Consider the following 72,089-nt stretch of genomic DNA (forward strand, 5'->3'; position numbering starts at 1 on the left):
AGACAGAGACAGAGCATGAACAGGGGAGGGTCAGAGAGAGGGAGACACAGAATCTGAAACAGGCTTCAGGCTCTGAGCTGTCAGCACAGAGCCCGACATGGGGCTTGAACTCACAGACCGCGAGATCATGACATGAGCCGAAGTCAGCCGCTTAACCGACTGAGCCACCCAGGCGCCCCCATAAGAGACTCTTAAAAACTGAGAACAAACTGAGGGCTGATGAGGGGTGGGAGGGAGGGGAGGATGGGTGATGGGTATTGAAGAGGGCATCTTTTGGGATGAGCACTGGGTGTTGTATGGAAACCAATTTGACAATAAATTTCATATATTTAAAAAAAAAAGTGGTTTCTTGAAGATCCCTTGAAATGGGATCTACTCCTGGTGAAGATGGTGTAAATATTGTTGAAACAAATACGAAGAATTTAAAATATTACATAAACTGGACACAGCAGCAGAGGGTTGAATAGATTGACTCTAATTTTGAAAAAAAAAAAAAATTCTACCGTGGGTAAAAGCCTGTCAAAAAGCATCACATACTGCAGAGAAATTCTGCCTTCATGAAAGGAAGAGTCACTTGATGAAGCAAACTTTATTTTTGCCTTATTTTAGAAATTGTCACAGCCAGCCATCCCAACCTTCAGCAAGCACCACCCTGATTAGTCAGCAGCCATTAATATTGAAACAAGACCCTCCACCAGCAAAAAGATCAGGACTCACTAGAAAGCTCAGATAACTAGCATTTTTTAGCAATGAAGTATTTTTATTTTATCCATATCCTCTCTAGCATTTGTTATCTTTTATCTGTTAATAGCTATTCTAACAGGTGTGAGGTGGTATCTCATTTTGGTTTTGATTTGCATTTCCCTGTTGATGAGTAATGTTGAGCAGCTTTATGTGTACCTTTTGATCATTTGTATTTCTTCTTTGGAAAAAAATTCCCCTGCTCTTTTTTTAATGAGATTTTTTTCCCTGCTGTTGAGTTGTATGAATTTGTTATATACTTTGTTTGTTAACCTTTATCAGATGTGTGATTTTTAAATATTTTCTATTTTCTACCGTTGGATAGATTGCCTTTCCATTTTGTTGGTTGCCTGTGCTGAACAGGAGCTTTTTAGTTTCATGTACTCCCACTTGTTGATTTTTCCTTTGCTTTTGGTGTCAAATCCAAAAAATCATTTCTAATACCAGTGTCAAGAATCTTAACCCCTTGCTTTCTTTTAGGATTTTATGGTTTCAGGCTTTACTTTCAAGTCTTTCATTCGTTTTGAGTTGATTTTGTGTATGGTGTAAGACAATGATCCAATCTCATTCCTTTGCATGTGGCTACCAGGTTTTCCAAGCACCATTTATTGAAGAAACTATCATTTTCCACTGTATATTATTGAAAAATTAACTGACCAAATGCTCATATGGGTTTATTTCTGGGCTCTCTGTTTTCTTTCATCTATGTGTCTGTTTTTATGCTATTACCATACTGTTTTGATTAGCATTGTGTTGTATACAGTTTGAAATCAGGATGCTTCCATTTTTTTGTTCTTCTCTCTTAGCATTGCTTTGGCTATTGAGGGTCTTTTGGGGTTAAGTTTGAATTTTAGAATTTTGAAAATTTTGTGAAAAATTGTTTTTGAATTTTGATAGATGACTTTGGGTATTATGGGCATTTAACAATATTAGTTCATCTGATCCAAGAATATTTCCATTTATTCGTCTCCTTCAATGTTTTCATTGATGTTTAATAGTTTTCAGTATAAAGGTTTTTCACCTCCTCAGTTAAATTTATCCCCAAGTATTTTATCGTTCTTGATGCCATTGTAAATGAGATTGCTTTCTTAATTTCTTTTTCAGATAGCTCTTTGTTAGTATATAGAAACAGAACTGATTTCTGGGGTACCTGGGTGGCTCAGTCAGTTGAACGTCTGACTCTTGGTTTTGGCTCAGGTCATGATCTTGTGGTTCATGAGTTCTAGCCCCACATAGGGGTCTTCACTGACAGTGTGGAGTCTGCTTGGGATTCTCTGTCTCCTTCTTTCTCTGCCCCTACCCCGCTCATGTGCGCACGCTCTCTCTCGCTCTCTCAAAATAAACAAATAATAAAAAAAAAAGAACTGATTTCTGTATGTTGATTTTATGTCCTGCAACTGTACTGAATTTGTTGATTAGTTCTAACAGTTTTTTTATAGAAATCTGTAAAGTTTTCTGTATATAAGATTATGTCATCTACAGAGAAAGTTTTACTTGTTTCTTTCCAACATAAATGCCTTTTATTTTTTTCTTGCCTAACTGCTGTAGTTATTATTTCAAGTACTATGTTGAATGGTACTGGTGAAACTGGGCTCTATTGTCTTATTCCTTCCTGATCTTAGAGGAAAACCTTTCAACTGGTCACTGTTGAGTCTGATATTAGCTGTGGGCTTGTCATATATGGTTTTTAAGATGTTGAGATAAATTCCATCCATACCCATAGTTGAGAGTTTTTATCACAAAAGTATGTCAGGTTTTGTCAAATGCTTTTTCTGTATCTGTTGAAATGATCATATGATGTTTCTTTTTTATTTTTACTAAGGTGGTATATCACATTTATTGATTTGCACATGTTGGAACAGCCTTTCATCTCTGGGATGAATTCCATTTGATCATAGGATGATTATTTTAATATGTTGTTTAATTTGGTTTGCTAATATTTTGTTGAGGATTTTTGTACCTATATTCAGCAGGGATATTGACTTCTAATTTTCTTTGTCTGTAGTGTCCCTGGTCTGGTTTTGGTATCAGCATAATGCTGGCCTTATGAGTTTGGGAGTGTTCCTTGCTCTTCAATTTTTTGGAAGTTTGAGAAGAATTGTCACTAGCTTTTTAAATGTTTGGCAGAATTTACCAATGAAACCATCTGACTCTGAGCTTTTCATTGTTGGAATGTGTTTGATTATTGATTCAGTCTCCTTTCTAGAAATTGGCTAATTCAAAGTTTCTATTTCTTTATGACTCAGTCTTGGTAGGTTGCATGTTTCTAGGAATTTATCCATTTTAGGTTATCTAACTGATGGCATATCATTGTTCATGGTACTCTCTTATGATTCTCTGTATTTTTGTGGTATCAGTTGCAATGTCTCCTTCATTTCTGATCTATTTGTTTTCACTTTTTTTTTCCTTAAAAGTTTGTCAATTTTGCTTATCTTTTCAAAACCCCAGTTCAATTTTGCTGATATTTTCTATTGGTTTTCTGGCCTCTATTTCACTTATTTCTCTCTGATCTTTGTTATTTTTTTTCCTTCTAACTTTAGGCTTAGTTTGTTCTTTTTTTTTTTTTTTTTTTTTTTTAGTTCCTTTATGTGTATAGTGGGGATGTTTATTTGAGATTTTTCTTTTTTTCTCATGTAGCTGTTTCTTGCTATAAACTTCTTCTTAGAACTGCTTTTGCAGTTTACAATTTCATTTGTTTTAAGATATCATTTGAACCCTCTTGATTTTTTTGACCCTTTGGTTAAATAATAGTATTTTGCTTAATATTCACATATTTGTAAAATTTCTAGGTTTTCTCCTATTATTGATTTCTATTTTCATACTATTGTCATTAGAAAAGATATTTGGTATAGTTTCAATCTTCCTAAATTTGCCAAGAATTGTTTGTGGCCTGACATAGGATCCATCCTGGAGAATGTTCCCTGTATACTTGCAAAGAACATGTATTCTACTGCTGTTGGATGGAATGTTCTGTATATTTTTTAGATCCATTTGATTATAGTTCAAGTTCAGTGTTTCTTTTTTGATTTTATAACCGGATGACCTAGCCAATGGTGAAAATGGAGTAGTGACGTCTCCTATTATTATTGCATATATTCCTTCTGATTTGTTTGATTTGTTTGATATATTTAGCTGTTCTGATGTTGGGTTCATATATAATTGTTTTATCCTCTTCATGAATTGAACTCTTTATCATTCATTATATAATTACCACCTGTCTCTTGTTATGGGATAAGTCTATTTTGTCTGATATAAATATTGCTATCTCTGTTCTCTTGGTTTCCATTTGCATAGAATATCTTTTACCATCCCTTCACTCTGAGTCTCAGCGTGTCTTTAAAGTGAGTCTTGGGGTACCTGGGTGCCTCAGTTGGTTGAGTGACAACTTCAGTTCAGGTCATGATCTCACGGTTTGTGAGTTAGAGCCCCATGTCCGGCTTTGTGCTGACAGCTCAGAACCTGGAGACTGCTGTGGATTCTGTGTCTCCCTCTGTTTCTGCCCCTCCCCCACTCCTGCTCTGTCTCTCTCTGTCTCAGAAATAAATAAACATTAAAAAAAATTTTTTTAAGTGAGTCTCTTATTGGCAGCATATAGCTGAGTTTTGTTTTTGTCCTTTCAGCCACTTGATGCTTTTTGATTGGTCACTTTAAACGTTTACATTTATGCTATTGATGGATAAGGAATTTCTAATACCATCTTATTGTTTTTTGGCTATTTTATACTTCTCCTCTTGCTGTCATCCTTTGTGAATTGATGATGTTCCATAGTGCTTTGCTTTGATTCCCTTTTCTTTATCGTTTGTGTATGTTGTGTAGGTGTTTGCTTTGTTGTTACCATGAGGCTTACATAAAACATCTTATAGCTATACCAGTCCATTTAAAATTGATAACAACTTGGGGCGCCTGGGTGGCGCCGTCGGTTAAGCGTCCGACTTCAGCCAGGTCACGATCTCGCGGTCCGGGAGTTCGAGCCCCGCATCGGGCTCTGGGCGGATGGCTCAGAGCCTGGAGCCTGTTTCCGATTCTGTGTCTCCCTCTCTCTCTGCCCCTCCCCCGTTCATGCTCCGTCTCTCTCTGTCCCAAAAATAAATAAAAACGTTGAAAAAAAAATTAAAAAATAAATAAATAAATAAATAAAATTGATAACAACTTAACTTCAGTTGCATACAAAAATTCTACCCTTTTATTCCTCTCCCTCACATTTTATGTTTTTGACATCATAATATACCTCTTTTTATATTGTGTATTCATTAACAAATTAGTTATTTTTAATCCTCTTGTCTTAACTTTTATACTGGAGTTAAGTGATTAACACACTATCATATTATAGTATTAGAGTATTGTGAATTTGATTATATACTTACCTTTACCAGTATGTTTTATATTTTCATAATTTTTCATGTTGCTAGTGTTCTTTCATTTTGGTTGGAAGAACTCCTTTCAGTTATTTCCCCTTCATTTCTGAAGGACACCTTTTTCAAGTAAAGTATTCCTGCTTGGCAATATTTTTCTTTCTGCATTTTGAATATAGCATCACACTCTATCCTGGGTTGCAAAGTTTCTGCTGAAAAGCTGTTGATAGACTTATGGTGGGGGTGGGGGATTCCCTTATGTATGAGATTTTTTTCTCTTGCTATTTTTATAATTATCTTTCAAAAAATAGACAGCTTTTATGGTAGTGTGTCTTGGAGAAAATATTTGGAATTGGAATTTGGGGGGAACCTATGAGCTTTATGAACCTGGATGTCCAAAGCTGTCCTCAGATTTGAGAAGTTCTTGGCCATTATTACTTTAAATAAGGAGTATGTCCTCTTCTTCCTTTCTTATATTTCTGGGACTCCAGCAATATTTGGATTGCACCTTTTAATGGTTTCATATAGTTCACATAATCTTTTTTCATTCTTTTTTCTTTGTTCCCTTCTGACTGGATCATTTCAAATGACTTGTTTGCCACCACAGATTCTTTCTTCTGCTTGATCAAGTTCTCTATTGATGCCTTGTATTGCATCTTTCATTCCATTCACTGGAATGGATTCTTCAGCCCCTCGTTTCTGTTTGGGTCTTTTGTATGTTTCTATCTTTCTGTGAAACTTCTCATTTGTTCATGAATTGTTTTGCTAATTTCATTGAATCATCTTTGTGTGTTTTCTTGTGGTTCACTGAGCTTCCTTAAAACAACTCTGTTGAATCTTCATTAGGCAAAAAACAGATCTCCGTTTTTGAGCGTTTGGTTATTGGAAAATTATTGTGTTCCTTTGGTGCTCTCATGTTTTCTTGATTTTTATGTTTCATGAAGTTTTGCACTGCTGTCTTTACATTGAAGAAACAATCAACTCTGTAGTCTTTATTGCCTGGCTTTTGGAAGAAATACATTCTGTCAGCCCAACTAGGGCAAAGCCAGGCCAGGTGCTGAGAGCCTCCTGTTTGCTTTCCCTAGGACAGAGCTGAATGCTCAAGTCTGTGCAATTTTTTTCCCGTTCTGCATAGTTGGGCCTGCAGAACCAGCCATCTGTTGGGCATATGAACAGAGAGATGGCCATGGGGAGGGAATATGTATTTGTGAGGCACACGGAGTGTTACTGGTGCCTGTAAGCCAGATCTGCAGGGGAGGCATCCCCAGCGGCTTATGGATGGTCTACAGATGGAGTCTGTGACAGAGCTGGTAGGATCCATGTCCTTTGATGCCCTCCCAGAGCCCTAGATGCATTCTCTGAGCTGCGTCCTCATCATTCCATTCAGTATTCAGGGTAGAGTGAGAAAGAAGTGGGTCTCTTCTTCACATCTGGGGAAACTGGGTACTCGCCCACATATTCAACTTCCCTCCATGCAGAGATCATGAACCAAAAAGGTCTCTTGGCAATGAGCTCTGCTGCCTTGGGGGAAGGGGAAGGGTGATGTGGATAAAGTGAAGCTATTGTTCTTACCCTCTCCAGTGTGTTTAATCTCTGATATTTTTTTTCTCCAGAGGTATGCTGGAATATCTCTGCTGGACCCCTGGACTTCACAAAGGTACTCTCATATATAGGGGACTGTCAAAACCAGTCTTCTTTGGGGAATGTGGTAGAAAACTCTGGTTTTGTCACTGAATAATATTATTCTCCCTCATCACAGTTTTACAGACAAAATATATGAACCTTAAAAAGTTTTGTTGTCATTAAGATTTATAAATAGAGGAGCTAGAAAGAGAACCCAGGTATCCAGAAGACAAATAGCAGGAGTGATTGAGATGGATCAAGGAATGGAGTGGGTAGTATGGATGGAGAGAATGCATCAGGGCAGAAAAGAGCTGACTCATGGAGAATCAGTTATATTTTATATATGTGGCTAATTGGAAGTCAGAAATAAAAGATTTGTTACTCAGGAGCTATGATGTTTATTTTCCTGTTCTCTAGATAGAAATATAAATGTCTGCTTCCTTCTTTGGATACTGAGCACCTCAGTGGGATCTCAGAGATTTGTCCTAAGCCCAGGAACCCAGGCATCCTCTCCAAAAAGGCAGCCATATTTTCCCTTATATCAGAATAGCAGCAGTAAAGCCTCCGCAAATTTATAGATCCCTTTTCCTAAAGACTACAGTTTCCTAATATGTTATAACATCTCTATTAGGCCACAAAAAGGACCATAGACATAAAAAGAGGGCAGAAGTCATTTATGGTGACTGAGAACTGGAAACTCCATGTGAAATTGCTACCTGGGAGGTGAATTAGAAGAGGCTTGATCCTCTGTGTGGCCCCCACATCCACAGTCTCTCAAAATTGTTGTGAGGAAGAGATAGGATGCCCGAGCAGTCACAACAAATAAACCTTCCATTCAGAACTTTGAAGCTAATTAGTTCTATGAATGCTTAGATGTGTACCAGGATATAAAGCTGATGGTTCTCCCACACTGCTGGTCCCCACAGTCCCAATATTGGTTTATTTTTTGCACCTTGTGCAAGGGGATGCTGTTGAGAAGTCCCCCTTAATAAGCCTCCATCCTGATTAACACACTGAAAATCTCTCCATTTTCTGGGTCAGGAAGGTGCCAACGAATATCCCAGAACTATACCCTGTTGGCCCTAGTAACCTGAGTCACAGGTTGCAAAAAACTGAAACAAATAAATGATTAAAACAAATATAGAGACATTATGTCTGGCTTAAATTCTAGTATATCCAGTTTTGAAAGAGACATGTTACCTCTTCACAAACCCCTTTATCCAGAGTTGCCCTCTTAATTTCCTTCTTTTTCGGTCATTGAAAACAATAAGCCATGTTTCCTACTTATATAAAATTATCATGTATATAGAAACCTCGAAAACCAAACTTGCTAAAGGGCTATCTTCATACCATGGGCTGTATCTTAACCATCTTAAAAACATTAGAATCTCAGTTTTCTTACCTATAAAATATACTTTCGGGTTTCATCTAGTTATACAATTCTACAGGTGTGCATATACTCTGAAATACTGCTTTTTGAACACTAAAGGAAATTCAGTTATTCCTGTGTTGGTATGTAGAAATCAACCTGAATTAAAAATATGAGTTCACGGGTGCCTAGGTGGCTCAGTCACTTAAGCCTCTGACTTCGCTCAGGTGATGATCTCACAGTTTGTGAGTTCGAGCCCTGCGTCGGGCTCTGTGCTGACAGCTCAGAGCCTGGAGCCTGCTTCGGATTCTGTGTCTCCCTCTCTTTGTTCCTCTCCTGCTCACTCTCTGCCTCTCTCTCTCTCTCTCTCTCTCTCTCTCTCAAAATTAAAAACTAAAAAAAAAACAAAAAACAAAAAAACTTTTAATAAAATTATGAGTTCACAATTTTAGATAAAACTTTAAGGCAAGTAAAATTGAGAAAACAAAAATATGAAAATGAAACTATGGCATGTGTAAGTTGTTCAGTAAGTATACACATATATATAATTATCATTTGAATCAAATATCAAAACCTAAACTTATGTCACAAATATACATTGTAGTATAGGAGAGCACTTATTTCCTCAATGTGGGAAACACTAGTATATCCAATACCAAGACTGAGTAACATTACTTTTTTTAATTGTCTCAGAGCATTTTCTGCATCATCTGAAATTCACAAGAAATGCTTACAGTGTAACATCATTCTGAGTTGAGAATCAATGGTGCATTAACAATAAACAGTAGTAATAGTAAAACATGCTTATTTAATCCTGACAAAACCTTAAAAAGAAGTAATTATTAGCCTAATTATAGAAATCAAGAAGTCAGAATTTAGAGAGGTTTCATTAAGGTTTTTTCCAAAATCACACAGCTAGAAAATTCAGAAGCTGAAGTCAAATCCTGATCGTATTTTGATTTGATAAGCAAACTGCTATAGTTTTACCTATGTCTTACATCTCCTCATATGACTGAATTTAATTATCTACCAGTAACGCTGAATTACATACGGCTACATGTGTTGCAGCAAATACTCGGCGCCCAGAAGATACAAATGACAAGCACTTGGGGAATCTGAAAAGACTTTATTTTGCACCGGTGCCGGCCCAGCGGAGTGACCTCCAAAGGCTGAGCATCTGGCTCGGGTTTTACTGATCTTTTATAATATGTGCTTCCGGGTTGGGCAGACTAGTATCGTGGAGCTTCTGGTTCCTGGCTGCTGGCTGATGCAAGAGGCAAGCAAGATTGCAGAACCCAAAAGCATGCAAGGGGAGTAGCCGGCCTCGGATGTCTGGCTGCCCCTTTTTATTTGCGTTTACCAGCTTTCCTCCTCACAGAAGTCAATTATTCAGGAGACTTCTGTTAATAGATTGGTTTGATGAATTCTCTAAATATCAACTCCCATAAAACTGAAGAGGCATGGAGGTAAATCTGGCATGATTTAACTGAAAATTAGATCAGTTCCACCCTTCACAGATAGAGATTTGTGACCTATACAATAAAACAGAAGAGTGCCAAAAATCAAGTATGAAAAAAAAAAAATAGGCCACTTATTAAATTACCTTTCATGGACCTTTGTTACTTTAAGCCGGAATCTTGACCTGAGGGGTATCACCTGGGAACACTGTCTGATCTTTTGGCAAAATTCCAGAAGACTTTGTTCCATAACTTGACCACAAGAGAAGACCTACTTCATTTTATGTCTTTGGACATTATAGAATTAACAAAGCGTGATAAGAGTCAACTCTTTCTCTTAAGGGTATGGTTGCTTTAATTATATGCATCAACCTTTTCAGCAGGATAAGAAAATGTAATAAAATCAGCTATCAGTTTAAATCTGTTTCTATTGCTGGGAACATCCAGTTTTCTTACTTCAGATCCCATTTCTTGCCTACAGTCATAAAAAAAAAACCCCATGATAAATACTGTTCACAAATATGCTAGGTATGGCAAAACTAGAGAGTCAATACCCTGCATATGAATACGTATTGCTACTTTTACAACAGCTGGCAGAGCAATTTTTTCCATGTGATCCTGTTAATGTGAAACAAATTTAAATGAACAAGCTCACTTATAAAATACAGGCTCATTATTGTTTCAGTTGACCTTCTTCTTCCTTAAGTTATTGTCTACTCTGCAACTAACATTTATTAAAATTTCAACATCAGATAGCTTAAAAAACTTCATAATTACACTTTCTCAAAAAGAATGCCACTTAAAATTTATTTTTAATGTATATTCATTTTTGAGAGAGAGACTGAGACAGAGCACAAGCAGGGGAGGGAGAGAGGGGAACACAGAATCGGAGGCAGGCTCCAGGCTCCAAGCTGTCAGCACAGAGCCACACGTGGGGTTCAAACTCACTGGGGAACTGCCAGATCATAACTTGAGCTGAAGTCGGACACTTAACTGACACCCCATCTAGTAAAAATAATGTTTTAAGAAATTACGAAAAGAAGAATACAAATAAAATTTTCTCTTTCTGTATCCAAGAAAAAGAAAAGGAGAAAAAGAGAAAGAAGAAGAAACAACGAAAAACAAAACAAAACAATTTAAACAAAAGCAAAAAAGCAAAAAACCCCTAAACCCAAGGAGATGAACCACCAAACACAATAATGAAACCCAAATGAAGTTACATCCAGTTTCCGCTGGCATTCAAACTATAAAGCACTCTGTATTCCATACACTAAGCAGGTGAAGAGATTTGCGGTGGTCTTCTAGGGTGCTTGGAGGGCCCAGTTGGGCGGGGTGTGGTGTAAGGGCTCCATTCTCCACTAGGTGGCACTGCTGAGCTTACCAGGTGGTTAGATGTGTCGCACACACGCATCTGTACGCATGTGCAGGAGAGGTGAAAATGGTGTCACCCAGCTTCCTGGTTTCTGACGCAGGAACTCTGAGCTCTCATTGACCCGCAATCAAGCACCCATCATTTGCCTCGGGCTTCTGTCCACTCTCCTCTTCTCCACTGTCCAGTCCAAGGCGTCAGCCTGCCAGGTAGCACTCCCTCCTGAACTTTATCTCAGATGGAGCTATGTTTCCAAACCCCTTGCTTCTGAGAGTCCTGCGGCTCCAACCCTCTGGGGAAGGGTCTCACTGAGCAATGGCTGGGTGCTGACCAGCCCCAGAAAACTTCCTGCGATTGCACGGAGGCAAATTTTAGAGATTACGGTGAATCATAACACAGAGCAAGCGCCAGGTTTCACTGCATTCTGGCATCTTTGCTCCAATACCAGCAAACGTGGCTGTGGCCCCCCCCCCCCCCCCCCCCCGGGTCTGCCCTGACCTTTGCCTATGGGGAGGCCATACGGCCTCTACCAGGTGCCCTCCAAGCAGGGGAACCGCTTCTCCCCATGTGGCCCCCCCAGACCCCTGGGACCTCACTGCCTGCCCTTGGGGATTTGCCCTTCCTCCCCACCAGAGCACCGCCAGGTATTGAGCCCCATAATTTCTGACTCTGCGGTCCCCTGTTTATAGAGTCCTAATGGTATTGAAACCCTGTCCTTTCTTCCTGTCAGTGGTTTTGGAGAACACATTTCTTCTTCAGTCCCTTGTGTGTGTTTCCATTCTTTTTCTTTCTCTCTAGCTACTTTCCAGGGGAGTGCTTTTCCTGTATTCTCCCAACGTGCTGTACTCTACCCCCAACACCTTTCTCTGTCCTCTCTCTACAAAAACAGCTCCCTACCCTCCACAGCTTCTTTCTCCCCCAGTTCACCTCTCTGCGCCGCATACCTACCACATCCTGTGGCTCAAGTAATGCAGATTGTTGTATTAATACTCAAATCCCTAGGTGTGCAACACTTTTTGCTGATGATCCAGCTATATTTCAGGGATGAGAGAAAGATGAGAACTTCCATGCTGCTCTGCCATATTGGCCCCTCCCCCCCAAATTTGACAAACTTCTAAAGTTTTATTTTGACATCCATGTTTCTTGTTACCGTGATTTAAATTGCTTGCTTCCAAAACAAAACAAATAAAAAAAAATCTAAAATAGATAATAGATACCTGGTAATACTAGAGACTAGTTCATTTTTTTTTTAATTTTTTTTTCAATGTTTATTTATTTTTTGGGGACAGAGAGAGACAGAGCATGAACGGGGGAGGGGCAGAGAGAGAGGGAGACACAGAATCGGAAACAGGCTCCAGCCATCAGCCCAGAGCCCGACGCGGGGCTCGAACTCACGGAGCGCGAGATCGTGACCTGGCTGAAGTCGGATGCTTAACCGACTGCGCCACCCAGGCGCCCCGAGACTAGTTCATTTTAACAAGACATTGAATGTCCTGCTGTGGCATGCTCTTCCCCATTGCCTGCTGTATGGTCCATGGTTAAAAGGCAGATATTAAAAGGCAGGGACCAAATAAAAATAATATTTAAGAGAAAATACACTGTCAAGCAAATTTGAAAGTAATTTTTGATATGAAAAAATTGAGCAATTTTTCACCCATATATGGGTTAGTAGAATAGGAGAAGCCAATAAACAGATAAAAAATATCCATGCAAATGATTCTGGTAAAGGTAAGCATTACCAGCCAGGAAAAAGATAACAATATATTTTATTTTTAATTTTTTTAATTATTATTTACTTTTTGAGAGAGAGAGAGAGAGCAGGGGAGGGGTAGAGAGAGAGGAAGACACAGAACCCAAAGCAGGCTCCAGGCTCCCAGCTGTCAGCCCAGAGCCCAATGCAGAGCTGGAACCTATCAACCATGAGGTCATGACCTAAGCCAAAGTCAGTTGCTCAACTGACTGAGCTACCCGGGTGCCCCAAAAGTTAACAATTTATTGCTATTAGAGTGCTTATTTATGTAAAATATAATTAGACATCTCTCACTCTATACTTAAAAAAAATCAGTTCCAAGTGGATTAATGACCTATGAAAAACAAACCTGCAAAACAAAAGCAAACACCTCAAAAATGCAGACCATGAAAAAGAATTGATAAATATGGCTATTCAAATTTCTGCACACACACAAAAAGACATCATAAATAACCTTAAATAAAAGCCCCAATCTGGGAGAAGATATTTGCAATGCATATAGCTTATAATAGATTGGTAACTGAAGGGGTCCCTGGATGGCTCAGTTAAACTTCTGACTTCAGCTCAGGTCATGATCTCATGGTTCCTGAGTTTGAGCCGGTGTCGGGCTCTGTGCTGACAGTTCAGAGCCTGGAGCCTGCTTCACATTCTGTGTCTCCCTCTCTCTCTCTCTCTGCCCCTCCCCTGCTCACACTCTCTCTCTCTCTCTCTCTCAAAAATAAACATTAAAAAAAAAGTAGATTGTTAACTGAAAAATAACTCCAAATCAATAAGAAAAAAGATAAGCAAACCAACAGAAACAAAAGGCTCAAGTATGTAAAAAGATAATATTACAGAAAATATGAACATTCAACAAACAAATGAAAATCTGTTTGGGGCGCCTGGGTGGCTCAGTGGGTTAAACGTCCGACTTCAGCTCAGGTCATGAACTCACGGTTTGTGAGTTCGAGCACTGCGTTGGGCTCTGTGCAAACAGCTTGGAGCGTGGAGCCTGCTTCGGAATCTGTGTCTCCTTCTCTCTCTGCCCCTCTCCCACTTGTGCTCTGTCTCTCAAAAATAAATAAATATTAAAAAAAATTTTTTAAAGTATGTTCAACCTCACTAGAAATCTCTTAAATGCAAATTAAAACGATGAGATTCCTTATTAAAAAGATCAGTTGAGGGGGGCGCCTGGGTGGCTCAGTCGGTTAAGCGGCCAACTTCGGCTCAGGTCATGATCTCACGGTCTGTGAGTTCGAGTCCCGCGTCGGGCTCTGTCTCCCTCTCTCTCTGCCCCTTCCCTGCTCTTGCTGTGTCTCTCTCTGTCTCAAAAATAAATAAAGATTTAAAAAAAAAAATCAGTTGAGGAAAACCAACAATATCAAGATGTGGTGGGTATGTAATGAAATAGCACTGCTCATCCAATACTGATAAAACAGTAAGTTGGTATGACTGACTGGAGAGCAATGTTACAATATCTCATGATAATGAAAACGCTCATACTTTTAATGTTTATGTATTTTTGAGACAGAGACAGGATGTGAGTGGGTTAGGGGCAGAGAGAGGGAGACACAGAATCCAAAACAGGCTCCAGGCTCTGAGCTGTCAGCACAGAGCCCGACGCGGGGCTGGAATCCACAAGCTGTGAGATCATGACCTGAGCTGAAGTCGGACACTCAACCGACTGAGCCACCCAGGTTCCCCAATGCTCATACTTTTAGAACTACTAATTACTATTATTAGGAATAGCCCCAGAGAACCTCTTCCATATGTATACAAGGAAATATGCACATACATAAATATTCTGTAAGATTCATTGTAGAGAAAGTTAGTGTATTAGGATTCTCCAGAGAAATAGAATAAAGGAGAGGAAGGGTGGAAGGGGAGGATGAGAGAGTGGGGGGAAAAAAAGGGGATTTTAAGGAACTTGGTTCACATGATTACAGAAGCTGACAAGTCCAAAATCTGTAGGGTAGTCTGACAGATCAGAGACCCAGGAAGATATGATACTGCAGTCTGAGTCTGAAAGTGCTATGTTGTCATAATTCTCTTTTCTTTGAGAGAGGGTTGATCATTTTTAATTAAGGCCTTCAACTGATTGGATGTGACCCACCAATATTATGAAGGGTAATTGGCTTTAGTCAAAGTCTGCTGATTTAAATGTTGATCTCACCTAAAAAATACCATCACAGAATCATGTAGAATAATGTTTGATCAAATAGCTGAGTACCTAGGCCTAGCCAAGTTAACATAATGTCAACTATCATAGTTAGCAACAACCAAAATGCCCGTCCAGAACAGAATAGGTAAATACATGGTATTATATTCATAAAATAGAGTTACTCTATAAAACTAAAAGAATGTGCAAACCAGAGCTACACATATCAACATTGGCAAGGTATGAAAGAAAATAGTAATGAAAAATAATTTCAGTTGCAGAAGGTATATATAGTATGCCATTTATATGCTCTTAAGACACATGAAAAGTAATATTCTATGTTCCATACACACACACACACACACACACACACACACAATAGGAAGAATAATGGCCCCACAGAAATGTCCATATTTTAAACCCAATGTTATGTTACACAGCAAGGGTGAGTTAAGTTGCAGATAGAATTAAAGCTGCTCATCAAGTAACCTTAAAATAGGGACATTATCCCTGATTATCCAGGATGGTACAGTGTAATCCCCAGGGTCCTTTAAATTTGGGAGAGCAAAGCAGAATTGGAGTCAGAGATAGAAATATTGTAATGGAAGCATTTGGTGGTTTTAGATGGAAAGAAATTCTCAGTCAAGGAATCTCAGTAGCCTGTGAAGATGGAAAAAGCAAGGAGGATTCTACTCTAGTGCCTCCAGAAAGAAGGAAGCTCTTTCAGTATCAGTCTTGATTTTGATCTGGTATATTAGTCTGTTTAGGGTACTGTAACAAAATATCACAGACTAGAAGTCTTAAACACAGAAATGTATTTTCTCATAGTCCTCAAGACTGGAAGTTCAAGATCAAGGTGCCAACATGATTGGTTTCAGTTGGTAGCTCTCTTTCTGACTTGTAGATGTCCCCTTTTGTATATGTCCTCACAAGGCCTTCCCTTGGTGCGTGTGCATGAGAAGACACTAATCCAATCAGATCAGCATCCTTTATGCTCATTTAACCTTCATCACTTCCTTAGAATAATTAAGTTATATTGGTGTTAGGGTTTCAACATGATTTTTGTGGAAACACAAACATTCAATTGATGCCTACTAAGACTCATTTCAGACTTTTGACCTCCAGAACTATAAGATAGCAAATTTGTATTGTTTAAAGCCCTTGAGGTTTTTTTCAGTGGTTTGTTATAGCAGCAATAGTAGACTAATATCGGTTTGGGATCTGGAAGTGGGGTGCTACTGCCACAAATACCTAAAAATGTAGAAGTAGTTTTAGGATTTGGAAATGGGTAAAGCTGGAAGAATTTTGAGGAGTGTGAGAAAAAGCCAAAATTGCCTTAAGTAGATTGTTCCCAGAAATTTGGATATAAGGGACTCCACTGTCAGTACTCAGAAGGAAGTGAGGAACATGGTAGAGAAAATATGTACTATTTTAGAGGACATCTCCATAATCATGAACAGACTGATGGTAGAAATATGGATTTAAAGGCAGCAAAGGGGAGGGTTCAAATGAAAAACAAACAATGCAAACTAGAGGGAAGGGGATATTTGTTGTATTATGTCAGAAAGCTTAGCTGAACTGTATCCTACAGTAACTGTACAGTTACTGTCTTTTTTTTTTTTTTTAATTTTTGAGAGAGAAAGAGAGACACAGAGCATGAGCAGAGGGGCAGAGAGAGAGGGAGAGAATCCCAAGTAGGCTCCACACTGAATGGAGCTCAAAGTGGAGCTTGGTCCTATCACCTTGGGATCATGACTTGAGCCAAAATCAAGAGTCTGATCCTCGACCGACTGAGCCACCCAGGTACCCCAGTATAAATTACTATCTTACTTTTTTAAAATTAGTAAGTATCTCACAGGGAGTTACTTTGAGACAGTGTAATACAGTATAACACAGCAGCATAGGAATACCACAAGTTTTTACCACTGATTTTAGCAGCCGTTCATGTTTTCTTGCGGGAATCTAATTATTATGATGAGAACTGGCAAATGGTGATTTTCTAATTCCATTATTTCTTCTACATTTTCTTTAAGTTGGCTTCTGCAAAAACCAACTTTCCTTCCTTCTTTCTCTCTTCCATTCCTTTCTTTTCTTTTTTGGAGCAGAAAAGTTCTTGGGGAGCCTTGAATCATATTTAAAAAATGCCTTCTTACTCTAGCTACTGGATTAAATGGTGATTATTGTTTTCATTGTCATAGAATAATTAAAGGGAGTCAAGATAAACACACTAATGAACTTGAATTATGAGGACATTCCTTATTCTGCTTCTAACTGGAATCATTAGGTATCTCTACTTGTTCATTATCTTTTGACCAAAAGTTGCTATCAGCCCTCCTCCCCAACACCCTATCACCCATCATACTCCCCTCCCATAAACACACCCAGACACAACAGTTCTGAGATTTCTAGCCAGTCCTGAGCTCTCTGGGAATGCCTGTGGTGCTTGATAGTTAGCTTGGAAAGCCCTCCCCTTCTGGACCTGGCACAAATAATGCCACTAGGAAACAGCCAGGCAAATCCCCTCTTTTTACCTGGGATGCTGTGTGTACCAATTCTAAACTGAACGTGAGCGTTTCGGTTACCTCTCATTGTTGGGATCCGACATGGGGGAATTATTTGGACTATAATGAAAGGGGGTCTAGCTCCCCAGTCATCCCAATATTTTCAACACTAGGAGCTAGTGGTGTTGTTAGGGTTCTACTGAAGATGAACAGGAATCCTTCCCCTAAGTCCTTCTTTTCCTAAACACACTTTTCCTTTGCAGCAGCTAAATTGTGGGTTGGACATCTCCTCTCACTCAATCCAGGCTTTCTTACAAAACACAGTATGAAAATTCCTTTGTTTCGGACAGGTAGAAACCTTAGTTTATAGCCCTGGTATGAATTTATGCTTTTGCTCCTTTTAAAGGAGAATATGTAAGGGTAGAGGTGGTAAACGTGTAAGGTTCAGAATACCATCGAAATTGTTCACAGTTTGTTTAAAAACAAAAATCAAATATGCAAAGAAATATATCAATAATTTTTAATTCAGTTGTTTGATTGTTCATGTAAATAACAGACAGTTACTGCAGTTTCTACTCAGATGGAATATATACGTTCTATTTAATACCTGAGTGCTCTCCTAACTATCATGCTCTGTGAAAGACAGAATGAATACAGGAGCTAAACATTCCACGTGTAAATAATTACTTCAAAAATTATAACAATCCTCCAGTTCTATAATGAATTTTTAAATGTGTCCTTCTTTAGGACATGTCTTTTTCAGAAAATCATAAAAAAATCGTAATTTATTTTCTTATCAATAATGAAAATTTTTTTATAGTAGCAGATTAGCTTACAAAAGAAGTTTCATATACTGTGACTTGCTGAACAAAAGACACATACACGTTTTATTTTTCTTTGGTAATATGAATATTAAGTGTTAGTTTAACATAATTGTAAAGGAAACAAATTATATTCATTTTTAACTTGTTTGAACATACATTATTTGGAAAATAACATGACTGTTATGTGTGAAATAAATTGGAACCATATTTAATAAAATGCACATTTATATTTTAAAATTAATAAGGACTTAATTTCGTGTAAAATTTGAAAATAGATTGTAGTTCAGAACAATTTGCCACAGGAAGTTTCATGATTAAATGTAAAAAATTAACATGTCCTTTCTCTAAAATACACAAGGAAAAAGAAAATGTATAAAACAAAACAAAATGCATAAAAACATTTATAGGTAAGTTATATAGAAAATAAACTCTATAATTTGAAAAGTCATCGCATATACCAGGCATCACAGTAGAATTCACAAATGCTAGAAGTCATTTCAATAAAGAGAAAACCAATTAGTTTTTCCTTGACAAAGTCCCAGTAAGTACACAGACTTCACACTTTCCGAGGCTTTCATTGATCCCCTACCACACTCCTTCTTTTTATTCTGTGTTTCCACTCCTTTCAAAAAACATGAAATCCTAGATAAAAACAAAAATACAGAAATGAATTTTCAGCAACAAAGCACAGATCATAAATGTTAAGGGGTCTGATGAAACATAACATATCTGCTTAAGAGAAAAATTGACCAAATAAGCAGATCTGGGAAAAGTTGATAGCTTTAGCCTTCCATTTTAACAGCAATTAAATCCTGTAATTCTATTCACTTATTGATTACCTGCATTCATTTACATTTAAAAGAAATTTTTTTTAATGTTTATTTTTGAGACACAGAGAGACCGAGTGCAAGTGGGGGAGGGGCAGAGAGAGATAGAGACAGAATCTGAAATAGGCTCCAGGCTCTGAGCTGCCAGCACAGAACCGGACGCAGGGCTCGAACCCACAAACCGTGAGATCATGACCTGAGCCAAAGGAGGATGCTCAACCGACTAAACCACCCAGGCGCCTTGCTCTGCATTCATTTAATTAATCCTCTGGTAATTTCTTTAAATTTCACTTTTTCACATGCCACTTAGAATATTCCTCTTTCAATCTTTCTTCCTTTCTCCTTCTCTAGTAATACAACTTTTCTTGAGACCAGAATACACTGTACACATTTCAGATTTTTTTTAGAATGACAGCCATCTTAGAGGTAGCAGGCATCTTAAGAGTTTTTGGGCCCAGTTTTATGATTTCTCCCGCAAACTGGTCCACCACGGTTTCTCCCAACTATCTCACTACAGCAGTGTCTAACCAGACCCACTTCCCTATGATTTTCATCAAGTCCTATGGATTTTCTATCATGTCTATCATTTTCCCTTATCTGTTCACAAAGAAAAAATTGAATTCTTTTCACCATTCACTTGCAGTTGCACTATTGCAATTTTACCTCTCATCAATTCACTTCTCATCTAGGCACCAGGATTTATCTTCCTAATAAAATAACGATTTTATTTATTTCTAGTTTAAAACCAACCAAATAATTGTCAGTATCTTCCCAACAAGAAGTTGTCCAATATTTAGAAGTCCTTTATAAGAGGCCCAATCTACCCCATAGTCATTTTCTGATAACCCCACCACAAATCCCAATCCCATTTCTCACCTATCCAAACACCCTGGACTAACCTCTCTTCCCTTCGCACACCAGATCTTTAGTGATGGTATATTTACCTTTGGTCAAATGGTTCCCTGTGGTTAAGTTTTGATTTTACTTTTCATGTGAAATAAACAGTGAAAACACAATTTTTAAACAGAACTGTGGTTCTATTTTTAATTTATACAGAAAATATTGAGTCTATCCCCAATGAGATAGAATAGCAAAATAAAATCCCAAAGGCCACTCATCCAGCTTTAATAATTAGTTAACCTATCTTGGTTCATTAATTACTCCATCCCCTAGATCCCCCTGCCCTCACTCTCTTTATTTAAAAGTAAATCTTTGATATCATACCATTTTATACTGAAACACATTCAGTGTGAACCCGTAAAAATTTGGACTCTTGTTTTTATATAAGCCCAATATCATTAGGATATCTTGAAAAAAACAATAATCCATTAAAATATCATCAAATAGCCAATGTTCAGATTTCTCTTAAGTCCTTCTAAATGTTTTTTTTATACTGGTTTGTTCAAATCAGTATCTAAATATGAGCTATAAATTACATTGAGTTGATGTCTCTTAAGTCTCTCTCTTATTACGTTATTTTTATCTTTTTATTTTCCCAACATTTATTTGTTGAAATAACTGGATCCTTTTTCTGTATATTCTCTCACTTTCCACTTTTTGGGGATTGCATCCCCAATGTCAGTGTTTAAGATGCTCATCTAGTGGCTCTAAATCTTCCTTGCATATTGGAATCACCTGTCAGTTCTAAACAGATTGCAGGCCTGATCCCACTTCCCGAGATTTTGATTTCCTATCTGGATGTAGTCTTGACCTAGGGAGTTTGGAAGCTATTCAGGTGTTTCTATTATGCAGCTAGGGTTGGAAACTATTGTGAGCCCTTGAACTTGGCTGCATATGGAGTCACCTGGGGAGCTGTACAAACTTCTAATTCTGAGCTTCTAATTTAGTTAAATTGGGGTATGGCCTGATACTTGTTTTTTGTTTGTTTGTTTTGTTTTTTGTCTTTTTTTTAAGTTTCCTAGCTGATTTGATGTGAAGGTAAGTTTGGAATCACTGCTCTGTCCCACATAATTCCTCTCAAATGGCAGTTCCATCTAACGGCTTGACTAGTTATTTACTTTTATTGCAGTTTCACTCCCGTAGTAGATGATTTAATCAATCAGGAGGAAATCTTGTTTTCCTGAGTCTATTCCATGTAAGCCCAGATTCAAGCCAAGTTTCTTTTCCAATGCACTGATTTCAACTTTTAAATAAAAATTCCAAAGACCGAGGCCCTTCCTTATCACATGAGGTCCGTTTGTTATCATATGAAATTGTGTAGACTCTCTAGAGAAACTAGTTATCTGTGAACCCAGAGTACCAGGAGAAAATGAAATTTAAGGGCTTGAATTAAATGGTGCCTCTTTGAATAAAGCCTATAAACTTAACAAGGTCATTTAAAAATGTACAGTTTGGGGCGCCTGGGTGGCGCAGTCGGTTAAGCGTCCGACTTCAGCCAGGTCACGATCTCGCGGTCTGTGAGTTCGAGCCCCGCGTCGGGCTCTGGGCTGATGGCTCAGAGCCTGGAGCCTGTTTCCGATTCTGTGTCTCCCTCTCTCTCTGCCCCTCCCCCGTTCATGCTCTGTCTCTCTCTGTCCCAAAAATAAATAAACGTTGAAAAAAAAAATAAATAAAAAAAAAATAAATAAAAAAATAAATAAAAATGTACAGTTTACTAAACCATTTCAGAATGGTACTAGAGAAACCACCTAAACCCAAGATTATTACGGATAGACTCACAATGAGGAAACATGCACCAAGCATTACAGCTTTCATTTTCACATCAAGGTCTAAAGGGAACTGGATACCAAAGTTATCAGCATCTGTAAATGCCTCTCTCACAAAACCAGTCCACTGCTTGGAAATCTTGCCAACTATAGTTTCTTCATCAAGAGATTTAATCTAAAATGGGAAAAAAAAAGATTCTTAAAGAATTCTAGAAAAATGAAAACAAACTACCGTAAAAGTTGAAATAAAGTGAAATACTCTATTAAAATTAGGTACCATACTTAACTATGAACATTGTATCACTCATTACATATATATGGATTCCTGTATCTACTTTTACATGCATGAAAAACACCTTTGCTGTAGAGAACTTACATGAAAGTAGTTCTGCTTAAATATTTAACATTTCCTATTCTACATTATGATAGGTAGCAATAAATGAATTGATCTAAAACAAAATTGAGGCAGGAAAAGACACAAATATAAAATGTTTCTTAGATGAAATTTCTAGAAGCCATCAGGAAGGTACTAAACTAATCCCCCATGTTACTTTTGTTTTAAGAGAAGCACAGAGAGTTTACATAGGCTGAGCATTTAAATGTGAGGGAGGGTTCATTGCCACCATCAGCAGGAAAATGTGAAATGCATAGATCCTGGAAAAGAGGACTGGCAGTTTTGAGTAAAGGAAAAGTTAAGTAACCAATAAGTAACTTGATGGGATGCCCCGGGTCAAGGGATAGGTTAAGACTGGACAGTGAACAACAAGAAGGATACAAGATAAAAAGAGCTCTGAAGTAAAGTTTTTCTAATTTTACAATTCTGCCTGAGGAAAGCCCAGGGCCATCGTAAAGAGTTGAACAGATTGTAGCTGGATAAATGGACCTCACCAAGTTGGCATGTGGGCGGATGAACAGAGCCCACACTCACCATGGCGTGTACATGGAGAGTTCTGTGAAACCAGAAGGGGAAATGTCCTTTTCAAATATGCACAAGGAACCACAAGTGCTAGCAACACCCACTGAAGCTCTAGTTCAGGTTGAGAACAGGAAAACAAATGCGGGGAAACTAAAAACAGTTGACTCATTTTATTTTGGTGTGGGTAGATGGGTTCTTTAAGATTTGAAACAAACATCTAATATGATAACTGTGATAACATCCATTACCGCTCAGCAAATATTCATGCACTACCCTTCCCCCGACAACTGTAGGCCCAGTATATATCCCTGCACACTGATAGTTAGGCTTGGCCATGTGACTTGCTTAACCAATGGAATGTTAGCAGATGTGACAAGAGAAGAGGGCTTCAACATGGCTAAATGGTTTGGCCTGGCTCTTGCTCCCCAGTGATCAGCCACTAGAAATGCATGATCCAGGTAGCTGCATTTGCTACAGCTGCAGAATGAATATATCTGGTATAGACCTGAGGCCAATTTCCAGCCCAAATCAGAGCCAACTAGCAGAGTTGGATAGAGTCCCTAAGGCAAAGTTGCCCTGCAGATCCATAAGCATGAAAATACATACCACTGTTTTAAGCCACAGAGCTTTAGGGGTTATTTGTCATGCAACATTATTGTGGCTCAACAGACTAACAGAAATCCCTCTTGCCTACCTGTTGTATACACTACTAACTGTCATCAGCATTTGAAGCTAGTAATGAAACCTTACATGTATTGTTAAATTTAATTTCTCAAGTGTTTTTTAAATGAAATATACAAAAGATAAAATAGCAACCATCACAGTCCTGCCACTGGACTTAACTACTATTGACATTTCTCCTTTATATTCCTAGAGCAAGAAATTTAAAAGTTTACATAAGAAGTAGAACATATAATTTTTTTATGAAAAGGCTCAGAAATGGGAATGATTTACAAATGAAAAGTCAATAGGATCAGATAATTTTTACCTAAATTTAGATATTTAAAAATGGAAAATCTATATAATGAAATGGCTGCAACTTCTCAAAATAATGAACTAGTATTATATACCTATGAAGCAAAACTTGATAGAGGTATTCTAAAAATAGATCTATAGGTTCATCTTATAATATAAATATAAATGCAAAAAATCCAAATTGAACAGTAGCACATAGACCTCAGGTAAGTATCAAAAGAATATACTGTAATAAATTGTATAATACTAGAAAATCATAGATTTCAAAACTTAGTGTATCAGACACTGAAAAAGTATTTTATTTACTTGCTAATTAAGCATTTATAGAATATTTAGTATATGTATAACATACAAATGCTTTATAAGTATTAGGTAATTTTTTTCTTCATATCTTTATAAGATACATATATTATTAAACAGTTTTCATATGAAAAAACTGAGGCAGACAGAGGTCAAGGAATTTGTCCAAGTTCACACTGATAAGAAGACATGGGGAGGTTTTCAAACCCAGACACTCTGTTTCAGAGTCTGTAGTCAAGACCATTGTGATACCCTGCTTTTAGAAAGTTAAGTATCAATTCTTAATAAAAATCTAGGTCAGGGTGAGCGAACAATGGTCAGTGGGACAAATCTAGCCTGCCCACTGTTTTTATAAAAAGCTGTATTAGGACATAGTTACACAGTATTCATGTATCGTCTGTGATTATCTTCATGCTACAATGGCAGATTTGAATAGTTGCACACAATGACCATATGGCCCATAAAGTCTAAAATGTTTTCTACCTCTTATTTTAAAAAGTTTGCGGATTCCTGATCTAGGTAAATAGTAATAGAAAATCACTATGAAAAACAGTAGCCAATGTCTTTCTAAATTATGAAACATTTGCTATTTCAATTGAAGTCATCAGCTTGATAGGTATTCACACAATTGGCATTATTATTCAGTTTTGCTGTGAAGTAGACTGGAAAAGAAAAGGAGCTAATTGGTAAATATGAGAAGAGCAAAAATGATTTCATTTACTCTGTGATTTTGTATCTAGAAAAATCAAGTGTAAATAAGCAAAAATGTTTCTTTTTTTTAATAAAAAAAAAAAACCCTTAGTGTTTTATTTATTTTTGAGAGAGAGACAGAGTATGAGTGGAAAGGGGCAGAGAGAGGGAGACACAGAATCCAAAGCAGGCTCCAGGCTCTGAGCTGTCAGCACAGAGCCTGATGTGGGACTCGAACTTGTGAACCACGAGATGGTGACTTGACTGAGCCACCCAGGCGCCTGAGCAAAAATGTTTCTTGAAGTTAAATATGAGAATCCAGTCAGAAGACTGGATAAAAGGTAAACAAAAAAAGTAGTCTTTTTTAATATTAACAACAAGAACCTAACATACACATTCCTGCTTAGTAGTGATAATGCCTATAAATTACTTAGGAAAATGTTAACATAAAGAAAAAGAGGGAAGTTTGGGCACCTGGGTGGCTCAGTCGGTTAAGCATCAGACTTCAGCTCAGGTCATGATCACCTTGGGCTCTGTGCTGACAACTCACAGCCTGGAGCCTGCTTCGGATTCTATGTTTCCCTCTCTCTCTGTCCCTCCCCTGCTCACACTCTGTCTCTCTCTCAAAAATAAACATTAAAATTTTTTTTTAAAAAAGGGTAAAGTTCTTTATAAAGAAACCCATATGATCTTATGAAGAATATAAAATTAGATATGAATGAATAAAAAGACATAACACTTCTGGGATGAGAGAGGTTTAGCATCAAATATGCTAATTAAAAAAAACTGAATACAAATTTAATATAATAGTAGGATTCTATCTTCTGAAAAATTGCCTTACTATTCATAGGAAAGGAAAAATCTGATAATAGCAAAAACCTATGATAAAGAAGAATAACAAGTGGCTGTTTGGCTAGGACTAGATATATAATGCAGCATTAAGTTACCATAATTGAATCATAAGGCACTTGAAGGAACAGATAATTAGATCAATGAAACAGAGACAAATCTAAAATACATCCCATTACTTGTGGGAATTTAATGTAATGTATTTCAATTCAGTAAGGAATGAATACTTTACTTAATAAATCATGGTGACATAGTTCTCTAGTCACCTGAAAGAAAAAAATGTTCAATCTTGTATAAATACAATTAACTCTTTATGAGTTAAAGATTTAAGTATAAAAAGATTTAAAAGACGAATAAATAAAATAGAAAGTTGGGGGTAACTTCATAATCAAGACAGGAGAATCAGAAGATACTAAAATAGATATATGTGACTATATGTGACATAAAATAAATAAATGTATATAATAAGTTCCACAAAGAAAGGGTTGATTTGTGGAAACTAAGATCAGAGGACAGATGCAGGATCAATGTCTTCAACACACAAATTACATTTATAAATTGATAAGAAAAAGTAAACAACCCAGTAAAATTACAGGCAATGGATATGAATAGACAATTCAAAGAGAACAAACACAAATAGCCAGTAAAATGTTCATAATCCCTAATGGTCAGGGAATTACATATTTGAGATAACCTTCCCCCCTCCCACTTGCTGATTTTAGATTTCCTTTTTAGTCTAAGTTTACATTTTATCTAAGTTGTCTCTGGGTGTCATTTCTTTTTCTTACCCAGAACTCCTTGCACTTTTTGATTCTGAAAATCCATGGCATCTAGTCTACAGAATTCGTATCCATTTATCTCTTTGGATATCATCTCAGTACATTTTCTGTATTCTTTTTCTGTGACTCCTCTTTGGCATATGCAAAAGTAGTTTATTCTAGCTTTCACATACGTTCAATTTTTTTTGGTCCCTTCAAAAATGTTTTTGTTTTAATTTATTTTTGAGAGGGGCAAGGGGCAGAGAGAGAGAGAGAGGGAGGCAGAGAATCAGAGCAGAGAGGAGAGAGGGAGAGAGCCTGATGTGGGGTTCGAACTCACTAACCCACTAACCCACTAACCATGAGATCATGACCTGAGCCAAAGTTGAATGCTTAACCAACTGAGCCACCCAGTCTCCCCATCCCTTCAAATTTTTATCTTTTCACCTCTCCTATTTATTTTCCTCCTATAGATCGTCCAGTTCATTAATTCCCTCTTCACCTGTATCTAATTTTCAGCTCAACCTTCCCAATGAGGTTTCATCCATGAGTGTTCTTATTTATGGAATTTCTATTTGGTTTGTTTTCAGATTCTCCTGTCCTTTTTAAAAATAATCTCCTTCTAAGTTATTGGAATAATATTACATCAGAATCCTCTCCAAATTTTCTTTCATGCTCAATTGACATCAAATCCATGAATCCGTTTCCCCTTGGTACACTTGTGAAATGTCTCTGAATTATTTCTTCCTTTAGCATGGCTCCTGCTCCTGCTGTGTTCAGGCCATTACCTCTTTCCTACTCTAAGTATCCATGCCATTAACACTATGATGGAGTCCATGTTCCATAGTGGCTCCTCATACTGATAATTCCTGCTTTCAAACTTTCCATTACCTAGCTTATAGAAAATGATTCAAGGGACTATTTTCTCAATCCCCTCAAAGATGTTACATAGTTAATGCCACCCTAGATGCACAAGAGAGTAGTTAATTTATTACATGTAACAGATGGTTTAAGGCATCCACTGAGAAGGGCTGCTGGTTAGTTTCTAAATTCCTTAGCATTAAATATAAAAGTTTCACAGTCCAGCTTGATTTGTTGCACCAGTATTTTCACTTACTTTCTACAAATATGTCAGCAAAAATTCTGTAATATTCCCTGAAAGAACAATTACCTCTCAGTCCTCTGGCTCATTCATAGGAATGATAACCCCTACCTAGAGAACTATTGTTATACAAAAACCTATAAAGTCTTTACACATGCATGGTATACATCCCCCCTACACTATGTATATGGTTTTGTAAGAGTCTTCATAAAGTCTCCACTGTATCACATGCGTTTCCTCAAAACTGCCAGTCTCTCTCATTCTATTCTGAAGTCAGTAAAGGGAAGGATTCACTTTTATACAACTAGGGTCTAACAGAGGAATTGAAAATCATATGACTAGGGAAGCCAGGCAGATAATATAAAAGAATGAAGCTGGACAGTGGCAAACTTTCAGAAGCCAGGGGACAGTGGCAGATTTCATATATCTTATCACAAAGGGGCAGCCCTCCTCAGTTTTAGATTTTTGTCCCTCTTGTGGAAAAATGTTGGTGTAGCTTAACATATTTTGATTTTCCACGAGAATCACGAGAGCAAGATTAAATTATAAAAGTCTCCCTATTAAAAAATTTGTTTTAACCTTTATTTATTTTTGAATCAGAGACAGAGCATGAACAGGGGAGGGTCAGAGAGAGGGAGACACAGAATCTGAAACAGGCTCCAGGCTCTGAGCTGTCAGCACAGAGCCCGACGTGGGGCTCGAACTCACAGACCGCAAGATCATGACCTGAGCCGAAATTGGCTGCTTAACGGACTGAACCACCCAGGCGCCCCAAAAATCTCCCTATTTTTAAACATTTGCAACTACATTAATTTGGGCTACAAGGCTAGGACATCTATTGGACAACTGCTGTAATGAAATTCCTCCATGTAATAGATACATAGATTATCATGTGGTTTATAGTGATCTAATTTAATAGAAGGAGAAGGAAAGACATAATTGGGAAGTATGTTTTACACTATCTTTCTTAAAACTCTCTCTGTATCATGAGCATTTTGTAGGAACTCAAAGATGTCAGAACTTCTGAAGAAGGGTCTAGAGCACTGGAAACCTGTATTTCAGACTAGGGAAGGATTCATATGCTTTGGCACTCAGACCTAGATGACAAGGTTAGCATTTTTTTTTTTTAATGTTTATTTATTTTTGAGAGACAGAGTGTGAACAGGGGAGATGGAGAGAGAGAGGGAGACACAGAATCCGAAGCAGGCTCCAGGCTCTGAGCTGTCAGCCCAGAGCCTGATGTGGGGCTCGAACTCACACACAGTGAGCTCATGACCTGAGCTGAGGTTGGATGCCCAACCAACTGAGCCACCCAGGCGCCCCACAAGGTTAACATTTTATCTTAAATGCATAACATATGGAGCCTGCATATAGAAACTACCATGGTCAAATGTTGGATGTTTTGCATATATTTATTTATTTGACTAAGAAGCTCTGCTTCTCTTTTTTCCATTTAGTATAGTCAACACTGATGCGTAATCAGAGCAAAAATCACCTCTCTGACCAAAGTTAAATATATAAGCACACTGACTTCCTCTTGAAATATCAGGATACACAAATTTAATGTATTTATAACATCCTCCCAAATTATATTATTCTTATATGAGGAAAGCAAGACCTATAAATGTTATCACATCTCTTACCTCAAAATCAACATCTGCACAACAGCTGCACACAACACATGGACCAATAATTTTTAGTACATCCTCTCTCCTCTCATTTTGAATTGTAAACCTTGGCAGGCATGGATGCCAGGTCTGAGTAACATAACCTACAGGTACACCAGGAGGAGCATGGACTTCAATCTACAAAGGCAAAAGAATATATATAAATCATAATAATTATGATGCCTGGTAATAACTCATTTATTGAATACTTTCTAAGTGTCAGACACTGTTTAAAGCACCACTTAATTCATAACACATCCCTGCAGGGTTGGAACTATCATCCCTATGTATAGAGAAAGGAACCGAGGAAGAGAAGTTAATGAACCTGTATCAAGATTCCCAACTACAAAGTGGAAAAGATGAGATACAAACTTGAGGAGGCTACACGTATAGTCTCCACTCCTAAGCTTTGCTTTACTGGTCTCGTACATTTTTAATCTCCCCATTTATGAAAAATGTCCAAATTGTTAAGGAACTCTTTTCTTAAACTTTAAAAAAGAATGGTGGTTTAGATGTAGGAACATGGCTCTGATCGGTGGTGCAATTTTCAAATATGAATAGCAATGGCGCCAAAATGGAAAGAAAATGAGGCTTGGAGTCTTGGCTCTGCTACTAGGGAGGTGACCTTGAAAGTGCCTCAGTGTGCTCATCAGTAAATGATGACTTCCTAGGTCTGTTTTTTACCATCAAATAGTATAATACATGTTAATGTACTATTTATACTGTAGAGCATATTCCATCAATTTCTCAGTATTTCCTCAGAGATTCCTATGGATAAATATTACTCTATCTAACCTAAAGGACATGGGGAAAAAAATAATTCAGTATGAACAACTTCGATTATCTTCTTAAAATAGGCACAGTATTAGACTTCAAATATTCATGTGCTTGTCACTCTGTCTTTCACGCTGGCACAGCTACCTGTATGGAATGACTGAGAGACCCCAGCAGAGCTGGTCTCAAGCCAACGGGGACACAAGCAAAACCCCACATCCCTGTAAAGTCTCTGTGCCCCGGCATCTCCCCTGAGATCCACATTCTCCATCACTGGGCTGCCAAGTAAATGAAACAGACACTTGGTCTTTCTGGAGGCAGGTACTCACAACTAGTATACGCCCCTTATAGGCGACTCAAATACATTAACTTTTTTAGGGATTCATAAAAACACAGGCATTGGTATTTTTCAGGGAGGGCTCCTCCTAAGTTTGTTTCTTACGTAGGTTGGCCAAAATTGTGAGATGAACACACTTAAGATATTTTGGGATATTTTTCTATAGTGTCCTTGCTTTGGCTTTGGCCAGGCCTTTCATGTTCATTTTAGGGAAGGGACTTGTCCAAGGTGCCCTACCTTCTCAACTCTCCATGAAGATCAACATGACTGGTCTCTGAGATCTCTGATCACAACCCCATGAGACACACTACTCATGCAACATGGGGCTAACGGCTCAATTGTTTTTCACCTGCCTTTCTTCTTGAACAATTCACTTTCAAGTATAAACCAAGACCTTATGGACCAATTGTCCTTTAAATCTCTTTTGATTACATAAGTTCAATGAGAGGGTAAAAATTCTTTCTGAACTACTTTACAAATCACTCTGGTAATTGCTCACGGACCTCCTGAAGGCAGCAAGGGCAACAACAGCTGTCACACCTTAGTGGTCTCTCCAGAGTTATAACTTCTTGGCCCATATTATCAATAATCCTCATGGTAAAAGGCCGAGAAGCCCCACAGCAATTCCGGGTACAGCAGTCTGTATCCTCTACTGCAAAGTAAATCTTCTGTCCAAAGCTGTTCTTAATTTCATATTTGTTATTAGTTTCAAAACCTGTTATGACTAAAAACATAAAAGAGGGAACCATTATGACCATCATATAAAAAGAATGTTGGATCTATCCTAAGATCCTACAATATGTAGTTACACCATTTTTGGATTATACTTCTAGTAAAACAGGGAGAAAGAAAAGGAAAGGTGTTTAGCGATGATCCGGACAGAGGAAGAAAGGGAAAGGGAAAGGAGAGTTTATTAAGGAATAGAAATTAAGCATCTGTATGTGAAACATGGGAAAGAAGACAACTCACATGTTCCTAATTGCATAGACTTCTTCCAGAAAGACAGACTGCTCCTAAGGGATGGAGCAGTGCTGTAGATGATAATAGTTGTGCTAGGTGTATGAACAAAACATCCATCTGTTTGCTATAGTTTTCTTATATTCAGTTATGTAGGGGAATATGAGATGGTTGCTATGTTTATCCTCTATGATATATTTTATCAAATTAATTGGTTTGAGATTATATATTTATGTATACACACACACCCTATGCATGGCTTATCTTTTTTTGCACTGTATGAGGGAAAGTGATGAGAGGGCTTGCTCTTAATGCATACATGTAGGAAGGGAGAGGGTGAAAATGGAAGGTAAATTAGAACATCACATTGGGCCCAGAGGACCCTTGTTTAGCTTAGCGGTAGTTGTTCAGAAGTGGGAGATGAATATTCGACAAGGGGAAGAGGTGCTTGGCAACCAAGGTTGCCACTCACAGGATATCTAGACCAGTGGCAGCCTAAGTGAGCTCTGTACCTCAGAAGGGGCTAATGTCTTCACAGGGAAACGGAAGTATGCCGGATGCGGACGCTCAAGTGGTATCTTACCAATGGGCTTCCCATACAGAACCACACATTGCAAACCTCTCCTTGCTTAGAGCCAGGAAGGAACAATTAATGGTCTTGCTTGTCTATAATTCTTCTTTTTTTTAAAAAAAAATTTTTTTTTTCAACGTTTATTTATTTTTGGGACAGAGAGAGACAGAGCATGAACGGGGGAGGGGCAGAGAGAGAGGGAGACACAGAATCGGAAACAGGCTCCAGGCTCCGAGCCATCAGCCCAGAGCCTGATGCGGGGCTCGAACTCATGGACCGCGAGATCGTGACCTGGCTGAAGTCGGACGCTCAACCGACTGCGCCACCCAGGCGCCCCTATAATTCTTCTTAACATGGGTCATAGCAGGTCAGAAGCCACGAAAATAACGATTAAAAGATATACAGAGAGACAAAAATCACTCTCTAATATCTGAGTGATTGACTTTTAGTCAGATAGAGATGTCCTCCATAAATTCCATCATCTTGACCTCCCTTCAGTCCCTTTGCTCTGGCTCAGACAGGCTCTGGACTCTTCCTTTGTAAAAAACACCCTTGACCTGCCAGTTAAATGTTATGCAAGAAAAAAAATAAACTGATTCATAATACGGAATTCAATTATCTAAGTGTTTTACTAAGTAGCTTAATCTCAAAATTCTTCAGCTTGTTCATCTATGAAATGAGATCAATGGGTTTATACAATCTCCAAGTTACTCAAAAAATGAGAATAAAACAAAAGAATTCTATGGCTATCATTGTTTATAAAGTTCTGAAATGGGAACTATTTAAGTGCCTGTCATAGACTCAGATGCTAAAAATAAACGGATTAATCTTCATCGCTCTTTAAATTTTTGTTTAGTTTTGAGAGAGAGAGGGAGGGTGTGTTCATGCAAGACTGGGGGAGGGGCAGAGAGAGAGGAGAGAGAGAAGTCCAAGCAGGTTCTGCACTGTCAGTGCAAAGCCCAATGTGGGGCTCGAATTCACTCTGAGATCATGACCTGAGCAGAGATCAAGAGTCCAATGCTTAATGGACTGAACCACCCAGAGGCTCCTAAGCTTTATATCTCTTTATCCTGTCATAATGTTACAATATACACTTTCATTGAGACAAGAAAACAGGACAATTAAAGACATCTCTTAAAAAAGAGAAGAATTAGAAACTACTAAATTTGGAGCTTACTTTATTTACATTTCATGATTAACACATACAAATTTCACAAGTATATATAAAACTAACACATTTAAAAACTATAAATGGAGTGCTATATAATGTACAGTATCTGTTTTGTTTTGATGTCATAACCTCAAAAACAAATTTCTTAAGATAAAGCATTACAAAATTCAGGGCACAAGTTATCAAACAGAAAGAACTCCTTTCTAGAGAAAGCTTAGTATATACACACTAGCAAAACAAGAACATTATAAGTATCTAACAATGTGCATTATAAGCAATTTAAATAAAATAGGCAACAACTGTATATTCTAACCAAATCTATTACTCTGCTTTTATAATTCATGTTTCTACCAGCAGATAGGGACTTTGCAGAGAGGTGAAGAAGGACTTAACAGATATATTCTAAAAACTAGCCAAATGTTCATTAGACTCTTTGTATCTAGAAGAAAGACACGGGTTCATGAATCCATCCAGTTCTCTTTCCCCTGGCAAGAGTCCTGAAACATCTAACAGCTTAAGTTTATCTTGCATCTCAGGAGTGCCGTACCCAAGGAGATATTTATTGAGGTTAGGTCCCATTCACAGGAGCAGGAGTGCTGTTCTAAGAAGCCAAGCCTCCAGGCTTGCTGGTCAGCATCCTCCAACACTCCAACAGAAGCCTTGCAAACCCAAGGCAGGAATACAACTTTCCAAAATATACCCATCCAAACTGAAGAAGTTTACTTGCTTTAGAAATGTACTGAGGTAGCTGAACTACTACATGTGGCTCTGTGTCAATCTCAAAAACATCACAGACTGGGGAAAAAACAGCTGAAGTGATGAAAGTCATGTAAAATGACAGAATCACTGGAGTGATTTCTAAAGAGCAGGGGGAGCAAAAGTAAGTTTGGTTTGGTTTCCTTCTAAGGTAAGGTCTGTGTCATGAGGACAGATTGTCAGAGTAACAGTATTTTACTAGTCGACTCCTAATTTCCAGAAATGAGCTACTGATAATTGTCATCATTTTGTTATCATGAAGAAGAGAGACATTTGTAAGCAACCAGATTTAACTGTTCCACATCAGTGAAAGCATTACATTTGTGGTTGTTGATATGCGTTTATCTGCATAAATATCTTCTCTTTCTAGAAATATGATCAATACAATGAATACATACCTTCCAGAAGCTCAATTTGCTGATGAACCAGTATCTGATATATATAATATAAAAAAAAAAAAAAAAAAAAAAAAAAAAAGCTGTAAGTATATTTCCATGTTTTCTATGCCAACTAAATTAACAATAGTGTTTTTATATTTTAAGAAATGCACATAATCACTTATCAATATTTATCAATATTTAATAATATAACTTTATACCTAAAAAAGTATAAAATTAAAGTCAATATATCTTTAATTGAAAATCTATTGAATGTGTTCACTATTAATGTGGGTAAATCCAGGTCAAATAAAACTGACTTACTCTGGAATCCCTCTAAAAATTAAAAAAAAAAAGTTCCTTCTTGAAAAGGCTTAAGAGATATTAAGATTCTTTATTCATTTAAAGAGCTTCTGTCCAAATCTAAAAAAAATTTAGAAGTGTGCTTGATATCCTTTGGAGCAGGTAATAATTTCCTCTATATATTTTGTAAGGCCTTGATTTAAAAAAAATATTTAAGGTATTTCTTGGAAAATGTATGAACTACTAAGAGTTCTTATAATACTTGCTGCCCAAGTGCATTGTGGGAAACTAAATTAGTACAGACAGTACAAGAGAGATAATTCATTTACTGAAAACTGGATGGTTACCACAGATGTATTTGTTTATAGATTAGACATATAGAATTTCATATTCCTATTCTACCTACCAGATTTCTAACACTAAACAAATACTAGCCCTCACATCGCTGGGATATGGTATCATGCAGTACATTATAATCCAGGATTTTTCCCCCTTACTGATGGCATTAATAAAATTGGTTATTTCAAAGCACAAAGCATCATAAAATACACTTTCATTAATTATAATAAAAAAGTGACTCATGTTATACACAAAATATGAACTTTTTTTTTTTTTTTGGTACCACTATTGACACTCAACACTAAATTTAGTTTAATGTTTCTTTCCACCTCCTTGGATGTTATTTGGTGTTGGGATTAAAGAGAGTGAAATCCAGAACCAAGATTACAGTAGCAAAAAGTCACTCCCTCTTCCTTAGTGTTTTGACTCTGAGCAAATTATATAATTTCTCTGGACCTCAGGTTCCTCTTCTGTAAAATGATGGTAATTAATAGTACCTATATTATAGGTTTCTAAAAGGATTAAATAAGTTAATACATATGTTACACTTAGGGACAAAGTCTGGAAAATAGTGCTTAGTAAAGGTTTGCTATTGGTCATTACCATGGATTATATTCAAGATCATAGAAAACACAATTTCCTAAGACATTTGTACTTTGCTTTAAAAGTTAACTTGACCTAGAAGAATTATAGTAATTTGTTAGGGAAAAATGTTTTGCCATTTCAGACTTTTGTGAATTAGTCATTTGTTAATTTCATTAAGTAAACTATAAGCACAGTTTTATTAAAAAATAAAATGAGTGTTTCATTTATTTGAAATTACCTGACTTAAATATTCCAATCCGGGTGGACAGCCTGATGGAGGTGGTGGTGCTGGCATCCATGGTACCCCTGCAGGTCCACCTGGCTGATTATACACAGGCTGGTGTTGGACAGGAAACCCTACTGGGCCAGCACCTGAATAACCAGCTGGTGGAATTGAGTAGCCAGCCTGGGGGCCAGGAAAGCCAGCCTGGGGGCCACGATAGCCAACCTGGGGGCCAGGGTAGCCAACCTGGGGGCCAGGGTAGCCAGTATGTCCTGGAGGTCCTAAAATAAAAACAAGTGAAAAAATTTGTAACTGCACAGAAAAATGGAAATATGAACTCTTTTGGGATTACTCCTAAAACTCTACAAACTCAAATTGCAGCTCAGATATCTTGTTTCTACGAAGCTTAAACTCTGTGTTTTTATCTTTTAGTGATTTTTCAATGAAGTATCTGTAGTTTCATATCCACTCTTATAGGGTTTGGGGCTGTGAACAGAGTTGGCCCAAGACTTACCCACCATTCAAATCTCAGTTGCAAAGATACTTGAAACCTAAGAAAGTGACAGAAAATCAACAATGGTCTAGAGTCACCTTTATAAGGATTATGGAATGCCTTAAGAGAAATGAAAGATGGCAAGAAAGAGTAAAAGGCCCAAAATAAAGGCTTTGAGTCAGCATTTCTAAAACCAAAGCACTCTATTTTTTAAAAAAAGATTAATTTATTTAAAAAAAATGATTGTTAGAAATGGTACCTCCTTTATGTACAGAACTGGGGGTGGTTTTGCCCCCTCAAGGAATTTTTGGCAAGCTCTGGAGACATTTTTGGCTGTTTATAGCTGGAGGGAAGAGTGATACTGGCATTTGGTAGATAGAGGCCAGGGAAGCTGGTAAATATTTCCTAAAATGCCAGCATAGTATCCTGAAAAAGAAGAATTATCCATCTGAAAATATTAGAGTGCTGCTCTTGAGAAACTCTGGCGTAGAGGTAAAGATGCATCCTTACTTCCAGAACTGTCCAGATGCTTATCTGGGTTAACAATTTGCCTGAACTTTTACCCCATGGTGCATTCCTATCCTAAGACTTCCTACATGAAAAGCAAAAAAAAAAAAAAGAAAAAAGAAATCATCATTGATAGTTAGGTTACAAATTTAAATTTCATAATTTACCACTCTCAGCACTCTGGAAAATACAGTTGGAGAACCAAGGAAGATAAAAAGTTACAACAGGCAAACTTGCCTTGAGTATTTAATAAGCACAGGAGAAGAATAAATTTACTAAGTGTATACTCTGTATTCTATGTGAATTTGTAATTACAATGAAGCTTCATAAGCTTATATGAATAGTCCACAGAGTAGTAATCCATAGCAATGGAATACAATTTCAAAGGAATGTGTTCCATAATATTTTAACAGAAAAGGCTACGTAAAATTTAATGCTTAGATTATACAACTTATAAATACTTTAAAAAAAGACACTGATGGCAAAATACATCCACTATTAAAAAGATTTTTGGGGCACCTAGGTGACTCAGTCGGTTGAGCATCCGACTTCGGCTCAGGTCGTGATCTCACGATTCGTGAGTTCGAGCCCTGCGTCGGGCTCTGTGCTGCTAGCTCAGGGCCTGGAGCCTGCTTTGGATTTTGTGTCTCCCTCTCTCTCTGTTCCTTCCCTGCTTGCACTCTGTCTCTCTCTCAAAAAGTGAATAAAGATTTTTAAAACATTAAAAAAAAATGGTTTCTTAGGAGATTAAACCTCCTACTAGTATCTTTTAAATATAGTTTTTATAATTCATTCATTCTCACAACAAATAAATATTTACAGATGTTCTATAATGTGGGTGGCTCTGTTCTAGAATCAGAGGATTCAGTTCTCAACAAGGCAACCTGCCCTCAGGGAGTTTACAGGCTACTTTTGGGAGAGAGGAAATAAATTTTTTTTTTTTTTTGGAAATAAATTTTTTAAAAAAGATTTCAGATTGAACTCACAGAGAAAATGCATGGTGGAGAGGGAAAGGTATCAACCAGGTACTTCAGAGAGAAAAAAAATTCTGTTGAGATCTAAGATATGAGAAAGGTAAAGCTTTGTGTAAAGAGCTGGTAAGAAATGTTGCGGGAGGAAGGAAAACCAAATGCAAAAATCCCTGATTTCAGGAATGAATTTGGCATGTTTGAGGCAGAGAGAAACATCGTAAGGGAGAGGAAGAGTGGAAACTGTTGTCAGTGAAAACGTAGAAACAGTTCATCTAGGGAGCCCATTAATAAGGAGCTTAGATTTGATTCCAAGTGTGATCGACAGGCCTTTGAGGATTTTAAGCAGACAAGTGAGTTCCATAATCTGATTTATATCTTACAAAGTTGGTGGGAGTGCTGAGCACTGGGATTTAAAATAAGAAATGCAGATGCCCTCACTGCCTAATGGGGAAGATAACTTTATATTTTATCCTTTACTCTAGGGATCTACAACACCAGTATGATCAATTGATTAACTAGAATTGAAGACAAGCTCTTTGAAAGGAGGGACCAGATTTTTATGACTATATGCCAAAGGAAAGTGATGGGATGGGGAGAGAGAAAAGGGAGGAGTTGGGACAGTTTCCTTGAGGGCTGCCTTTGAGCTGAGATCTAAAGGATACAAAGGAGTAGAGAAGACCAGGGGCACAGAGAAAAACGTTCCACAGACAAGCCCTGGGATAGTAACACATACAGGGTTCCTAATAATCTGTAAAAAGCCAAGTCGACTTGAATAGCAGAGAGCCAGGCTTAATAGTCAGGTAAAGAGAAGGCAGGGGAGGCCCTGTCTGGTGAACCAAATTAAGCCTTTTGGCCTTTATCCTAAAAGCAATGAAAAACCAATGATGTACACACTGAATACTGTCTGTAATATGGACAGATAGGCATTTTTAAAGATCACTGGCTACAGTGCAAAGATCAGACCACAGGCAAGCCAATGAGGAGGACATGTGAGTTCACATTAGCATTATTTTAATCTTCTCAAGACCCTTGGAGAGGGAGGATAGTTGATTATTTCCGAAATAACGGATTAAACATACAGAATTACCTGAAATTTGGATATTTTCATTTGTATAAGGTCTAACTGATTTAACAGATTATTAACATAATTGCAAATATCTGTCACTCAGTATTTGTAAATCATTATACCAGGCGCTTTACGTATACTCTCATTTAATCTCCAAGCTAACCTGAATGAGAAAATGTTATTCCTGTTTTATAGCTAAGAACTGAGACTTGCAGGTATAACGAGTTGTATGAACCACCACACAGCCATTTAGCGCAGAAGCCAGAACTTGAAACCTGATACAGCCTCTCTTTGCCTTTTTCCACTTGCACACTGGGTACATGATGCTATGTACCTCCTAAAATTGACAGTTAAATGAGCTTATTCACATTATGCACAGTAAGCTCTCAATTTTAAACCGTCACTATTTTTAGCATCATTGTCATGTTAAGACCTGCACTATATATGGCCTTGGACTTGTGAAATAAAATTAGGCTATTTTTCTCACAAACTCTCAAGTCTGATTATAACTGAATTTAATTATGTATCACCTCATTTTAACTGGCTGTGGGGTGGATTAAATCATTCTCCAAGTGCCCTGGATGAATATTCGAGCTTGCTAATAACTCATCAAACAACCACCATATAAGAATTTACGACAGCGGTTCTCAGCCCTGGTTGCACATTACAACTAACTGGGTAATTAAAAAAATTACCAATCCCTGGGTCCCTTGACCTGAGCTTCTGCTTTAATTCTCCCGGGATAGTGCCCTGGTACAGTGTTTTAAAATCTTCCACGTAATACTTAAGGGCAGGCACCCTTGAGAACTATCTCCTTAGAGATATTCTAGCTCAGATTCTTCTAACTGCAAACACCTGGATGTGATCCAGGCCCCGCTGGGAAGTTTCTTGGCTACACAATTAAACAGGCCATTGAGTTCCCAAGCAGAGTTATTCACTCAGAGTAGAATACAAAATGGATACACCCATCTACCCAAACCGGATACCTTTTGATCCTAAATCTCCAGAGTGGTCTCTCAGTCTCTCAAGAAGGAAGTAGCCTGACTACTTGCAAATCTGGGTACACCATCAATTTTGCCATGTAGTGAAGTTCTAGTAATTTTGATAACTGCATTTGTCTACATGAAAATCTCTGAGGTCTTTCAATAACTGGTTCAAAGGGAAAAATGTACTCCCTAGAATGTAGTGATAGGACTCGATTACTTTTCTTAGATATAAGGCATGATTAAGCATGCGTACAAAAAGCAAAGCTTTCATATATGTTACAAAGTGAAAATGAGAATGACCCCCAAGCAGCTACACTTTTATTACCTACAGCTTCCAGTTTTAAGCACTCACGTCTTTTCTGTGACTCTCACTGTACACGATTACCCTCAGCTAATATAGGACTCAAAAATACCCAGGGATAAATCTAAATGTGATTATGTGATGACAATTTTCAGAACAGATGAAGGATCAATTAAATCTTTTACTTCTAATGTATATTTTGGTGCAAACTTTATTTTATTTGCTACATGTAAATGGACTGTTTTTGTTAACTCTATATCTTTACTATCCTGCATAAGTAAACATTACTTTTATGATATTATTTATGCTAATATATAGTCAGAAAAAAAATCAAGAACTAGGCTGCCAATTTCATCATTACACTTTTAATAAAAGACACTACTAAAATACACAAACAAAGGCAGACACACACCCATACATATGCCCTTTGGGGAATATTAGTAATTGAATAATTTTTGATTTTTATTCTTAGACAAATGTTTTACCTTGGAGTGTTGCTGAAGGATATTGAGGGGGATAGTCAGGTGGTAAATTCGTTCCTGGGTGAGGAGCATTCATTTGTCCGTCTGCAATTTAGGGAAAGGTAAACATATATTTGCTTTAATGAAATATATATTAGAAAAAAATAAGGGGCGCCTGGGTGGCTCAGTCGGTTGAGCGGCCGACTTTGGCTCAGGTCACGATCTCGCGGTCCGTGAGTTCGAGCCCCACATTGGGCTCTGTGCTGACAGCTTGGAGCCCGGAGCCTGTTTCAGATTCTGTGTCTCCCTCTCTCTCTGACTCTCCCCCCATTCATGCTCTGTCTCTGTCCCAAAAATAAATAAATGTTAAAAAAAAATTAAAAAAAAAAGAAAAAATATGTATTAGAAAGAAAAATACATTGTCCTTAGATAATTTCCATTGATATGATCTTTATATGATCTTGTGCTGTACTAAAATAAAGTGATTTCTTCACTTAACAAAAGCTGTTATCAGACTTAATTGGCAGGAGCATCGGTTTCAAACAAATTCCTCTTTGAATAAAATGAGACAGCTTAGTTACCGGGGCTGAACTTCTAGCTTTCAAACATGTCTGATGAGTGTTCCATATTTGGAAGTGTTCCAAGTGTTAACACCTAATTCCATGTTGGTATTAGGGGAAAAAAGTGTTTTAGAACCACATACAGACTGTAAAGGAAGAGAGAGAGAAATGAAACTACTTGGATATAGGGATGATGATGGAAATAGTATGATGATTTTTAAAGATACGTAGTTATTGCTATACCAATTAGCCTTTTCCTTTTATCTTTGAGAGAGAGAGCACATGCGCATGCGTGCAACCAGGGGAGGGGCAGGGGCAGGAGGAGAGGGAGACCAAGAATATTAAGCAGGCACAACATCCAGCGCAGAGCCCAACATGGGGGCTCGACCTTACAACTATGAGATCATCACCTGAGCTGAAATCGAGAGTTGGACACTTAACTGACTGAGCCATCCAGGGGTCCCAAAGAATTATTTTCAAAATATTTAAAATAGTGCATATGTTTCAATATTGAATATCCTTTTTATGCTTACTCTGCAATTACCCAATAAGGTTGAATTCCCAATAAGGAATTCAAGAATATCCAATACCAATAAGAATACCCTTGGGGCGCCTGGGTGGCGCAGTCGGTTAAGCGTCCGACTTCAGCCAGGTCACAATCTCACGGTCCGGGAGTTCGAGCCCCGCGTCGGGCTCTGGGCTGATGGCTCAGAGCCTGGAGCCTGTTTCCGATTCTGTGTCTCCCTCTCTCTCTGCCCCTCCCCCGTTCATGCTCTGTCTCTCTCTGTCCCAAAAATAAATAAAACGTTAAAAAAAAAAAAAAAAGAATACCCAATAAGGAACTTCCTAGTATCTGACTGGTTTTGCCCAATAAAATCATAACTGACTGAATAACAATAAAATACCACATTAAACGTTGAATATTCTTAATATACGTACAAATGGTTGAAACTCCTAGTCCTTCATATTTGTGTTTCCTAGTCACTCATTTAGCAGCCGCCCCAGCCAGACAATAAATACTTGTTGGCCATCTCCTGTATTGCCTCTGAGCTAAGCTCTGAGGATATCCTGGCCCTGTCTTCATAGAACTTAAGGTTAGTGGACACTACATTTGTCCCATGTCCTCCTCTGGCTCATTATGGCGTGCTAACTATAAACCCAAAATAGTTTCTTATTGAATGATGAGCACATGGCATCAATACAGAAGAAAAAGTTAGTCAAACTTTCCATCTGATACATTGTCTACACACTTCTTTATCATAGGCCTTCAAAGACTACTCAACTCATGTGGTTTCAGCGGGAAAGCTGGGTTGTGAGCCAGCCTTCTCCTTCACGCAATCAACTTCATGATAACTTCAGCAGACTGGAGTCCACAGAGCTGGTGCATATTCCGGTAGCAGAACCTTCTACTTTCATCAGGGCTTTTCCCTAAACGGTTGCCGCAACGTACCCTGACTGATTGCAGATCTCTCAAATACCACAAAAGTCATTCCATCCCGACCATTCCCTTGTTTGTTGGCTTCAAGTGAGTGGTCGAGTTCCTAGTTCTCCAGCTCTCAAGGCTTTGCCCACCGCTGCCACTCCCCACCTGAGCTGGAAACAACCGGATGGCGCATAACAGATCTCAAGGAAAACACTGCAAGTCTGACTAACATACCTACTCTTAAATGATAGGTCACATTTTGGCACCTCTAGGTACCAGTGTTTGAACAATAGTAAATACATATACATATCTAGGAGCTGACAGATTCAAGAAATTAGAAGCTCATAATCTCTGGGGTTTTGGTTCCAGAGTGTTAATCCTGGCTTTAGGAATTTCAGCAGGAATTCATACAGAGGGAAAATAAGCAAATAAGCAAGTGGTCAAATATACCAAAGATCATATGAATTATGAATGGATTTCTGCATTTGTGAAATGGAACTTAAAATAATTTATAGATAGCATAGGACTGTCACATTAATATAAAGATATTTTATTTTTACTTCTATATGTATTTATATACATGTATACATTTAACTCCTATTTATGCACATACACACAGATATACAAACAATTATGCATATGAAGATGAAGAGTTAAAAGGTGACTATGACCGTGGCAAAAAGAATCTTTCTATGGTGATCTGAAGCATCCTAATGCTTGTAGCAGATAGAAAGTGTAATACTGTATCAATTTACATTTAAGAAGCCTTGAGTTTTGTAAGTAAAATTAAATTCATATAGCAAACATTAAGAGATCATGAAGCTTCATGAAGGAAAGCTGAGGTTTCTAGTCCTAAAGAGTATCTAATACAGCTAGTAAGGCTGACATTATGGTGAGAGATAAACATGTCTTCAGTATCTAAACAAAAGTAAACAGATAATGTAAATCTTCTCATAAAACAGGATTTTTTTTCATATTTTCTCCCATATGCATTGCTTTTCTCTTCAGAACTTTAGATTAAAAAAAACAAAAACAAAGTCTTTTATTATATGCTTGGTCGATATCCATCTTATTTAGAATTTTCTCGATAGGAAAAAAGCCAGAACGTAATCATTGGTATTTATTAAACCTGTTCATGTGTGGATGTTATGAAATATATAGCAGGGATATATCCAAAGATTTTGTTACAATGATCTGACATATTAAATTTCTTATCTGGTTAGGGGCGCCTGGGTGGCGCAGTCGGTTAAGCGTCCGACTTCAGCCAGGTCACGATCTCGCGGTCCGGGAGTTCGAGCCCCGCGTCGGGCTCTGGGCTGATGGCTCAGAGCCTGGAGCCTGTTTCCGATTCTGTGTCTCCCTCTCTCTCTGCCCCTCCCCCGTTCATGCTCTGTCTCTCTCTGTCGCAAAAATAAGTAAACGTTGAAAAAAAAAATTTTAATTTCTTATCTGGTTAATTTGAGTTGAATGATGTTTATGTATATAAAATGCACACAAAAAGGGGAAAACTGACCTAAATGGAATATAGTATAAATTATATAACATATTTCCCAGTAAGACTAAAATTCCTTAGGCTTACCTAAGGTTTTATTTTTACAGGAAAAACTAGCAGTAGTGGATACATGTGTACATTGTCTTTACAGTAAAAAAAAAAAAAAAAAAAATGGGGGCGCCTGGGTGGCGCAGTCGGTTAAGCGTCCGTCTTCAGCCAGGTCACGATCTCGCGGTCTGTGGGTTCGAGCCCCGCGTCGGGCTCTGGGCTGATGGCTCAGAGCCTGGAGCCTGCTTCCGATTCTGTGTCTCCCTCTCTCTCTGCCCCTCCCCCGTTCATGCTCTGTCTCTCTCTGTCCCCAAAATAAATAAACGTTGAAAAAAAAAATTTAAAAAAAAAATGACCTAGACTTCGGGTTCTGGAGCATAAACAAAGTAAATTACATCCTTTCAGAAACTGAATACAACATCATATAAGACAAAGAACATATTAACAACAGATTTAACATTATAAAAGGAAGTCAACACTTAAATTACTTACTTTGCTTTTCCATGATTTATAGAGTTCTGAAAAAGAAGACCTGATATTACTATATTGTCTACAAATTTATAGGTCAAATATGACTGTTGTAACAAGATATTATGAAACTATACGTACACATAGGATATTCCTCTATTCATCTAGTCTACCAGAATCTGGTTATTTAAACCCTTTGGTCTTGACCCCATCCCCTGTTGATGTGATTCTGAGTATGACTTAAGAAGTTGTGAGTCACCCCAGGATGGTGGATGTTTTCCACAAACCTTTGGGGGGAGAAGGTCCTATAAGGCAGAAAGCTGAGAGGAAAACATTGTAAGCCTAAGACCCCACCTTGTAACCAAGTCAAAAACTGAAGCCTTCCAGTCTACTCAAAGGAGGCTGGGCTCTAATTTCACCAGGACAGACAGACCTAGCTATCAGACCACACTAATGCAAGTATCTCTGGATTCCAGATTCTATGGATAAGTTCTGCCCATCTTGAACAGCAAATTTGAAAAGGCCTGACTCTTTGTTATGTTACAAGATATACTTTTAGCCAGAAAATCCACCCTCAGGGGTTGTCATAGTTGTAGCACCGTCACAATCCAACCAAAACTTTGTGTTAGGTTATTTCTATACAAAATAATAATTAAAAAGCCCCCAAAAACCATTGTACTCGGCACTTCTGATGAGGTTTTGGGGTGACAGTGGGGTTTGTGGGATCCGGAAGTGACAGCCAAGAAAGAATTCTTGGAGATGTTTTTGGTGCAAAAAGGTGATTTTATTAAATAAAGCATGGGGACAGGACCCGTGGGCAGGAAGAGCTGCCCAGGGACTTTGAGGAGAGACTGGCTATATAATAGGGAGTTGGGGGGGGGGTGGTAAAGTCCAGGGAAAGTTTCCAGTTGAGATTTGCATATGCTAAAGAAGACTCCCAGGATACTGGAGGCCTAACTGTTGTCAAGCTAAGGTTGTTTTCCCTCTAGCAAAGCATTAGCATTAAGACAGTAGGGACTTCCTGAAGAAACAGTTTACTCGGCCAGACTCAAGTATTTGCCAATGGGCTGCAGGTTACAAGGAAATTTAGTTCTATCTGCCATTTCCTTCTGTTTTTGTCTTCCACAGCACTATGGAGGGGTGATGCTGAGGCTCCAGGAAACGAGGCCCATCGGTTTCTGGAGATTGGGCTATTGATATTTGTAAAATATTTGTAAATAGTAGGGAGACTCAGGTACTGGGCACAATGATCTCTATCAGTTAACCATTTCTTTTTCCCCTTTCCTTTGTTCTTGGGCAGCCAGGAGTGCCTGAGGAGTATCACATGGATTCCCCCCGGGGTGGGGGTGGGTTGCAGCCTGTCAGTTTGCCTTAGGCTCCCTCACCACTTCTGCCTTCCAGTTCCTTGTTTCTTTTCCCCCTGATCTCTCCACTTTAAATCCCAACCCCCTTGATGCCTGTTAATTGCAATTAACTCATAAGGCAAAACCTCTCGCCCAGAGATCCCAGGAAGTGAAACTGAACAGACTCTAAAGCAGAGCTTATTTGTCCCTATTTGCTCTTTTCTTTCCAATTTGGTTACATTATTTTGAGTCTTAAAATGGCACGTGTGAGAATAAGTCCCTAATGGCAAAACTACTGCAGAACATAATCTGGGTCCTCTCTTTGCTGTAGGTTTTAAAGTTTTTGCAGTTAAATAATATCTCAAGCACAAAATGTGGCATGTCATAAGTTCTGGTACAAAATGTTAAGTGACAGTTGTAGTCACCTGTGTGCCAGGTAGAATAAAGCACTTGTGGAATAAAGATGATACCACAACACCCTGTCCGCTCCTGTTTGCTGTTTTGAAGATCTTTTGATTTTCTCAAACTTAAGGGTCTATTAACAAGAGGTAATGTCACTCAGTTTTGGAAATGACTAGGCTGAGTCCTGGGTGATTTCATTAATTAATTAACATGATAACTTTTAAATAATGTTTTCCACTACTCTTTTTGTTTTAAATTTATTTTAAGTAGGCTCCACACCCAATGTGGGGCTTGAACTCACAACCCTGAGATCAAGAGTCACAGGCTCTACCAACTGAGCCAGCCAGGTATACCCCTGCCTTCCACTACTCTTAATAAGAAACAAATCCTAGAAAATTTTCCAAGAAAAAGAACATCATATTCATCCTGTACTAAAAAAAAAAGTCTCTAAGAAAGTCATATATGTTGTACCACTGGAATCTTAATTACTTCAAGACAAATATATAGTTTCAAATTATAATCTGATTACTATACACTCATCCCTAACTCTGCTAAATGAGAGTTTCTGAGATTTAACACATCATATACTATATACAAGTAAGTACATCTCTGGTAAAAATTATTCTATTAGACACCATAAGACCTGATGCAATTTGAAGTGGGGTTCATACGCAAATGGCTAAGAAAGAATTCCTGAGACATGTTTGGTGCAAAAATATGATGTTATTAAAGCACAGGGTCAGAACCTGTGGGCAGAAGAGCTGCTCTGCGACTGTGAGGAGTGAGTGATAATGTATTTCAAGGTTTGTGGAGGAGGGGACATAAAGTTAGTTTCTAAGAAATTTCTGTATGCTGAAAGCAAGGTCTTACAGGACGAAGATTTGGCTACTGTCAAGATAAGGTTGCTTCTAGTTTTTAATGGAATGTAAACATGAAGGCCTTAAGGCAGCCGTAAATTCCTACGGAATGTTACAGACTGCAGGTCTCTGGTATCACTGGGCTTCAAGCTGTAAGGGGATTTAATTTAAACTACATTTTTTTGCCTTTGTTTTCCTCATCAAGACCCATTGCTGCTCTGGGCTATTTGAAAATGATAAATCTCTTCCATCAGGCATAAGGAGAAATGATGCTGGTGACATTAGTAATGGTTCCACAGTTCACAGGACAGGGACATTCTTGACCCATCTATCTCTTGGGGTCCTGGAATTTCTATCTTATTGCTTTCCAAAAAAGTTATTGGTGTAAAATCTGGAACCCAAGGGAAGCATCCATAATTTTGGAAGTTCCTAAGACTCCTATGCCTATATACTAGGCATAAACTAGATTTGGATCCTTTATCCACATTTACTTCTTAATTAAGAACAAACCACTTAAATATTTTTCTGAGTCCCAAGAGGCAGACACCTGTTCTTAATTATTTTAGGAAAACGTTACTGCTCTAATGACAATGGTAGAAATCTATATCCCTAAACTTCCTTTGAATCTGAGAGCCAAAGGTAGTCTAAAATCCACCAAGCCATGGGTTGGGGGGTTGAGACAGGTAGTTAGGCATTATACACAGAGGGAACTGTACAAGTCCTGTGGCTACAGGAAGCTTGACTCATTCAAGGAAATGAAAGACTTGTGGATTATTAAAAAAAAAAAAAAGATAATCAGATATGAGAATAGAGAGGTATATGGGACACAGTTCGTACCCATTTAATGTCTCTCTACCTGCATTCTATGCTCTCAAAGACCAGAATATGGCCTGTCTTGTCCAGGACAAGAGACTTAACTGCTGCTTGTTGACTGAACAATATGTGCACAGTATGATTTCACTCCTTTTGTTCATAAAGAACAGCTCCCTTACTAATGGGAAGGCTGCTGAATCTCTGACCCAGCCACTTATTTTACATGCCACTTTTCGGCTTTTTTTAATATATTAAATATAATTTATTATCAAATTGGTTTCCATACAACACCCAGTGCTCATCCCAACAGGTGCCCTCCTCAATGCCCATCACTCACTTTCCCCTCTCCCTCACCCCTCATCAACCCTCAGTTTGTTCTCAGTATTTAAGAGTCTCTTATGGTTTGCCTCCCTCCCTCTCCATAAGGTTTTTTTCCCCTTCCCCTCCCCCGTGGTCTTCTGTTAAGTTTCTCAGGATCCACATATGAGCGAAAACATCTGGTATCTGTCTTTCTCTGCCTTATTTCACTTAGCATAACACCCTCTAGTTCCATCCACGTTGCTGCAAATGGCCAGATTTCATTCTTTCTCATTGCCAAGTAGTATTCCATTGTATATATAAACCACATCTTCTTTATCCATTCCTCAGTTGATGGACATTTAAGCTCTTTCTATAATTCGGCTATTGTTGAAAGTGTATAAACATTGTGGTACAAGTGCCCCTATGCATCAGCACTCCTGTATCCCTTGGGTAAATTCCTAGCAGTGCTATGGCTGGGTCACGGGTAGATCTATTTTTAATTTTTTTAGGAACCTCCACACTGTTTCCCAGAGCATACATGCCACTTTTTGTATCCACTGCAGAAATCCACTCGTTTCCCTTTTCATTTTAAAAAAGGGAAAGATGAGTAAACCGTATTTCTCAAATTGCTCAACTAGGAGAAACAATGCTCGCCAGTTCCTGGAACTGAGAAGCGGCCGTTCCAAGATTTACTGGAATAACCCTAGAAATAAAACCATGTGGGAACCAGATTCATGAGTTTAGAAGCAGGGATTCTGTCAAGTATCAAAAATAATAAAAGCTAACCTTACCGAGTACTCTTGGGGCTAGCACAGCTCCCACAGCTTTACACTAATACACGCCATACTGTAACTCTTGTAACTTTTTTGACCATCGCACAATTTCAGAGATGAGGCCAGGAAAGCACAAGGATGAAGAAACTGGTTCAGAATCCACAGCAATTAAGTAGTAGAGGTAGGATTCAAATCAGGCAGGTGGACTCCTGAACTAATTAATGGTCTTAGCTTCTATGCTATAAACCAGCTCTATCTTTCCAATTCGTCTGTTCCAGAGGGACTAGCACAGGTTTAGGGTACACCGTACTCCTAACGAATACATACTGTTCTATGACAGCTAAGAGGCCCCACTAATCATCTCTTCTAATCCTCCCAGCGCGACAGCGGACACCCACAGTCCTGGTTCTTGCCGGGTTCTTCAGCGCGGCCAAGAGGGGGGCAGTGGTAGTAAAGGGGCGCTGAGCACGCAAGGCATTTTCGGGCAAGAAACACCTTACCAGTGGTGCCGGGTGGTGGGGCCTGGGGGCCAACTGGGGCCACTCGCGAGTCGCAGCTCCGCTTCCGGGGGTCGCTTCCCCGGGACTCTACCCACCCCCACCCCCACCCCCACCCCCCCCGCGTCCGCCTCCTCCACTCAGCTCACCCCGCACAAACACAGCTGGCCGGACCCCGCGCCCCGCCCCCGCTAGCGGCCCCCAGCGCCGCGCAACCGGCCCAGGAACCCACGCGAGTCCGGCGCGCTGTGCGCGCGCGGGGCCGAGGGGCGAGAAAGGCGCCCGCCCACCTGGGGCTGCAGGTGCTCCGCGCTGCCGAGAACCTCCGAGGTGCGGACACGCTCTCGGTTTCGTTTCCCGGATCCTAGGTACACAAAAGGGCTCTCCCCGCGGCGCGCCCGCGTCGCTGCCGGAGGGCGTGAGAGCTGCAGGCCCCCGCCCCCTTCCTCGCTCCCCGCAGAGATTCCGGAGTCAGTTCAGCGGCGAGGGCAACGGAGAGCTAACCAACTGGGAGGTGGCCGCCGGCTCCGACACGTAAAGTCCTCCGCAGGGGAGTGGCTGCCGTGGGGGTGCTGTCGTGGGCGCCAAACCGTAGGGAACTTCCGTTTCTCGGCTCTCAGCCTGCATCACTTACATTTCTGTTACTTTCAAAGCTTGTGAGCAGCGCTGGCCCCGGGGACCAATGAGGACGGGTCCGGCGTGTTTGTCTCCACGGGGCTTTTCCCCTGTAGCTTCCTGACTCTGTCTCTCTCCCAATGTCTCTGTGTCTCATTGTCTCACCCTCCCCTTCTTGCCCGTTTTTCCCTTTCTCTGCCTCCCTCTCTCCTCTGCCCTCTCCCGCCCCCCCCCCCCCCCCCCCCCCCAACGCCATTAACAACTTTTAACAATCACAGCGACTAGACGTGTTTAGACTGTTGAATTTTTCTTCACCGCCGCCCGACCGGCAAACAGACTCAGTAAACAGGTATTTGTTGAGCTGAGCTAAAGGACTCATTGAGTTTTTTTTTTTTTTTTGATGAAATTATTTTATTTACAAAAGGAACCTGTGATCTTCCACACAATAAAGATGAGGGTGGAGAAAAGGTGAAGCATACTTTCTCCACCTCCCCTCCCCTTTTCTTCCCCTGACTCTGTTGACAGATACTTGAAGGATTACCAAGACACCTCCTTGGAGGAAGGAAGAGGGTACTGGAAGGGAGGGGACTAGAAAGCGAAATTGAGAAAAAAAGGTAAGAAAGGAGGGAGGAAACCAGCCGCTTGAGTTTCAATCCCTTCTCCTCTGTGACTGTGCAAATTAGAATCTCTGTGCTTCTTTTTAATCTGTAAGATGAGGGTATTTTATCTATCTCATAAGATTTTTATGAGGATTAAGGAAGTTAAAATACGCAAAAAGTTTAAGTGATGCCTATCACAGAGTAAGCACTCAATAAATATCATTAATCGACCACTGTTCTTCTGCCAATAAAGTTTTACCACCTCTCCACTTCCTGAATATCAATTCTAAATGTTTGCTATTCTAATTGGCAAGTATGACCTTGTTACTGTTTTTGTTAATTCTGACTGTTGCTGATATTCAGTAATCATTCAGAGGGTTACTGAACATTTTAACATTTTATTCTGGGTTATGTCTGACATTTAATACGGAGTTTTCTGTCAGATTGGGATTGTTTATTTTTGAGACAGAGAAAGAGCATGAACGGGGGAGGGTCAGAGAGAGAGGGAGACATAGAAACGGAAGCAGGCTCCAGGCTCTCAGCGGTCAGCATAGAGCCCGACGCGGGCCTCGAACTCATGGACCGTGAGATCATAAACTGAGCCAAAGTCAGACGCTTAACCGACTGAGCCACCCGGGCGCCCCAGATTGAGATATTTTTTGCACTTGCTGATTTGTTGTGCTCTTTCCATTTTGTGGACTGAATCCCTCATTTAACAGAGGCCTACTTACTGGGTCTCTGGATTATAATCTTATTTAAAGTTGCTTTCACAACTCTTTCATTTTTAAATCATCTTTTACTGTGTTTTTTACTTTTCACCTCTGGGCTTTCTCTCTTATTTTCAAAGGCCTACTGTACGTTAGGACATCCAATATGATTCCTTCCTTACACCTGTTTATTTCTAATTGCCAAGAAGTTAGAATTTTCTAGTTACCTTATTATATATACTTGTATTGTGGTCCATGAATATACTATGAATAGTTTTAATCATTTGAAATTTTTTGAGACTTGCATTATGGCCCTTCAGTACATAGCCAATTTTTGTACACACTTTATAAATACTTGAAAAATAGGTATACTCTTCAGTTGTTGAGTATGGTATTGTATTTTTTTGTGTTAGGGCAATTTCTTTTAAAATTTACTTATTTATTTATTTATTTATAATTTTTTTTTAAATTTTTTTAACGTTTATTTATTTTAGAGACAGAGAGGGACAGAGCATGAATGGGGGAGCGTCAGAGAGAGGGAGACACAGAATCTGAAACAGGCTCCAGGCTCTGAGCTGTCAGCACAGAGCCCGACGCGGGGCTCGAACTCACAGACTGAGAGATCATGACCTGAGCCAAAGTCGGCCGCTTAACCGACTGAGCCACCCAGGCGCCCCAAAATTTATTTTTTTAATGTTTATTCATTTTTGAAAGACAGAGAGAGATGGAGCACAGCAAGAGTGGGTCAGAGAAAGAGGGGGACACAGAATCTGAAGCAGGCTCCAGGCTCTGAGCTGTCAGCACAGAGCCTGATGTGGGGCTTGAACCCACCAACCGTGAGATCATGACCTGTGAGATCATGACCGGAGCCAAAGTCAGACGCTTAACCGACAGACCCACCCAGGTGCCCCATGTGTTAGGTCAATTTCTTAAATATGCTGTTACCTTACCTGATACTTTGTTTATTCTACCAATTATTCAGAGGAATATTAAAATTTCTCATTAGAATGATAGATTTGTTTATTACTTCTTGTTTTGACTTTTTTGCTTATAGTTTTTCGTTTGTGATTAAGCAAAAACTAAAAGGAGTTCTATTATCCTGGTGAATCAAACCTTTATCAATAATGAAGTGATCTTTATTTCTAGTGATGCTTTTCCTTCAAAGTCCATTTTTTGTCTGAAATCCATGCTCTTATTGTAAGTTAAGGAGTTTACAATGATACTTTGATCGATCCATCCATCTTTTTGTGCATCCATCTTGGTGCACAACTGGCACCAAGGCCCAGAGGGTAAGTTTTCTCTGTGCCCTTCCCTCCTACATGGTGGAGTTTACTTCTCTTTCATATTACAAGGTGGTAATTCTATGAGCAGAGATTTTAGTGGGGGGGTCTTCTCTTAACTTTTCCTTCTTGATGGGCCAAAATTTATCTTTGGTTTTAATACTTTTATGGGAGTCAAAGTAGATGCCCAAAGTCTCCAATGCTTGCAGAAGCTTCTCCTTAGGATTTAGCTTCCTGACTGCTGAACTTCTGCTGTAAATGGGGCAGGAAAACTGTAGAGATCTAGTAGATAACACTTTCAATGTTATTTTCCAACCTTTCCACCTTGATGAATATTATTTTTGAATCCCTAGATATTTCCATTCTGTTTTAAACAGAAGTCTCCTGTATCTTGCTTAGGGTGGCACGTACCATTTCCATATTCAATCCACGGGGTAGGTGAATAGGCTTCTTAATTCAGGCTTTCAAGCATTCCTCCCTTTAATTTCTAATTTTAAACTTTATCCTCTCTTTATTTGTCATCACTAAGTGCTCTGTCTCTCTGGGAGTCTGTGGAGGTAAATTGAATCTCAATTATTCTTACACATTTTATAACTTCTTACGTCTTACAAAATAGTTACCACATCTGACTCATCTAATTTCTCAAATTTGTTGAAATCTTATTCCGCCTGTACATTATTACCTTTTTGTAACCCTTGTGGTTTTTACATCTTTTGTGGTTTTTTATTTTGTTTTGTCTTGACTGTTTTCTATTTAGTTTTATTATGATCTCCAAAAAAGAGTACCATCTTTAATTAGAAAATATTTAGGTAGGGTATAAACTATTAGTGGCCTACCCAAAACTTAGTATTTTCTTTTACAGGGTAAAATAGTGGTTCTCAAATTTTAGCATGCAACCAAACTACCTGAAATTCTCCTTAAAATTCAACTTGTGAAGCTCCACCCTCAGTTTTTCTGAATCAGTAAGGCAATAATGGACCTGGAGGGAATCCTACTTTTGTAAGGTATTGGGGAACAATGTGTTTATGGAAGGAGGGTCCTAAAGCAAAAGATGCTTTTTCATTACTAGAAAATCACCTTCTTTCCTTATGATTGGTTTGCATGTGGGCATATAACACAGATTTGGCTAAGGAAAAATCTTCTAGAGGACTTCTTGAAATCTGCTTTCTGCTTACTTGTTTGAATGTATATATGTGTATGTGTGCATACATATGTGTGTGTGTGTGTATGTTTACACATATACACATACATGTAGGCAAACATATACATGTATACACACATACATATAGGTATGTATATGCCTCCTCTATATATGGCAATGATATGTGGAATTGTCGAGACTGTGAGGACAGGTCTTGATGATGATAGAATCAAATTGTGAAAAGAGCTCAAGAACTTGATGACACTGAAGAATTACAGCACTTATCATGGACTTACACAGTTCCAGACGACTTGTTCTGTGAAGGTTAGCTGGTGGTTATGGTCTCTCCAAGGACATTTATATTTGTTTTCTGTTCAGTTTCATACTCAAAATAAGCAAGCTTATTTATTGTTGTTCTCTTCTGCATGGTGGTGTGTAGGATTTTTTAATTTTACACCTCGGTTGTATCTCTTAGTGTTTCAGGCTTTTTATTTAAGCTATTTAGGGTTATTTTCAGTCAAAAGCATTGTACCCTTGAGAATCTTGAAGGTATTCTTTCCAAAACTCTCTTTATTGCTCTTAATCTCTGTTTTCTTGTCCAGGCTAACTGCTGTAGATATTAGCTCTAAGAGTCCCATAGCCCCAAGGTAGAATTGATATAGTAGGGCTTCATGGAAACGGCATGAGAAGGTCGTGAAATCTGGGTGCCTTAAGTTTATTTGCGTAGGACAAAATTTTCTATGTTGAAATATTAACCTTAGCAAAGATTTTTAACTTTCCAATTAGATTATCAAACGCAAATTCTTTAGTCATCAACATTGGTCCATATTATTTGGGGGTACTGCTGGTGGCATTATCAACCTCCAACTCCAAACTTCAATGACATACCAGAAAGCTTGTTTTTTTTTTTTTTTCCTTTTTACATGATGTAACAACCAATGGAGGTGTTCCTATGCTGGGGTAGGAGCTCTGCTTTACAGCATGGCCCAAGGACCCAGGCTAATGGATGCACTGACATCTTTAGTACATAGCTTCCATGATTTTTCTGGGCTTTGACACTGAGTCTGCAGAGAGGAGAAAGGAGAAGTTGGTTGCGTAGGGGAGGTTTTTATGGGCCAGGCCTGGAATTGACACACATCATTTCTGGTAACATTTCCTTGGCTGAGCTCAGTTGTATGGCCACACTGGACTGCAGAGCAAGCTGGGAGATGCTATCTGGTGTCTTCCCAGAAATATAAAGAAATAATTTATTATTAAGCAAGAGATTTTTAGATTTTTATATCATCTTCTACAGGTTTTTCTGAAGATAAAAACAAACCAAAAGCTCCTCTTTTAACAAACTATCTATTGCCAGATGTATGATCACAACTGTTTATAAAATCTGAAGTTCTGTTACTTTACCAATAATATTTTCAGAAGTTTGTCAGTGTGCCTGGGTGACTCAGTCGGTTAAGTGTCCGACTCTTGGTTTTGGCTCAGGTCATGTTTCATGGTTCGTGTGTTCGGGCCCCATGTCAGGCTCTGTGCTGACAGCTCAGAGCCCGCTTGGAATTCTTTCTCCCTCTCACTCTGACCCTCTCCTCCTCCTCCTCCTCCTCCTCCTCCTCCTCCTCCTTCTTCTTCTTCTTCTTCTTCTTCTTCTTCTTCTTCTCTCTCTCTCTCTCTCTCTCAAATAAATAAATAAAAATGAAAAAAAAAAAAAGAAAGTTGTTCCAAGAATTGCTCCCAATAAGTCAAGTTTCATTTTCGATACTCATAGTTTTCCAGTCCCACTGAGAGGAGAAATGGTCATTTTTAAAGTAAAAACGTATATAACTGAGTCTATCAAGATTTTCCAAGCACCTCTTACAACAGGGAAATAAAGAATGTATAGAGAGGATATTCACCCAGAAATAAGAGTTCTGTGATGGCTTTCTCTATAAAAAGATTTTTCAGCTAGATTTTGAAAGAAGAGTAGAAAATAGCCATAAGCAAAAAGCAGCAGCATATGCAAAGTGAGGACATATATCTTTCAGAAATACAAGTGGTTGAGTATGCTGCAGTGTAAGCGGGGGCAAGATAGGGACTTGAACTTCTGATGTTGAGGCAAAGACAATGACCTGTTCGCCAAAATTTGTGTTTTCTTTTTCTTGGTATAGAATTGCTGCGGAGAAGCGGTCACCTAACATGTGGCAATATGGCAAAATTTTACCCAATAGAATATGAAAAGGAACAAAGCCAAGGTTCTTAGGAAGTAGGTGAACCTTCACCGTGCTGTTTCCCTCCCGTTGACCTGATGCAGAAGATGATGAGACCCTATGAGATGGTGGAGCTACGAAACAGAAGGATCCTGTGGCCCTGAAACACCATGTGAATAAAAGCTGCCCACAGACTAGAAACTCCAACCTTGATAAGTAAGTAAGAAATAGCCTTAAATTGAGAAAAGCCATTGAAATTTGTTACAATAGTTATGAGGATCGAAACCCATCCGTCCTGGAGACGGTAAGCAGCAAGCCACAGGGAGAAGTTCATACACTATGCTAAAGAGATGGTGTTTGATGTTAGAGGGTGGATTGATGGCATAATTTTAAGTATGAAAAGGACACTATTAGGTTCTTGCTTTAGAAAAACTAAATTAGTGTCAAGAATGATTTGTAGGGTAGGAAAACCAAAGGAGAGCATTTTAGTGACAATTCCAGACACAAGATAATACAATATTGAAAAATATAGTGAACTGTGTTCAGTGAAATTGGAAGGAAGGGGATGTACTCCAGGGATAGAAGGAAAGAAAGAAAGAAAGAAAGAAAGAAAGAAAGAAAGAAAGAAAGAAAGAAAGAAAGAAAGAAAGAAAAAGGGAATAGGTTTTGCTTGGTGACTGATTTTGGGTAGGGAAAGGGGACAGAATTATTTTAAGAATGTTTTCATCTTGAAAAATTGAATGAATGGTAATGTACACATATAAATAGGGATCACAGAATAAGATTAGGATAGAGTCCAGTTAAATTAGTTGAGTTTAAGATGCCTGTGGGACAAAGGGCAGACAACTGGTAGATTGTTAAAATATTCCTACTTACCTGTTGAGAGAAACAGAAATATGCACAATAATCAAATTTTCAAAACTGGTAGACTCCCATCATTGAAACTTTGCAGCATGAGGAATGGGTCAGGTATGGAAATAAGAGACACCAGTATTTAGAGATCATGGGCTCTTTATCTGTTGCCAAAACAACAACAACAACAACAACAACAACAACAACAACAACAACAACAAAAAAGAAAACCAGGAATGGCAAACAAGGATGTGTAAAAAAAAAAGAAGTGTGATAGTTCTGGGGCACTTGGGTGGCTCAGTCGGTTAAGTGTCCAACTCTTGGTTTTGGCTCAGGTCACCATCTCCTGGTTTGGTAAGTTCGAGCCCCGTGTCGGGCTCTGCGCTGACAGTACAGAGCCTGCTTGGGATTCTCTATCTCACCCACTGTCTGCCCCTCCTCTACTCAACGCTGCCTTTGTCTCCCTCAAAATAAATAAATAAATTTAAAGAAAAAAAAAGTGTGGTATTTCTAAAATTGAGGTGGGAGAGACTTTTAATGAAGTAATCTCTGGTGTCAAAATCTGCAGGAAGGAAAAGGAGTTGCAGCTGTGGTGCCGAGTGCTGTATGTAGGTAAAACATCATGTTCTTTTGCTTGTATCCAATGACCGGAAGAAGTGCTCACACATAACTTCTGGTTAAACACAATGCCTAATTTATTACGCCTTCCACTTCCCCAGTTCTAGTAGGAAAGGGTGGTCACTGAACAGAAAACATATCCCATAATCTCATACCACAGTCTGAAGCCTAGCAGGTGGATATAACCACAGTGGAAAGAAAGTAGGATCTCACTCTATTTCAGGTCCCTTTAATGTTCTAGTTCCCATTCCTTTTCAGGCAGGAGACAGAGACACAGAGTGGGGTGGGGGTGGGGATCCTGTGTTCAGTCGGCAGAGTGAGATTAACCAATGCTGCTTTATCAGGTTGTCCTGGCAGGGTTACAGGGCTAAATTTTTTCACAAGTTATACCAGTTGTAGCTATGGTCTATCAGTCACCATCTGATAAGCTTATCTCTTTTAGTTCTTCATTTTGCAAATATCAGTTTTCACTTACCCAAAATCCAAACCAACAAAAACAGAACAAAATGGTTGAATTTAGGGCCTAAAAGTTTCCACTTATTTAGCCAATATCAAATGACTGTATAAAGGGAGAATTATTCAAAATCTATAAAGAACTTATCAAACTCAACACCCAAAAAACAAAGAATCCAGTGAAGAAGTGGGCAAAAGACAGGAATAGACACTTCTCCAAAGAAGACATACAGATGGCCAACTGACACGTGAAAAAATGCTCAACATCATTCATCATCACGGAACTACAAATCAAAACCACAATGAGATACCACCTCACACCTGTCAGAATGGCTAAAATTAACAACTCAGGCAACAACAGATGTTGGCGAGGATGGAGAGAAAGAGGATCTCTTTTGCATTGTTGGTGGGAATGCAAGCTCGTGCATCCATTCTGGAAAACAGTATGGAGGTTTCCCAAAAAATTGAAACTAGAACTACCTTACAACCCAGCAATTGCACTACCAGGTATTTATCCAAGGGATACAGGTATGCTGTTTCGAAGGGGCACATGCACCCCCATGTTTATAGCAGCACTATGAGCAACAGCCAAAGTATGGAAAGAGCCCAAATGTCCATGGATGGATGAAATGGATAAAGAAGAAGTGGTATATATATACAATGGAGTATTACTCAGCAATCAAAAAGAATGAAATCTTGCCATTTGCAACTACATGGATGGAACTGGAGGGTATTTTGCTAAGTGAAATTAGTCAGTTGAGAAAGACAAATATCATATGACTTCACTCAACTGAGGACTTTAAGAGACAAAACAGATGAACATAAGAGAAGGGAAACAAAAATAATATAAAAACAGGGAGGGGGACAAAACAGAAGAGACTCATAAATACGGAGAACAAACTGAGGGCTACTGGAGGGGTTGTGGGAGGAGGGATGGGCTAAATGGGTAAGGGGCAGTAAGGAATCTACTCCTGAAATCATCGTTGCACTATATACTAAGTTGGATGTAGATTAAATAAATAAATAAATAAATAAATAAATAAATAAATAAATTTAAAAAGATAAAGGGAGAATTATAAGGTTTAGAAAAAAAGGCCAGAAAATCTAATCACAGAAGCTATTTTTTAAATATACATTTGTTTTGGCTTTCAGTTAAAGAATTAATAGTTTTCATGAAGTCTATCAATGAAAAGGCCATTGCCAACCTTAGCAAGGGCAACTTTATTGGAATGGTGTGGGGGGGAACCATATTTCAATGGTTTGCAGAATAAAAGTGAAGACAATGAAATATAAACAAGTTTAGGATTAAAAGTAAAACAAACTATAGTTACTGCTAACTATGCTTACTTAAAAGTAATTATGAGCAAATATCAAGATTACTAACACCAGGTTATAATGAAAGACCCAAAGGAGAATCAAGTTCATTGGACTAAACCTTTTTTTACTTGAAAACAAACTTTCCTGGCTGTATCACAAGCAAAAACAAGAGAAGAGATATTTTAATGAAACTCTAAGAACAATTTGAAACCTTGCTAACTGGAGAATTTAATATTCAGATTCTAAAGTTCATGCTTATGAAGTACAAATATTTGGTTACTGAGTCAGTGGCTGAGCTTGTATGTCATACTTTTTTTTTTTTATGAGTGCTAAATGTAAACAAACAAAGTAAAACATTACAAACAGAAACCCATAGGTCAACAGTGACTTCAGCTCCTCAATAAGTCATGTCAGTAAGGATGTCATATGTCAACCTGAGTTCACCGTATAGATTATATATTCAAAAAGATCAATGGATAAAACCTCAATTATTAGTTACATTGTATCATGTTTACCTTCTGCTTGCTCTCTCTTCTGTACTTATTTGTACCACCTACAATCAGGTTGCCAGTAGAATCGAACACTGACAACAAATAATAACACGGCAACCATGTATCACAGTTTGGTTAGAGATTAGTTCTACCTACACCAGTTCAGTACTGTTGGTAATTCAATATTTTAACTGCATTTTATTTAAAAAAAAATTTTTTTTTTCAATGTTTATTTATTTTTGGGACAGAGAGAGACAGAGCATGATCGGGGGAGGGGCAAAGAGAGAGGGAGACACAGAATCGGAAACAGGCTCCAGGCTCCGAGCCATCAGCCCAGAGCCTGACGCAGGGCTCGAACTCACGGACCGCGAGATCGTGACCTGGCTGAAGTCCGACGCTTAACCGACTGCGCCACCCAGGCACCCCTTTAACTGCATTTTAAAAAGAAGAGCACCTTGGGGCGCCTAGGTGCTCAGTCGGTTGAGCATCCGGCTTCGGCTCAGGACACGATCTCACAGTTTGTGGGTTCGAGCCCCACATTGGACTCTGTGCTGACAGCTTAGACCCTGGAGCCTGCTTCGGATTCTGTGCCTCCCTCTCTCTCTGCTCCTCCCCCACTCATGCTGTCTCCTTCAAAAATAAATAAAAACATTTAAAACATTTTCTTTTTAATAAAAAGAAGAACACCTTAAACTTGAACTTTCCAGTAATGATATGTCTTTTGTGGTAAAAAGAAGAAATTGCTTGTTATTTGATGTTCAGTGTAGGTTTGCAAATACAGATGTGAACTAAATTCATTTGCAAAGTAATCTTTTAAATGTATACCAGAGAAGGAATGATATTTATTTATTTAGTCATATATTCATCTGTAAAGAGATAATAGTGAAGAAAAACTTTCATAGCCATGTGTGATAAATACAGTGATATTAAAAAAATTTTTTTTAATGTTTATATTTTTGAGAGAGAGAGAACCCACGTGTGTGTGCACACGAGCAGGGAGGGGCAGACAGAGGAAGACACAGAATCCAAAGCAGGCTCCAGGCTCTGAGCTGTGCTGTCAGCACAGAGCCGGATGCGGGGCTCAAACTCACCCACCGTGAGATCATGACCTGAGCTGAATTTGAACACTTAACCAACTGAGCCACCCAGGTGGCCCTAAATACAGTGATATATTAAGGAATGTGATTTGCACTTATTAGCCTGGTAAACAGATTCCAAACCATCCCTTCACTGGGTACTGATTTCTAATTCATTCTTTAGGCTTATAGGATTAGTACATATTGGGGCATTAACAAATAAGGTATAGTCTAGGTTGTGTAGGTGAGGAATTCAAACAATCAAGGATAGATGCTGGTTTTTTTAAAGCTAGTATTGGAAGGAAAAATTTTAAATGAAGTTAAATATTCATTTATTTCTTTTTCTTTTGAATCATTTTGTGAACCTAAATTTCCATGTAAATTTTACAGTCAAAGGACTTGATCATTTTAATTGTTTTTATATATCTTGCTAAAATACTTTTCAAAAGGATTATACCAAATTTATTTCCACCTAGACGTTTATTTATATTTCTACTTATACAATGAAATATTTTTTAAAAAAGGATAGCTTTCCTAAATTAAAACTGATATACATAATGTTTATTAAGCTTTGAGTTAGATGCTTAAATCTAATTTTAATGACTTAAAATAGTTTTGATAAATGTAGCCTCTTTATATATAATCATTAAAATAATGAATTCAGTTAAAGATTCTTTCTTATGAACATATATACGAACCTTATTTTATTATGTCAAATGTTACTATAAGGCAATGATAAAAGCATAAATGTTTTTGAAAAGTCACAGAACAATCTCTATGGTTGTCATTTACATAAGAATATTACTTAACATCACAATCCCAGACTTCAAGGTATACTACAAAGCTGTAATCATCAAGACAGTATGGTACTGGCACAAGAACAGACACTCAGATCAATGGAACAGAATAGAGAACCCAGAAATGGACCCACAAACATATGACCAACTAATCTTTGACAAAACAGGAAGGAATATCCAATGGAATAAAGACAGTCTCTTCAGCAAGTGGTGCTGGGAAAACTGGACAGCAACATGCAGAAGAATGTACCTGGACCACTTTCTTACACCAGACGCAAAAATAAACTCAAGATGGATGAAAGACCTAAATGTAAGACAGGAAGCCATCAAAATCCTCAAGGAGAAAGCAGGCAAAAACCTCTTTGATCTTGGCCGCAGCAACTTCTTACTCAACATGTCTCTGGAGACAAGGCAAACAAAAGCAAAAATGAACTGCTGGGACCTCATCAAAATAAAACCTTCTGCACAGCGAAGGAAACAATCAGCCAAACTAAAAGGCAACCGACAGAATGGGAGAAGATATTTGCAAATGACATATCAGATAAAGGTTTAGTATCCAAAATCTACAAAGAACTTACCAACTCAACACTCAAAAAATAATCCAGTGAAGAAATGGGCAAAAGACATGAATAGACACTTCTCCAAGGAAGACATCCAGATGGCCAACCAACGCATGAAAAAATACTCAACATCACTCATCATCAGGGAAATACAAATCAAAACCACAGTAAGATACCACCTTACACCTATCAGAATGGCTAACATTAACAACTCAGGCAACAACAGATGTTGGCGAGGATGCGGAGAAAGAGGATCTCTTTTGCATTGTTGGTGGCAATGCAAGCTGGTGCAGCCACTCTGAAAAACAGTATGGAGGTTCCTCAAAAAACTAAAACTAGAACTACTCTACAACCCAGCAATTGCACTACTAGGCATTTATCCATGGGATACAGGTGTGCTGTTTCAAAGGGACACATGCACCCCCATGTTTATAGCGGCACTATGAACAACAGCCAAAGTGTGGAAAGAGCCCAAATGTCCATGGATGGATGAATGGATAAAGAAGAAGTGGTATATATACACAATGGAGTATTACTCAGCAATCAAAAAGAATGAAATCTTGCCATTTGCAACTACATAGATGGAACTGGAAGGTATTATGCTAAGTGAAATTAGTCAGTCAGAGAAAGACAAATATCACATGACTTCACTCAACTGAGGACTTTAAGAGACAAAACAGATGAACATAAGGGAAGGGAAACAAAAATAATATAAAAACAGGGAGGGGGACAAAACAGAAGAGACTCATAAATATGGAGAACAAGCTGAGGATTACTGGAGGGGTTGGGGGAGGGAGGGTGGGTTAAATGGGTAAGGGGCACTAAGTTACACTATATGCTAACTAATTTGGATGTAAATTTAAAAAATTAAAAATAAAAATTAAAAAAAATATTACTTAAAATAATCTAAAGATAAACTAAGGTAGCAATTTCCCAATGCTTTGTGTTCATGTTTTTATTATTTTTTTTTAATTTTTTTTTAACGTTTATTTATTTTTGAGACAGAGAGAGACAGAGCATGAACGGGGGAGGGGCAGAGAGAGAGGGAGACACAGAACCGGAAGCAGGCTCCAGGCTCTGAGCCATCAGCCCAGAGCCCGACGCGGGGCTCGAACTCACGGACCGCGAGATCGTGACCCGGGCTGAAGTCGGACGCTTAACCGACTGAGCCACTCAGGTGCCCCCGTGTTTTTATTATCTTAACTGTCTTCAAAACTCATGTGGTAGTAGGATGGAAAACAGAAACATTTGTTTTGATTTAAGACATAGCATACTTAGTGTCCAGAAAATGCTCATGAGGGATGAAAGCAACAGTGACATGAAGGAGAAAAAAGCAACGTGAGGGGTGTGTCAGTGGCTCAGGAGGTTAGGCATCTGACTCTTGATTTTGGCTCAGGTCACAATCTCAGGGTTTGTGAGATAGGAACTGCAATTTCCAGCCCCACATAGGTCTCTGCACTGACAGCAGTCCGGAGCCTGCTTGGGATTCTCTTTCCCTCTGTCTCTTCCCCTCCCTTGCTCTCTCTCCCCCTCTTTCAAAATAAGTAAATAAACTTAAAAAAAAAAAAAGAAAGAAAAATAACAAAGTGCCAAATCTAACTGATGACTCTAGGGAGATATATTATAAACCGAGGGTTTTCTTGACGCTTCTGTATTTAGATATTCTTAGAATTTTTATATTCAAAGAGATGTTAGGCCCTTTGGGTCAATTTATTTTGGGAAATCAGGAAACCAAAGTGCTAAGAAGTTAATTTGTCAAAGTAATATATAGAATTAATGGCATATGTGTACATAGCAAACTAATTCTACAGAGTAATATTTGCTTTAAAATATCAAATTCTAAAAAATATGTAGACATTTTATAAAATATATAAATAAAAACATGTAAGAATTACTAACTCTACCACCTATTAATGACCTCTATAACACAATGTATTCCAGTCTTCTTTACAATGTGCAAGTATTTTGTGTTTATAATAAAATTAGACTCAGTGGATACAATTTAGTATCCTCCTTTCGTTTAATATATAGTAATCCTTTCCTTCAAAAACCCACGGAAAGACTGCATAATATTTCATGTAGTAATTGTGCCATAATTTATTTATTAATATATATAATACTGTGAACAATCTCTTCCATCAAATATGTGAGCCTCTACAATTTTTTTTTTGTTTATGTATATATTTTGAGAGAGAGAGAGAGACCAAGTGGGAGAGGGGCAGAGAGAGAGAAAGAGAAAATTCCAAGCAGGCTCCACACTGTCATTGCAAAGTACAATATGGGGCTCCAATTCACAAACTGAGATCGTGACCTGCGCCAGAGTCAGATGCTTAATTGGCAGAGTCACCCAGCACCCCTAGAATGCTTTGAGTGGGTTATAATCCTAAACATAAAATTATTAGATATCAGTGCTATTTTTCCTTGGTAATAAATACTTGTACAAAACGCGATTATTCTGCATAGAGAAAAAATATTCAGGCATTTAGTTTTGTGTTATGTAATTGTAGATACAACGTAGGAGCCGATACGTAGCACCCAACTTGCTGTATTTCGGCCGCTAGCTGGTTCAGGTAAAACATTACATGGCATGGCCAGGTCTGGTAGTTAGCAGTTGCTTGGCTGCACGCAAGGTGTACTGATAAGTTGGGTGTTTACGGTGGATTTGTATTGCTGCTGTTAACAAATGACCACACATTTATCAGCCTAAAATAACTTCACTTTGTCATCTCACGGTTCTGCAGGTCAGCAGTCTGGGTTGGCTTGTCTTGGTTCTCTGATCTGAGTCTCACAAGGTTGAATCATCATCTCTGCCCCTTGGGCTTTTAACTGGAAGCTCTGGAAATAACCCACCTTTCAATTCATTCAAGTTGTTGGCAGAATCCACTGTGGTTGTAGACTGAGACCTCAGTTTCCTTGTTGGTTGTCAGCTGGTGGCCTGCTCGAAGCTCCTCAAGGGTCCCCATACCTCAGAGCCAGTGACTGTCCTTTGAATTCTCCTTATGCCCGGAATCTGTCTGATCTCCGTCTTTGCTGCACCTTTCCTGTCTATCGCCCCTTCTGCTTTTTAGTCCTCCTGTGATTCCATTGGACCCACCCAGACAATCCAGACTAGCCCCATCTAAGGTCAGCTGATCAGTAAATTTAGTAACTTTCACAGCAGGAGCTAGACTGGTGTTTGATCAAGTAACCAGAAAATGGCAAACTGGGGGAAAATCCTTAGAATTATATCCACTCCAGCACCTATCTTGATTGCTTGGGCCCCATGCCAGATGAGTTATACTTTTGATTTTAATTCCTGAATATAATCTACTGCTGATGATAGCAGTGAGCTATGGGCTTCACCTTGGGTGTCAGCCCTCTTCCTTACTCACAGTAACTGGTTGAGGGAGCACCAGTTATTCCTGGAGTCCAAACCTTGCAGTTATAGCTGTTTCAGCTTGTGGACCAGTCCTGATTTCCTCTTGGCACTCTACCAGGGGTTCTGCAAAGCTAACTTCCTCTCCAGGGGGACAGCCTCTCAAGGATAAATCAAGTTAAACTTTACCATCGGTTGTGCCTATAAAAATAGTTCAAGCTTTGAGATTTGGGAAAAAGCTGCTTGTTTATTTGGTACTTATCCTTGGGCTCATAGATAATAAGAAATATAGGGCTGCTTTAGCTCCAAATGACAGCAGTAGGTCTCAGTATGATGTGTTGTGGAAAGACCTATTTTTGATTGGAGTGAAAATTCAGAATCCATTCTTCAGAGAAGTGTGAGGCTGCAATAACCATAGATTTGGCTCGGAGCATTTGGGATACGGAGAGATCTCTGAAAATAAGAGCATTATCTCCATTTATAATTAGAGCTGAGCCATTCTTTGCCAGTAATACTTAGAAGGCTCTCTCACACACGTCTGGAATTTTCCTTTGCAGAAGAGCTGGATCATTTTACTTAAAAAAAGAGTACTCGTGAAATGTGAAACAGAACACATAAATTCAGGAAACAAGCTTCAGTTATCCTCTGCCCTCTACCCTTCCTCCATTCTTGGGAAATGAAAAAAACAAACACCCAGGTTAGCTTCCTCTGGACCAGAGCAGCCTGCTTTTTCTGTGAGTCTGATACCAGGTGCAAATATTACTGCTCTTTCAAATGGCCAAGGTCAACCAGCGTTCCTCTGCTAAGAGGGTGTTCAATTTCACCTTTTTCTCATTTGCATTCTTCTTCCTTTCCCTCCATCCTCTCCTTCCTCTTTTTCCCTATTGTCTTTCCCATTTTTTGCTTGTAAAATTTCTTAGATTTTCTCAATTTATCTTTTATACCCTAACTTCATTGAAAACTTTTCCCTTGTGAAAACTTTTCCTATTGTTAAACACCCTCCCCTCCGCCCCAAGCATGTCCTGCCTTATAATTTCCTATCCTTCCTTCTGTACATTGTTTTTTCACGTCTGAGAGGATATTAATTATGGGGTTTGGGTTTTGTTTTGTTTTGCTATTTTTTTCAGCAGTGTATCTGTTTTTTTTTCCAAGTTTTGCTTTTCCTTTTGTTTGTTTTTGTCTCTTGTCTGAGGCCGTCTCCAGGTTTTGTTGATTTTTAGACAGCCCCCTTACCCAGATGCCAGAGAAAGTAGAAGAACAGATTTCAGCAGCACGCCTTGCTGATTGCTTTGCCTCACTGGATGGTAAATGAGTAGAAAGCTGCAATTTTTTTTTCTTTCAGGTGCCCCCCACATTTAGTTTTCTTAGGCTCTTCAATTTCCTTGATCCTTTGTTAATTTTGTGACCATCTGCATATTGCAAAACTCTTCTAGCTTTCTTGCATCCTAATGAAAAAGAGTAATTAGCAAGCTCAATGTATGTACAATAGAGAGAGTCTGAGAGAAGAAGAAAGAAAGGAAATGAAAAAGAAAGGTAATTTTGGATATCCTGTTAGGAGAGGACCACAGGTTTGCCTTGTTCATTAAGAACAGAAGTAACCTTTGCGACCAGGTTTGGACTCACTGACTAGGCTCCCTAGTTCAGAGAGTACTAACCTCTTTCTGTAGGCAGCAGTTTAAAGTGGAAAAAACTAACTTCTATGTCGGTTCTGCTCTTTGAAATCATAGCCAAACAAAGCCACCAAGGAACACAAACTCAGTCACACACTGCCTCATCCTGAGTAACCACCAATTGATTGAAATTCTCCCATTTTCTAGGACAGATAAGTGTCTCTAGTATGAGCCTTTATCAGCCATTTACCAGGTTCAGCGTTATTAGACATGGAAACAGCCATAGACCCTCTCTCCAACATCTGGCTGGCTCAATAGGATTTTTAGAGACCTGTCACTCTGCAAATGCCTTCACTCTGTCCTGCATATTCCCATAGATATTTCCTCTGAGTATAAGGGAAACATGCATCTATTTCCACTTTAAAAGGACCGTCTCAGACTCCAATGCCTGGCACAGCTAACTGGAGAGTGAGAGAGTCAATGATCCAAATTTTTAGATTTGTGAAAGGGCAGCAGTTAAACTACTACTTCTATGAAGACTCCTTGGGGTGCCTAGGTGGCTCAGTCAGTTAAGCTTCCAACTTTGAGTAGTCTTCAGTTCTTGAGTTTAAGCCCATATTTGTTTATATGTTCTAAAATTCTACAACCACAGTTTATATGCTTTTCTATTGAAGTAAAAATTTCTTTGAAAAAATCATATTCCTAGACCCTGACATTCTTTTTTTAAATTTATTAAATTGTTTTTAATGTTTGCTTATTTTTGAGAGAGAGAGAGACAGAGACAGAGACAGAGCACCATCAGGAGAGGGGCAGAGAGAGAGGGCTCCAGACTCTGAACTGTCAGCCTGACACGGGGCTTGAACTCACGAACTGAGAGATCATGAGCTGAGCCGAAGTTGGACGCTTAACTGACTAAGCCACCAAGGTGCCCCAATTTATTTTTTAATGTTTATTTATTTTTGAGAGAGAGAGAGAGAGAAGGAGTGGAGGAGGGGCAGAGAGAGAGGAGGCAGAGGATCCGAAGCAGGCTATGCCCTGACAGCAGTGAGCCTGATGTGGAGCTCAAACTCACCAACCATGAGTAGGACCCGAGCCAAAGTCGAATGCTCAACTACCGAACCACTCAGGCACCCTCTAGCCTGACATTCTTAAAGCCAAGTAAGGAAAATTATTTTTACTGAAAGTCTTTTAAATGTCAGAAATTATCACAACCTTGTAAAATCACAAGTAATCTACATAATATTTTTTTCCTACAGATTTCAAAAATATTTAGATAGGTCATCATAAGTCTAATATGTCTAATAGGTATAATATGTGACACCTTCTCATAGACGTTCCTTGATGAATGCTGAATCATTTACCTTATTCAGAGTATTCCTTGGGTAACACGAGATTTAATGGAGAGTCATTCTCTTTGGAACACTGGAAGAGTTGAGACTGTTCAAAGATTTTTGAGTACTGGTATTGGTCAGCTTTGCCATTCCAGATATAGCCTTGCTAGTACTAAAATTTGGTGCAAAAATTTGGAGAGCTTGATGTAGTCTCTTAAATATAAATAGCTAACTTATTAAAATGAATTCCTTCTCAATGGCAATGTAAGCCCATGTCTAAAAAAGTAGTGGCAGAACATGAATTTGATATCCTTCCTAACGGCCATGATCCTATGTGAATGAAGAGCCTTAAGGAACTAATGCTGGCAACAGAGCTAGCAAAAAGACATCAAAAGACAGGTGACTGTGTTACTTAGAAATGTCTTTTTAAATTCTAAACATTTTTTCTAACTTTTTGTTAAAGTATTGCCCTCCCTCTTTTTGCCTTTTATTCAGTATGAAATTAGTTTTTAATTTTTTTAATCTTTATTTATTTTTGACAGAGAGAGGGCATGAGCTGGGGAGGCATAGAGAGAGAGAGAGAAAGAGAGAGAGAGAGAGAGAGAGGGAGACACAGGATCTGAAGCAAGATCCAGGCTCTGAGCTATCAGCACAGATCCCGACGCAGGGCCGAGGGATGAGATGGTGACCTGAGCCAAAGTCAGACGCTTTACCAACTGAGTCTCCTAGGTGCCCCTGAAATTAGTTTTTAAAATATTTGTCCAGATTCTTTTTGTTACAGTTTGATAAATATTTCATGTGTGTTTCAAAACAATATTTATTTTTTATCTGTTGCATATGGGCACCAGTTCTAAAAATGCGGTCAAAAATATTTCCTGTATCACTTAGATGTTATTTGTCTTTTCCACTCTCTCACGTGAGAGTACAGTGGAAATTTCCAAAGAGTTGTGATAATGGTGATAATATCACCACTCTGAGAGCTAATAGAATGTGAACTTGTGCTTTTTGTTTTTAACAGTTTCTGTTTTAATCTCTAATTCGGGTAGATGTCACTAGATAAAACCCACATAATCAAAAGCTCTGTGGGGTCTTCATTTAATCCGGCTTCTATTGTTAGATTTTCAACGGCCTTAAATAGCTGATGTACATTCAGTGCAGGTTTTAATAGTGATATTAAATGGGAAAGACGGGATGCGTTGTACTTAATCCATATTACCTGGATCTGGAATCTTTGATTCTTTTCTGAATTCTATTCTTTTTATGTTATACTGCATATTATGTATGTGTATATATATGAACATTATGAACTGTGAATCATATAATGTATTTAGTCAGGATTAATTAGTTACAGGTATATTAAGATTTGACATTTGTGAGCAATTAATATTTTGATGATCTTTTTTAATATTTTGCCATATTTACTTCAGACCCTTAAAAAATCATAAACTATTTTAGAAAAAGTACAGAGAATAATCTAACAGACACCTATATATTGGGGCAGTTAAGAGCTCTCATTCTTGAGCCAGGCTGCCTGGCTCCGTAGTGTGGCATTATCAAGGTTACTTAACCTCTCTGTTCCTCTTTCATTTTTTCCCATTATTTTCTGAGATCAGATTAGACAAACTTAGGGAAATAAGGAGACATGACTGATCAGTGAAGTCACAGCTGAAGAATGATGAGGACATCACCACGCAGGATAGATGTACTTGGAGAATTGCCATCTTTTCAGAGCAGAATAATATTCCTCTGTGTGTGTGTGTGTGTGTGTGTGTGTGTGTGTGTGTGTGTTGCATTTTCTTTATCCATTCGTCCTTCAATAGACACTTTGGCAGGTTCCATGTCTTGGCATGTAAATACTGCTGCAGGAAATATGTGAGTGGAGATTTTGATTTCATTTCCTTTGCATATATACTCAGGAGAGGAATTGCTGGATCAGATGGTAGTTATATTTTTAATATTTTGAGGAACCTTTATATTATTTTCATTAGTGGCTCTACCAATTTAGGGTTCCTCTTCACATCCTCACCAGCACTCATTTTAATTTGTCTTTTTTTATTTTTTATTTTTTATTTTATTTATTTATTTATTGATTTATTTTTTCAACGTTTATTTATTTTTGGGACAGAGAGAGACAGAGCATGAACAGGGGAGGGGCAGAGAGAGAGAGGGAGACACAGAATCGGAAACAGGCTCCAGGCCCTGAGCCATCAGCCCAGAGCCCGACGCGGGGCTCGAACTCACGGACCGCGAGATCGTGACCTGGCTGAAGTCGGACGCTTAACCGATTGCGCCACCCAGGCGCCCCTGTCTTTTTTTTAAATAGCCATTCTAACAATGAATATCTCATGGTAGTGAAGTAATATCTCATGGTGAAGTAATATCTCATGGTGGTTTCGATTTGCATTTCCCTTGTCATTAGTGATATTGAACAATTTTTTATGTACCAGTTGGCCATATATATATCTTCTTTTGAAAAATGTATATCCAGGTCCTCTGACCACGTTTAAACATTTGTCTACACAAAATACAGACTAAATCATTCCATTCACTACAATAACATTATTCTTAGCTAGTAACTAGTGTAGCCAATAACATTCTTAGAAATATGTTAATTAAATGTCTTTAAACACTTGTCTATATGCTTTACACAGTCATCAGCACATCCACTCACTGAAAAATCACTTTTCTAAGTATGGCAAGTAAGAAGCACATTTAGAAATATATACAATGGGAGGCACGTCTGTTCACTGATATAACACTGTTCTCAAGTGCCGAGCATGAAACACTCTTTAGAATCATCTCTTACATATGTATTTAATACTCTCTACATACATTACAAAGGAGTCAGCACATCCATTCAACAAACAATAAAGTTCCATTCCAGTCAAGTTTCTTACTTACCAAGCAACTGGTAGCACTGTTATTTTTTCTCTTAAAAAATTTCTTTCTTGGGGCACCTGGGTGGCTCAGTCGGTTGAGTGTCCGACTTTGGCTCAGGTCATGATCTCACAGTCTGTGAGTTCAAGCCCCGTATCGGGCTCTGTGCTGATGGCTCAGAGCCTGGAGCCTGCTTCCGATTCTGTGTCTCCCTCTCTCTCTGCCCCTTCCCTGGTCATGCTCTGTCTCTCTCTGTCTCAAAAATAAATAAAAACATTAAAAAAAATTTCTTTCTTTTTTCTTTTTGCTCCTTTCACCTATTTTTCCCTCTACCACTACCACCTGACTCTGGCAACCAGCAATCTGTTTTCTATATCTCTGAGCTTGGTTTTTTGTTTGTTTTAGATTCCACATAAGATACATAGTATTCGTCTTCCTATGTCTTACTTATTTCACTTAGCATAATCCCATTCAGGTCTCTGTCCACGTGGCAAGATTTCATGCTTTTTATGACTGAATAATATTCTGTTGTGCATATATATACCACAATTTCTTTATCCATTCATTCCATCAGTAGAGACCTGGGTTGTTTCCATTTCTTGGTTATTGCAAATAATGGGTGTGCATATATCTTTTTAAGATACCGTTTTAGTTTTCTTCAGATAAAAACTCAAATTAGAATTTCTATATTATATGGTAGTTCAATTTTTAAACTTTTTTTACTATACTGTTATCCATAATGGCTGCACCAATTTCATCCCCATTAAGAGTGTATGAGGGTTCCTTTTTGTCTACGTCCTTGTCAACACTTGTTATTTCTTGTCTTTTTTATAAATGCCACCCTACAGATGTGAGGTGACATTTCATTGTGGTTTGATTTGCATTTCCTTGATAAGTGATGTTAAGTACTTTTCATCTACCTGGGGGCCATCTATATGTCTTTGGAAAAATGTCTAGTCAGACTCTGCCCACTTTTTAATCAGATAGTTTGTTAATGAGTTATATGAGTTTTTTATATTTTTGGATATTAACCCCTTATCAGATATATGATATGCAAAGATTTTCTTCCATTCAGTAGGCTGTCTTTCATTTTGTTGATGGTTTCCTTTTTGTGTAGGAGCTTTTTAATTTGGTGCAGTCCCACTTATTTATTTTTGCTGTTGTTGCTTTTGCTTTTGGTGTCAGATTCAAAAATCATTACAAAGA

At 38.5% G+C, this 72,089-nt stretch overlaps 2 protein-coding genes across 3 annotated transcripts in view; both read right to left on the reverse strand.

Moving 5' to 3' along the window:
• The window catches only part of LOC121033340 (phospholipid scramblase 1-like), a 31,186-nt gene extending 23,653 nt beyond the window's left edge, over positions 1 to 7,533 (reverse strand). For both annotated transcript variants that reach the window (XM_040479537.1, XM_040479535.1), the window contains exon 1: positions 7,433 to 7,533. The gene's annotated coding sequence lies outside the window, so the exon portion shown is untranslated. The remainder of the gene's footprint in view (positions 1 to 7,432) is intronic.
• A 10,262-nt stretch (positions 7,534 to 17,795) lies between these two features.
• On the reverse strand, positions 17,796 to 49,522 carry LOC121033790 (phospholipid scramblase 1-like). Its single transcript, XM_040480419.1, has 9 exons — positions 49,318 to 49,522; positions 44,067 to 44,092; positions 40,076 to 40,156; positions 35,282 to 35,547; positions 33,838 to 33,880; positions 30,488 to 30,708; positions 28,850 to 29,011; positions 21,630 to 21,791; positions 17,796 to 18,765 (listed from the first exon to the last, which is right to left on the reverse strand). The coding sequence occupies exons 2-9, from the start codon at positions 44,077 to 44,079 to the stop codon at positions 18,727 to 18,729; spliced, it is 987 nt and encodes a 328-aa protein (XP_040336353.1). The 5' UTR covers positions 44,080 to 44,092; positions 49,318 to 49,522; the 3' UTR covers positions 17,796 to 18,726.
• Between the last annotated feature and the right edge of the window lie 22,567 nt (positions 49,523 to 72,089).

Source organism: Herpailurus yagouaroundi, unplaced genomic scaffold (assembly GCF_014898765.1).
Source record: "Herpailurus yagouaroundi ecotype Mexico unplaced genomic scaffold, PumYag 159, whole genome shotgun sequence".
NCBI lineage: Eukaryota > Metazoa > Chordata > Mammalia > Carnivora > Felidae > Herpailurus > Herpailurus yagouaroundi.

Excerpts from the sequence above, each read along its gene's own strand:
- LOC121033790 (XM_040480419.1), bottom strand. Across the intron at positions 35,548-40,075 it reads TCCTTCAGCAACACTCCAAG|GACCTCCAGGACATACTGGC; the intron begins GTAAAACATTTG and ends TTTTTATTTTAG. Across the intron at positions 30,709-33,837 it reads GCAAATTGAGCTTCTGGAAG|TCATAACAGGTTTTGAAACT; the intron begins GTATGTATTCAT and ends TTATGTTTTTAG.